Genomic DNA, 72,089 nt, shown 5'->3' on the forward strand with positions numbered 1-72,089 from the left:
AGCTTTTGGACTCTTACAACCTTTACATGTTCCGTATTATCCCTGGTCTCATGTTTCCATGGACTTTATTACTGATCTTCCAAATTTTGCCGGAAACAAGACCATATGGGTTGTGGTAGACAGATTTTTCAAAGCAGCTCATTTTGTTCCTTTACCTGGATTACGATTTGCCCGGAAACTCGCTGAACTGTTTATACTCCATATCACCAGATTACATGGTTTTCCGTTGGACATTGTTTCTGATCGAGGAGTTCAATTTGTCTCAAGATTCTGGAAATCTCTATGCAAACAATTTGCAGTTACCATATCTCTATCTACTGCCCATCATCCTCAATCCAACGGTCAAATTGAACGAGTAAACCAATCTCTTGAATCCTATCTCAGGCGCTATGTTAATCATCAACACTCCAATTGGTCTCAACTTCTTCCTTTGGCAGAACTTGCTTACTATTCTCGTTTCAATTCTTCTTTACAGACTTCTCCTTTCAAGGCAGCTTATGGATTTGAACCTAGAACTTTTCCTATGTCTTCTGGGGTTCTGGTGTTCCTGAGGCAGATCGAACTGTGAAGAATCTCTGTAAACACTGGAAGAAGATTCGGGAAATTCTTCTCCTCTCTTCTCTAAAGTATAAGCGATTTGCTGATCGCAGACGCAGTAAGGCACCTTCATTCCGCACTGGAGACAAAGTTTGGCTATCTACCAGATTCATTCGTCTTAAGCAACCTTGTGCTAAATTGGGTCGTTTAGAATTGTTTCCAAGGTTTGTTCTACTGCTTACAAGGTGGCTTTACCAGACAACCTGAAGATTCATCCTGTATTTCATGTGTCTCTTCTTAAACCGGCAGTCTTTAATCGGTTTTCCTCCAAAAGGAAAGTTCCCTCTCCGTTTCTTGTGGATGGTACTTCGGAATTCGAGATCAGTCAAATTCTTGATTCCAGATTACGAGGTAACCGTTTATACTATTTGGTTCTTTGGAAGGGCTGACCTATTACTGAACGTTCCTGGGAACCTGCTTCTCATATCCGCGCCTCTGCCCTGATCAAACAGTTCCATGTTCAGAATCCTTTGAAGCCTGCTTGTGTTCCTCGGAGGGGTCCTTGAGGAGGGGGCACTGTCGCGATCGCTCAGCTGATCGCTCTTCCTCTTTCCGGATTTCTTCGGCGCTGTTGCGCTACGCTCGGTTGCCTAGCAACTTGGCTGAAGCCGTCCCTCTCCTCTGACGTCAGAATGGCTTCTTATTCCGGCGTCTTCTCTCCTCCGGTGCCTGTTTGTTTTCACTCATTTGGCTTGTGAGTATATTATTTATATTTATGAACCCGAGCTTGTTAATATACTCAACCCTGAACCCCTATCTGACTGATTTCTTGTTGCTGGACTTGGCTTGCTTGAAAACTCTACTGCTAAACCCTTACCTGCCTGACTTTGCTTGTTGGATTATTCTATTGGTTAACCCCTACCTGCCTGATTACACGTTGCTGGACTTTGCTTGCTAGATTATTCTATTGGTTAACCCCTGCCTGCCTGATTACACGTTGCTGGACATTGCTTACTTGACAATTCTCTTGATTAACCCTATCTACAAAAAGTTTCTTCTCCTGACCCTGCTGTGCCATCTTCCAGCCTATCTCTGTGAGTATTTCATACTGTAGCTGTCGCAGGGTAAAATCCTGGTATATACTCACTGTGCTAGGGTGTTAATACCCTCATTCTAGCATTTGGGTCTAACTCTGGACTTTACCTATCCTGACATTTGTTTATATTTTGACTAGTTGTTGAATATAAGTACTTTAAAGCTTTATTTCTGCCCTTGCTTTTGGGTGCAGTAATTTTTGGATTAACCAACGATCTTAGTTAAATTTGGAGAAAATTTAACGTTAATTGAGCTTTTTGGAAAAATTGTTCACTTTTTCTTTACTCAAAGGCACAGTACACGTTTTTTCAAATGTTTATTTTTTGCAATAAATGTTTAAACGACTTTTGTGGTATTACTAGTCTGTTCAACATGTCTGACATTGAGGATTCTCATTGTTCTATGTGTTTAGAAGCTTTTGTGCAACCCCCTCTAACATTGTGTAACTCTTGTACTGAAAGGGCCTTACAATGTAAAAAGCATATTTTAAATAAAGAAAGTGTGCCTCAGTCTGAAGAGAATCAGGATATGCCATCCAATTCTCCCCAAGTGTCACAACCTTTAACGCCCACACAAGGGACGCCAAGTACTTCTAGTGCGTCTAATTCTTTTACTCTGCAGGAGATGGCTGCAGTTATGTCAACTACACTTACAGAGGTATTATCTAAATTACCAGTGTTGCAGGGTAGGTCAGGTATTAATGTAAATACTGAATCCTCTGATGCTTTATTAGCTATTTCCGATGTTCCCTCACAGTGCTCTGAATTGGGGATCAGGGAATTATTGACTGAAGGTGAAATTTCTGATTCAGGGAATATTTTACCTCAGACAGATTTGGATGTTATGTCATTTAAATTTAAGCTTGAACACCGCCGCCTGTTACTTAGGGAGGTTTTAGCGACTCTGGATGATTGTGACCCTATTGTGATTCCGGTTCCTAAGAGAATTTCGGAAATTATTAGAAAGGAATGGGATAGACCAGGTATACCATTTTTTCCCCCTCCTAATTTTAAGAACATTTTTCCCATATCAGATACCATTCGGGACTCATGGCAAACGGTCCCTAAAGTAGAGGGAGCTATATCTACCCTAGCTAAGCATACTACTATACCCATTGAGGATAGTTGTGCTTACAAGGACCCTATGGATAAGAAATTAGAGAGTCTACTAAAGAAAATATTTGTTAATCAGGGGTTTCTTTTACAACCTACGGCTTGCATTGTTCCAGTAACTACTGCAGCAGCTTTTTGGTTTGAGGCTCTTGAAGAGTCTCTTAAGGTTGAGACTCCATTAGATGACATCTTAGATAGAATTAAGGCTCTCAAGCTAGTAATAATAATTCTTTTATTACTGATGCCGCTTTTCAAATTGCTAAATTAGCGGCAAAAATGCAGGATTTGCTATTTTAGCACGTAGAGCATTATGGCTCAAATCTTGGTCTGCTGATGTGTCATCAAAACATAAGCTTTTAGCTATTCCCTTTAACGGTAAGACCCTTTTTGGGCCAGAATTGAAGGAAATTATTTGTGATATTACAGGAGGTAAAGGCCATGCCCTACCTCAGAATAAGTCGGTTAAAATGAGGGGTAAACAGAATAATTTTCATTCCTTTCGGAACTTTACAGGAGGCCCCCCGCTTCTTGTTCTTCCACAAAGCAGGAAGGGAATTTTTCCCAATCTAAGTCAGTCTGGAGACCCAATCAGAACTGGAATAAGGGTAAACAATCCAAAAAGCCCACTGCTGCTCCTAAGACAGCATGAAGGGGTGGCCCCCGATCCGGGACCGGATCTAGTAGGGGGCAGACTCTCTTTTTTTGCTCAGGCTTGGGCAAGAGATGTTCAGGATTCCTGGGCACTAGAAATAGTGACCTATGGTTATCAATTAGAATTCAAGGATTTTCTCCCAAGAGGGAGATTTCATCTTTCAAAATTATCTACAAACCAGATAAAAAGAGAGGCGTTCTTACGCTATGTAAAATACCTTTCTACTATGGGAGTATTTTGTCCAGTTCTAAAATTGGAACAGGGACAGGGGTTTTACTCAAACCTATTTGTGGTTCCCAAAAAAGAGGGAACGTTCAGACCCATCTTAGACCTCAAGTGTCTAAATTTCTAAGAGTTCCATCATTCAAGATGGAGACAATTCAAACAATTTTACCAATGATCCAGGAGGGTCAATATATGACTACCGTGGATTTGAAGGATGCTTACCTTCATATTCCAATCCACAAAGATCATCATCGGTTTCTATGGTTTGCCTTCTTGGACAAACATTATCAGTTCGTGGCTCTTCCCTTCGGGTTGGCCACAGCACCCAAAATCTTCACAAAGGTTCTAGGGTCTCTTTTGGCAGTTCTCAGACCACGAGGAATAGCGGTGGCGCCTTATCTGGACGACATTCTGATTCAGGTGTCAACATATCATCTGACAAAATCTCACACGGACACAGTGTTGTCTTTTTTGAGAACTCACGGCTGGAAGGTGAACATAGAGAAGAGCTCACTTGTCCCACAGACAAGGGTTCCCTTCTTGGGAACTCTGATAGACTCGGTAGCCATGAAAATATTTCTGACGGAGGTCAGAAAATCAAAGATTCTAAATACTTGCCGAGCACTTCAGTCCATTTCTCGGCCATCAGTGGCTCAGTGTATGGAGGTAATTGGATTAATGGTAGCAGCAATGGACATAGTTCTGTTTGCTCCCTTTCATCTCAGACCACTGCAGCTGTGCATGCTCGGACAGTGGAATGGGGATTATGCGGACTTATCTCCTCAGATAAATCTGGATCAAGAGACCAGAAACTCTATTCTTTGGTGGTTGTCGCCGGATCATCTGTCCCAAGGGACTTGTTTCCGCAGACCCTCGTGGGTGATAGTGACAACGGATGCCAGCCTTCTGGGCTGGGGTGCAGTTTGGAACTCCCTGAAGGCTCAGGGTGTTTGGACTCAAGTGGAATCTCTTCTTCCAATCAATATTCTGGAACTGAGAGCAATATTCAATGCGTTTCAGGCGTGGCCTCAGTTGGCTTCAGCCAAATTCATCAGATTCCAGTCGGACAACATTACGACTGTGGCATATATCAATCATCAGGGGGGAACAAGGAGTTCCTTAGCGATGATAGAAGTATCCAAGATAATCCGTTGGGTGGAGGCTCACTCTTCTGTCAGCGATCTACATCTCTGGAGTAGAGAAGTGGGAAGCGGATTTTCTAAGTCGACAGACTTTTCATCCGGGGGAGTGGGAACTTCACCCGGAGGTATTTGCCTCATTGATTCTCAGATAGGGCGGACCAGAGTTGGATTTGATGGCATCTCGACAAAATGCCAAGCTTCCAAGATACGGATCTCGGTCAAGGGATCCTGAGGCCGAACTGATAGATGCCTTGGCAATGCCTTGGTTGTTCAGCCTAGCTTATGTGTTTCCACCGTTTTCTCTCCTCCCACGTGTGATTGCTTGAATCAAACAGGAGAGAGCATCAGTGATCCTGATAGTGCCTGCGTGGCCATGCAGGACTTGGTATGCGGATCTAGTGGACATGTCCTCTTTGCCACTGTGGAAACTTCCATTGAGACAGGACCTTCTCATTCAAGGTCCTTTCCAACATCCAAATCTAATTTCTCTGCAGCTGACTGCATGGAGATTGAACGCTTGATTTTATCAAAGCGAGTATTCTCTGATTCGGTCATCAATACTTTGATACAGGCCAGAAAGCCTGTCACTAGAAAGATCTATCATAAGATATGGCGTAAATATCTTTATTGGTGTGAATCCAAGGGTTACTCATGGAGTAAAGTTAGGATTCCTAGGATTCTGTCTTTTCTCCAAGAAGGATTGGAGAAAGGGTTATCAGCGAGTTCCTTAAAGGGACAAATTTCAGCTTTGTCAATTCTGTTTCACAAACGTTTGGCAAATGTGCCAGATGTTCAGTCTTTTTGTCAGGCTCTATCTATAATTAAGCCTGTATATAGACCCATTACTCCTACCTGGAGTTTGAATTTAGTTCTTCGAATTCTTCAAGGGGTTCCGTTTGAACCTCTGCATTCCATGGATATCAAATTGTTATCTTGGAAAGTTCTGTTTTTAGTTGCTATTTCTTCTGCTCGAAGAGTTTCTGAGCTTTTAGCACTACAGTGTGATTCTCCTTATCTCATTTTGCATTCTGATAAGGTGGTTTTACGTACGAAACCTGGATTTCTTCCTAAGGTTGTTTCGAATAAGAATATAAATCAGGAAGCTATTGTTCCTTCATTGTGTCCTAATCCTTCTTCCAAGAAGGAGCGTCTGTTACATAACTTGGACGTGGTCCGTGCCTTAAACTTTTACTTACAGGCAACTAAGGATTTTCGTCAATCATCTTCATTGTTCATTGTTTATTCTGGAAAGTGTAGTTGTCATAAAGCTACGTCTACCTCTCTTTCTTTTTGGCTGAGAAGTATCATCCACCTGACATATGAGACTGCTGGACAGCAGCCTCCTGAAAGAATTACGGCACATTCTACTAGGGCTGTGGCTTCCACATGGGCTTTTAAAAACGATGCATCTGTTGAACAGATTTGTAAGGCTGCGACTTGGTCGTCCCTTCATACTTTTTCCAAATTTTCCAAATTTGATACTTTTGCTTCTTCTGAGGCTATTTTTGGGAGAAAGGTTCTTCAAGCAGTGGTGCCTTCCATTTAGGTTCCTGTCTTGTCCCTCCCTTTCATCTGTGTTTTATTGCTTTGGTATTGGTTTCCCACAAGTAAGGATGAAATCCGTGGACTCGTTATATCTTTGTAAAAGAAAAGTAAATTTATGCTTACCTGATAAATTGATTTCTTTTACGATATGACGAGTCCACGGCCCACCCTGTTCTTTTTAAGACAGTTTTTCTTTATATTTTTTGTAAACTTCAGTCACCTCTGCACCTTTTAGCCTTTCCTTTTCTCTTCCTATACCTTTGGCCGAATGACTGAGGGTGGAGGGGATGGGAGGGGCTATATATACAGCTCTGCTGTGGTGCTCTTTGCCACTTCCTGTTAGCAGGAGGTTAATATCCCACAAGTAAGGATGAAATCCGTGGACTCGTCATATCGTAAAAGAAATCAATTTATCAGGTAAGCATACATTTACTTTTTGCACGATATTCTAATTTTTCGAGTTTCACCTGTATATGATACAGGTGGAGCATAGGGTGTACCAGGCCCCTGAAGCAACAATACTAGTTACTACTGATTATAGGGCCACATGGACCCGGTCTCATTTGACAGAGCATGCTCTTAGTGTATCATTACATTGTATGAGTGTTCTGCTTTTACTGCATATAGCTGTATCAGTTGTGCTAGGTTACAGGAGTACAGATTCACTGTCACCGGATAACAGCACAAGATACTTAAACACTGAGATTGTATTAGTAAATGGTTAGTAATGTGTACTAATAAACTTTACAATATACTGTATTTATTTTACCCTATTTTCCTGTAGATTAACTCTAAATTCTGATGAAATATAAGAGTACAAACTCCAGACTTCACAAACCTAAACCTCCTACATTCTACGCAGCAACGTTTTTAAGGGCCGTAAGAGTGCAATGCGGTTAGAGGCAGCAAGGCAAGCAGAAATACGGTGGTCTCACCAATGTCGCTGACTCGCAGAGACCTGTGCAATTACAGCCCTGTAAGTGGTACAGAGAAGGGTACGTTGGCTGTCTTTATGGGTTTAATACCTGTTTAATTATTATTCATTTATTAAGCCGAATCAGTGCCAAACTAAGAGGGCAGGGTACCCCAGTTTCTTTCTTTAAAGGGACACTAAACCCCAATTTTTTTCTTTTATGATTAAGATAGAGCAGACAATTTTCAGCACCTTTCTAATTTACTCCTGTTATCAAATTTTCTTTGTTCTCTTTGTATCTTTATTTGAAAAGCAGGAATGAAAGTTTAGAAGCCACCTGGGTACTGCTTACTGATTGCTGGCTAAATGTATTCACCAATCAGCAAGCGCTATCCAGGGTGCTGACCAAAAATGGGCCAGCTCCTAAACTTTCATTCCTGCTTTTTCAAATAAAGATACCAAGAAAATGAAGAACAATTGATAATAGGAGTAAATTAGAAAGTTGCTTAAAATTGCCTTCTCTACCTGAATCATGAAAGAAAACATTTAGGTTTAGTATCCCTTTAAAGGGACAGTCAAGTCCAAAAAAAACTTTCATGTTTAAAATAGGGCATGTAATTTTAAATAACTTTCCAATTTACTTTTATCACCAATTTTGCTTTGTTCTCTTGGTATTCTTAGTTGAAAGCTAAACCTAGGAGGTTCATATGCTAATTGAATTCCGCCTCTAATCTAAATGCATTTTGATAGTTTTTTTACCACTAGAGGGCATTAGTTCATGTGTTTCATGTAGATAACATTGAGCTCTTGCACGTGACTTTACCATGGAGACAGCTCTGATTGGCTAAAATGCAAGACTGTCAAAAGCACTGAAATGAGGGGGCAGTCTGCTGAGGCTTGGATACAAGGTAATTACAGAGGTAAAAATTGTATAATTATAACTGTGTTAGTTATGCAAAACTGGGGAATTGCTAATTAAGGGATTATCTATCTTTTAAAGCAACACAAATTCTGGTGTTGACTGTCCCTTTAACTTCAGATGTGCAAACAACAATTCATGCTGAAATATTACATATGTGTATTAGTTTGTGATTGGTTCTCAATGCTCCTTTTGTTCTGGGATGCAGGGACATCCTAACATAAAACAATAAAATGCAGTATTATTCATTACAAAATTCTTCTCAGGTAAGTACATTATTGTGTTGTTTACAGTTTGTGTTTAGTATACCCAGATAGGAATGCAGTGGGAGCTAGCTGAGACTGGTGGCTACACACATGTATTTTTGTCATTGGCTCTCAAGATGTGTTCAGCTAGCTATGAGTAGTGCATGGCTGCTCTTTGCAGGGGTTATATTAACATACACAAACACATTTTAAAATTAATTTTATGCAAGTAAAATGATCATGTACCGTCTGAGTAAATCTAGTCCTACATGTATGTGTAGGGCATTAAATTATGCACTTGAGCTTTGTAACAAATGTACATTCACTGTTGTTTCTGTCTCTGCTTCCTGTAATTTAAAGTTGCAATTTAAGCTCTTTTCCTCAGACATGCTGGAGTGAATATTATGGCATATATCAGTTTCATCACTAATTTGTATACACACTTTTTGCAATATACTATTTAAAGAAGTACTACACTGACTGATCAAACAACTTTTGTGTAAAATGTAGCAGAATTAGGTTTGTGAAGCACAGTAAAGGAAGCAAATAATAACGTTTTTTGCAGTTGTTTTTTTCTATGTATAATTGAACATTTTATAGTAAACTCAACTTAAAGGGACATAAAACTCATATGCTAAATCACTTGAAAGTGATGCAGCATAACTGTAAAAAGCCGACAAGAAAAATATCACCTGAGCATCTCTATGTAAAAAGGGAAGATATTTATTTTACAAAGATATGACGAGTCCATGGATTTCATCCTTACTTGTGGGATATTAACCTCCTTCTAACAGGAAGTGGCAAAGAGCACCAAAGCAGAGCTGTATATATAGCCCCTCCCTTCCCCTCCACCCCCAGTCATTCTCTTTGCCTGTGTTATACTAGGAAGACATGGTAAAGTGAGGTGTTAGTTTTAGTTTCTTCAATCAAGAAGTTTTTTATTTTAAATGGTACCGGTGGGTACTAATTTCCTCAGGGGGATATGGAAGAAGATTTCTGCCCTGAGGTTTGATGATCTTAGCATTTGTAACTAAGATCCACGCTGGTTCCCACAAGACTTCTGAAGGTAACCATGAGACATCTTCAGTGTGGAGACCGGTTTCATGCTACAAGCAGCATTAAGGTATGTGCAGCCTTTTTTTTCTGAGGAGACTTGGTGGATCAGAACTGGCTGGCATTATTTCCCTGTATGGGAATGGGGTAAGCAGTAAAACCTATTTTAATAAGAGGGGTATTACTGGAGTCCCTATATTATATTTATCATTAATTGATATTTGGGCTTTATGTGACATGGGAGACAATGTGATAAACAATGTTTTATGTTTTTTTATTTTTGGCACTTAAAACTTGTTGGTTTTATGTTGGAGGATTGTATTTTGTGTGTACTTTTATTTTGGTGCAAAACCGTATTCCCATGCGGTGTTGTTTGGGCCTACTCCGACTTTTGACCTTAAGGGGCGGAGCTTATTTTCGCACGCTCAGATGCGCACTTCCTTCAGGCTAAGCGGCAGCAAGCAGTAACTAGGTGGCTCCTGGACTGTGTAGCTGGTTTGAAGGGTTGGAAACTTGTTTCGAAGTACCCTGGGGGCAGGTAGGCGCCGCAGCAGAGCTGTGGCGAGGTGCAGAGGGTATTTTTATCTATCTTTTGACTAGATGTTGATATAAGTACCTCTAAAGCCTTATTTCTGCTTTTGCTTCTGGTTGCAGTAATTTTTGGATTAACGAACGATATTAGTTAAATTTGTGATTAATTTAACGTTTTTTGAGCATTTTGGAAAAATTGTTTACTTTTTCTTTTCTTAAAGGCACAGTACACGCTTTTCTTATGTTTATTTTATGCTATAAATAAGTGTTTAAACGACTTTTGTGGTATTACTAGTCTGTTCAATATGTCTGATATTGACGTTTCTCATTGTTCTATGTGTTTGGAAGCCATTGTGCAACCCCCTCTAACATTGTGTAACTTTTGTACTGAAAGGGCCTTACAATGTAAAAAGCATATTTTAAATAAGGAAAGTGTGCCTAAGGATGATTTTCAGTCTGAAGAGAATCAGGATATGCCATCCAATTCTCCCCAAGTGTCACAGCCTTTAACGCCCACACAAGCAACGCCTAGTACTTCTAGTGCGTCTAATTCCTTTACTCTGCATGAGATGGCTGCACTTATGTCAACTACCCTTACAGAGGTATTGTCTAAATTACCAGTGTTGCAGGGTAAACGTAGTAGGTCAAGTATTAATGTAAATACTGAATCCTCTGATGCTTTATTAGCTATTTCCGATGTTCCCTCACAGTGCTCTGAGTTGGGGATCAGGGAATTACTGTCTGAGGGTGAAATTTCTGATTCAGAGAATGTTTTGCCTCATACAGATTCGGATGCTATGTCATTTAAATTTAAGCTTGAACACCTTCGTCTGTTACTTAGGGAGGTTTTAGCGACTCTGGATGATTGTGATCCTATTGTGATTCCACCAGAGAAATTGTGTAAAATGGATAAATATTTGGAAGTTCCTACTTACACTGATGTTTTTCCAGTTCCTAAGAGAATTTCGGAAATTATTGATAAAGAATGGGATAGACCAGGTATACCATTTTCTCGCTCTCCTAATTTTAAGAAAATGTTTCCCATATCAGATACCATTCGGGACTCATGGCAAATGGTCCCTAAGGTAGAGGGAGCTATATCTTTCCTAGCTAAGCGTACTACTATACCCATTGAGGATAGTTGTGCTTTCAAGGACCCTATGGATAAGAAATTAGAGGGTCTACTAAAGAAATTATTTGTTAATCAGGGATTTCTTTTACAACCTATGGCTTGCATTGTTCCAGTAACTACTGCAGCAGCTTTTTGGTTTGAGGCTCTAGAAGAGTCTCTTAAGGTTGAGACTCCATTAGATGATATTTTAGATAGAATTAAGGCTCTTAAGCTAGCTAATTCTTTTATTACTGATGCCGCTTTTCAAATTGCTAAATTAGCGGCAAAAAATGCAGGATTTGCTATTTTAGCACGTAGAGCATTGTGGCTCAAATCTTTGTCTGCTGATGTGTCATCAAAACATAAGCTTTTAGCTATTCCCTTTAAAGGTAAGACCCTTTTTGGGCCAGAATTGAAGGAGATCATTTCTGATATTACAGGAGGTAAAGGCCATGCCCTACCTCAGGATAAGTCGGTTAAAATGAGGGGTAAACAGAATAATTTTCGTTCCTTTCAGAACTTTAAAGGAGGACCCCCCGCTTCTTCTTCTTCCACAAAGCAGGAAGGGAATTTTACCCAATCTAAGTCAGTCTGGAGACCAAATCAGAACTGGAATAAGGGTAAACAATCCAAAAAACCCACTGCTGGTTCTAAGACAGCATGAAGGGATGGCCCCCGATCCGGGACTGGATCTAGTAGGGGGCAGACTCTCTTTCTTTGCTCAGGCTTGGGCAAGAGATGTTCAGGATTCCTGGGCACTAGAAATAGTGACCCACGGTTATCAATTAGAATTCAAGGATTTTCTCCCAAGAGGGAGATTTCATCTTTCAAAATTATCTACAAACCAGATAAAAAAGAGAGGCGTTCTTATGCTGTGTAAAAGACCTTTTTACTATGGGAGTAATCTGTCCGGTTCCAAAATTGGAACAGGGACGGGTTTTACTGAAACCTATTTGTGGTTCCCAAAAAAGAGGGAACGTTCAGACCCATTTTAGACCTCAAGTGTCTAAACAAATTTCTAAGAGTTCCATCATTCAAGATGGAGACAATTCGAACGATTTTGCCAATGATCCAGGAGGGTCAATATATGACTACAGTGGATTTGAAGGATGCTTACCTTCATATTCCAATCCACAAGGATCATCATCGGTTTCTATGGTTTGTTTTCTTGGACAAACATTATCAGTTCATGGCTCTTCCTTTCGAGTTAGCCACAGCACCCAGAATCTTCACGAAGGTTCTAGGGTCTCTTTTGGTGGTTCTCAGACCGCAAAGACGATATTCTGATTCAGGCGTCATCATATCATCTGACAAAATCTCACACGGACACAGTGTTGTCTTTTCTGAGAACTCACGGCTGGAAGGTGAACGTAGAGAAGAGTTCACTTGTCCCACAGACAAGGGTTCCTTTCTTGGGAACTCTGATAGACTCGGTAGCCATGAAAGTATTTCTGACAGAGGTCAGAAAATCAAAGATTCTGAATACTTGCCGAGCACTTCAGTCCATTCCTCGGCCATCAGTGGCTCAATGTATGGAGGTAATTGGATTAATGGTAGCGGCAATGGACATTGTTCCGTTTACTCGCTTTCATCTCAGACCACTGCAACTGTGCATGCTCAGTCAGGGGAATGGGGATTATGCGGATTTATCTCCTCAGATAATTCTGGATCAAGAGACCAGAAACTCTATTCTTTGGTGGTTGTCGCCGGATCATCTGTCCCAGGGGACTTGTTTCCGCAGACCCTCGTGGGTGATAGTGACAACAGATGCCAACCTTCTGGGCTGGGGTGCAGTTTGGAATTCCCTGAAGGCTCAGGGTGTTTGGGCTCAAGTGGAGTCTCTACTTCCAATCAATATTATGGAACTGAGGGCAATATTCAATGCGCTTCAGGCGTGGCCTCAGTTGGCTTCAGCCAAATTCATCAGATTCCAGTCGGACAACGTAACGACTGTGGCATATTTCAATCATCAGGGGGGAACAAGGAGTTCCTTAGCGATGATAGAAGTATCTAAGATAATCAGTTGGGCAGAGGCCCATTCTTGTCATCTGTCAGCGATCAACATCCCAGGGGTAGAGAACTGGGAAGCAGATTTTCTAAGTCGACAGACTTTTCATCCGGGGGAGTGGGAACTTGATCCGGAGGTATTTGCCTCATTGATTCTCAGATGGGGCAGACCGGAATTGGATTTGATGGCATTTCCTCAGAATGCCAAGCTTCCAAGATACGGATCCCGGTCAAGGGATCCTCAGGCCGAACTGATAGATGCCTTGGCAGTGCCTTGGTTGTTCAGCCTAGCTTATGTGTTTCCGCCGTTTCCTCTCCTCCCACGCGTGATTGCTCAAATCAAACAAGAGAGAGCTTCAGTGATCCTGATAGCGCCTGCGTGGCCACGCAGGACTTGGTATGCGGATCTAGTGGACATATCCTCTCTGCCTCCGTGGAAACTTCCATTGAGACAGGACTTTCTCATTCAAGGGCCTTTCCAACATCCAAATCTAATTTCTCTGCAGCTGACTGTGTGGAGATTGAACGCTTGATTTTGTCAAAGCGAGGATTCTCTGATTCAGTCATCAATACTTTGATACAGGCTAGAAAGCCTGTCACTAGAAAAATCTATCATAAGATATGGCGTAAATATCTTTATTGGTGTAAATCCAAGGGTTACTCATGGAGTAAGGTTAGGATTCCTAGGATTCTGTCTTTTCTCCAAGAAGGATTGGAGAAAGGGTTATCAGCGAGTTCCTTAAAGGGACAAATTTCTGCTTTGTCAATTCTGTTTCACAAACGTTTGGCAAATGTACCGGATGTTCAGTCTTTTTGTCAGGCTCTATCTAGAATTAAGCCTGTATTTAGACCTATTACTCCTCCCTGGAGTTTGAATTTAGTTCTTCAAGTTCTTCAAGAGGTTCCGTTTGAACCTATGCATTCCATAGATATTAAACTGTTATCTTGGAAAGTTCTGTTTCTGGTTGCTATTTCTTCTGCTCGAAGAGTTTCTGAGCTTTCAGCGTTGCAGTGTGATTCGCCTTATCTCATTTTTCATTCTGATAAGGTGGTTTTACGTACCAAACCTGGATTTCTTCCTATGGTTGTTTCGAATAAGAATATTAATCAGGATATTGTTGTTCCTTCCTTGTGTCCTAATCCTTCTTCTAAGAAGGAGCATCTGTTACATAATTTGGACGTGGTCGGTGCCTTAAAGTTTTACTTACAGGCAACTAAAGATTTCCGTCAGTCATCTTCATTATTCATTGTTTATTCTGGAAAGCGTAGGTGTCAGAAAGCTACGGCTACCTCTCTTTCTTTTTGGCTGAGAAGTATCATCCGCCTGGCATATGAGACTGCTGGACAGCAGCCTCCTGAAAGAATTACGGCTCATTCTACTAGGGCTGTGGCTTCCACATGGGCTTTTAAAAATGATGCATCTTTTGAACAGATTTGTAAGGCTGCAACTTGGTCGTCCCTTCATACTTTTTCCAAATTTTCCAAATTTGATACTTTTGCTTCTTCTGAGGCTATCTTTGGGAGAAAGGTTCTTCAAGCAGTGGTGCCTTCTGTTTAGGTCTCTGTCTTGTCCCTCCCTTTCATCTGTGTCCTATTGCTTTGGCATTGGTTTCCCACAAGTAAGGATGAAATCCGTGGACTCGTCATATCTTTGTAAAAGAAAACTAAATTTATGCTTACCTGATAAATTACTTTCTTTTACGATATGACGAATCCACGGCCCACCCTGTTATTTTAAAACAGATTTATTTTTATTTTTTTTTAAAACTTCAGTCACCTCTGCACCTTTTTAGCCTTTCCTTTTCTCTTCCTATAACCTTCGGCCAAATGACTGGAGGTGGAGGGGAAGGGAGGGGCTATATATACAGCTCTGCTGTGGTGCTCTTTGCCACTTCCTGTTAGCAGGAGGTTAATATCCCACAAGTAAGGATGAAATCCGTGGACTCGTCATATCGTAAAAGAAAGTAATTTATCAGGTAAGCATAAATTTAGTTTTTTCCTCAAAATGTAATTTGCTCACAAGAGTAAGTGCTGTGTACACATTTATGCTTCAGCTGCTGTCCAGCTGCAAGTTGAAAGAAAAACACAAAAACAATAGCCAATCAGCATCAGCAGTGCTTTACCTTTGCTGTGATCTCATGAGATTTCATAGAACTTACTTAAACAGAAAAGGAAAATAACATGACTGTGCCTGCACATGACATTTGCACACTCCCTTGCAAGTCATGGGACAAGCAGCCTGACTGGCTGCTTAAAGTGTCTTTTCAGTGGGGTGTGAATACTTAGGAAATTTGAGGTAAAATATCTTCCTTTTTACATAGAGATGTTCAAGTGACTTTCAAGTGCTTCAACATTTGGGTATCATGTCCCTTTAAAGTCACCAGTTAACCCTGAACATGCTGCTAAAAATGTCAGTTTTATAGTTTTTAGAGAATTTATTTTATAAGCAGATCTCATATAATGCAGTGATAAATAATTCATGAATATAAAGAGTAATATTTATCAAGCTTCATTCACAGTTTCTGAAAGCTTGTGGTGCAGGCTTGCATGAGTTCTTGCTTCTTATCGGCCACCTCACACTTTAGGGATGACTGATAGGCCGCGGTCTTGCGCCAGAACAGGGGGCATATTTTGAAGAGTGATGCTTCATAGAAAGTGGCTACAGCAGGCAGACAGGTTATCTGCTTGAGAACCTTTCCACCTACAACTTGATACATTTACCTTAAAGGGATATGAACCCCCCCCCCAAAAAAAAAAAAGTATTATTCAGACAGAGCCTACAATTTTAAATAAATAAAAAGTTTCCAATTTACTTTTATGATCAAATTTGTTATGTTCCCATGGTGTTCTTTGTTGAAGAGATACATAGGTTGGTGTCTGGAGCACTACATGGCAGGAAATAGTACTGCAACCTACTGGTCTGATAAATATATAACATTATTGCAAAACTGTTGCCATTTAGTGTTCTAGACAGACTTCTGAGCTTACTTCCATGCTTTTCAACAAAAGATACAAAGAGAACGAAGATAATAGAAGTAAAATAGAAAGTTCTTTAAAATCACATTCTGTATCTGAATCATGAAAAAAAATAACCTTTAATAACCACACATAAAAAAACGTTATTTGCCATTTAGAAACCATCCAAAATGGCTGCTAGCAGTGGAATTCTCTTCCTTTTCCTGCTGAGAGATGTTTGGACATACTACATTATTGATTGTGGAACGATGATGCTTTTTCCCCCTTGAATAAGACCACTATGGAACATGCTCTGGAGATAAGATTTGTAGATTGCTGGAAGCTCTTACCTAATGTTAAAACCTAATGTTAAATATGTTAGTTCTACACCAAACATATTAAACCCCTGGAATTTTATAACTTCCTCCATTTGGATAACTGAGCATTCTTTTTTTACTTATGTTTACTATCTTTTTCGTATATGTCTGAACCTTCTGCAGCTCTCATGAGGAAAACAAGATTATGCATCTCCACTCTAACTAGGTGTCTCCAAGACATTTCTCAAAGTAACAGACGTACCTGAACCTCAAATGTGTAACTCACTAGAGTGTGATATTTAGACATGTGCGTTTCGGTTTTTTTCCGAATCGAAATTCAAATGAATTCGACAAATTCGGAGATTCGAAACAATTTGTATTTCCGAATTACCCTAGCAATGAAACTAAACTAATCCGAATTAGTTCGGATTTATTTGTTACATTGGAATGGCCATGAACTAATCATGATTCAGTATAAAAATTAAATTTATGATCACAATTCAGTATAGAAATTAAATTTAGTGAGATTTAGTGAGATAGAACAGGGAAATAATTCAGTTTGTGTAGCTTGGAACCATCTGAATCAACATAACCCATACCAAACTTCCGAATTTACGAAACGAATACATCCGAATTTATTCAAATCCGAATGAAGCTGAAACAAATACATTCAAATGTATCCAAATTCGAATTGATCTGATACGAAATTTGAAAAAATACGAATCGGTCCGAAATGAACCGGAAATGAATTTTTCCGCTGGGCACATGTCTAGTGATATTGCCGCACATGGCACTATTAAAACATCATTCCTTGACATGCAAGGCAAGATTTCTACTCAGGCAAAGCAGGCAACTTCCTAGGGGTGTTCCCTCAATGAGTTATTTGTTTGGCTGTAATTTTTCCTCCATAATTTTACATTATGTGCTTATCTACTGAAGTTCAACCTTTCCACTATTTCTCGGTAATGTTCTTTATACTCATTTATTTCAGAAAAATAGTATAATTTGTAACATATCAGAAATGTGTGTTATTACTATTAAACCAGGTGTGGTGTGTGTCTGTTTCAGTATGTATTGCATTAGCTTAATAAAATAATAAAAAAAATTGAATGTGGAACTCTCATAAATAAACAGACAGATTCATTATTAATAATTATCTTTTTATTTCTTTTTTTTTATACTTTTTTAAAATTACTATTCAGTGCTTTCCGCTCCTTGGATTTCAAACCAGCTTATAAAAAATGCACATTATTTTTTTTTATTTGTATTTTTTTAAACAATGTTTCAAACCCCTTTATTTCCTCCATTAAATAAATTATCACCTTCTCAAGACACATTAGGCCATCCTTCCTATGTGGAAAGGGCCATACAATAAAGAAAAGAAAACAAAAATAATGTTTTTTTTGATTACTTAGGCTCGGAACGAACATAAATATGCACATATTTTATACCCACACAAATAAAGAATAAATACTTCGAAATAAGTTAAAAACAACAATTCAAATGATCTCGCCAGGTTTTCATATTCTTTTTTTTTTTTAGTTTTTTGTTTACATAAATGTTACTTTTTTGTCCTTTGTCAATTCTTCGCTTTTTATTATTTAGCAAGAGATCCTACAACGTTCTACTAAACACAGCCAGAATAACCACACATAAACTATAACACAAAGATCTAAATGAAATAAGTGGAATGGAAGTATGTTTTTACTCCTTACTAACCACTGTTTGTTTTTAAAGAAACACAAGAAAACCCATTAAATAATATTTTAAAAACACATCAAAAGATATTTTTTGGTGGGGGACAACCAAAAATAAACGAGAAAACGACTTCTAGAACAGACGCTAACTTAAGTAATAAACAACCTATTTTTTCCAACTAATTTCTGCTACACAATAAATGAACGCCAAGCTAATAATCTGGTTTATTATTATTTGCTTCAAATTAAGGCTGAAGTCCCACTTTCCGTGATTCAATAAAGTGATTTCTCCCTTTTCCCTCCTTTTGAAACTCAAGATATGTTTTGAGGAGAGCCAACTCAAGGCTATCTGGTCGTAGAAGTGAAATTCCTTTTTTGAGGCTCCCTGGTTCAGATAAACCAATATTCAATTTACAAAAAGTATATATTGGTATCCATATAAAAAGCAGTCCCAGAATCCTTTGAGCAAAAGGCAATGAAATCACCCTGAAATTAGTCAGTCTGTAAAGATGACCTTGCCATTATTTTAAAATGCTTTGCAAAAAGGCTCATATTGTCCATCAAATAAACCTTACATAGTCCAACTAATTCTTGGAATCTTTTGAGTAATAGCCCATAACATCTTTAAGAGATCAGCCAATCAGAACCCATAGTTTCCACACAATTTGGTAATCCTTTCAGTGATTGGCTATAACACAGTGATAAACTTGATCACACTCTTATATTTCCTCCATCCAAATAATTGATGCTCTAAAGTTGTTCACTCTACCAATGCCAAGAGCTAGCCCATATCTATATGAAAAAAATCATTTTGTATCCAATATATACAATTATTACTCATTTAGGAATTTTTACATTGAAACAGTTTCAAAATTACAATTTTCTGGTATCCCTCAAAAATATATATATATCTATATTTTTAAATTGGAAGATTTAATTGTGAATTTATTTGGAGGCAAATGTCCCGGATAAGTGGGGCTGGAGCTATAACTGTCACATTTCGATCCAGTCCCAGAAATGTTTCAACCTAAAAACCTGGCACAAAATTCATTAACAATATTAATAAAAATACATGTTTCTATGTTTTCCCCCTGGGCTCTTATTTCATGGTATCAGGGGTCCTCTGAAGTGTAACAAGATATGGAGAATTACTTTGATCACAATTGAATTAAATTAAGCTAAAAAAAAATCAAACAATGTATGACATAATTAATTCAATCTTGTTGAAAGAGTGATGGCAGGGAATGAATTAATCTTATTCAATTGTTTTCTTATTTTTAAAAATAAAACCAATAATATAAAAACAATGTTTTTTCTGGGAACCCACATTATAGGATTTAAAGAAGAATTATGTCTACATTTGGGACAGGTTTGAAAGGTTTTAATTCCTCACAGGATTTTTTTTCCTTTTTTATAAAAATAGATAATTTTTTTCTCTCTTTCTTTTACTTCTGCGCCTGTCTCTTTTTTTCTTCGTTTATTATCTTTGTTTTCGAGGAAGAGAGGAGGATGGGAAGAAGGGTTCTACTGAAAGCAAAAGCAGTGGAGGTGTTAGGGGATCCATGCTTTGTGATGGGCAGAGTTAACCAGTTCACCTTTAGAGAGTGAAATTAGCAGAGATGATCATCAAGCTCTGTCTTCTATTCCAAATATAGAGGTCCCATGGGAAATATGATTTTTTTTCTATATTATTATCATGCTTGCCTCCACATTTCTGCGTCCAGCCCTACAGATACCAGGTTCTATATCCCAAGTCATCCCTACAGATGCCATGCTGTGTATTAGTGCCCTAGAGATTCCAGCCCAGGAATCACTTTTGTTCCTCTGCCTCTACCAACACACTATTTCATGTATCCACTATTCTTTCCTCCACCTATCTGCACCCTCTCTTCTTCCTCCCCTCTCTTCCCCACCCCCGACTCTCTTTCATATCTTTCATTTTCATGCTTTGTGCTGTTTACTGGTCTTGAATGACACCTGCAAGACCCTGTCCCCGAGTCGGTATCCATTCAGGCTTGCTATAGCCATGGCGGCCTCATCGTAGTTTGTCATGGTTACGAATCCAAAACCTTTGCACTTGTTGGTGGTGAAGTCCCGGATCACCTTGACGTTCGTCACTGCACCAAATGGGCCAAAAAGCTGCCACAGTACACTTTCATCTGCTTCTGGTGACAGGTTGTACACGAAGATGCACCAGCCAGCGGAGGTTGGACCAGTCAGGCTGACACCGGCAAGATTGGTAACACTATCTATGGTGATGGGCGAGAACCTGGGGAGGAAGGAAAGCGGACTACATTGGGTGTAAGGAATAGATCTGTTTGAGTGGAAATAAGGAGAGGAAGTTGGGTGATTGAGAAGAAATAAGTAGACTGAATAAAAAGAATGATACCAGAAAATGAAATTTACTAAATTTACATGAGGGGAATCAAATGAAAACATTGGTTAAGGGGAACAAAAAAATAAGATGCAGAAGTTAGGATATGACTAATGAACAGATGTAGGAGGGAGAGGGATCACTGTAAGCTTTGAGGCGAGAGTGTAAGGAATGTGAAGAGGATGGTAAAAGGAGAATTAAAGAAGTATCTGTAACTGGTTAGAAGCAGAACTTATAAAAAGATAGGATACAAGGAAGGAAGAAATACTACACACTAGCAGAAAATAAAAAGATTGAAAAAGGAGGAAATATTTAGGTATAAAGATGAGAGAGAAAAGAAAACTAAAAATCTTCAAATTGCTGGATATCAAATGTGGAAAGACAACCTAGCGCAATGAGAAAGGCATAGGGGTAGAGGAAATGATGGATTCTACGAAAATGTTCTGATTTTAGCTCAAATTTTGGCAGAAAAGTCAAGAAATGCCCAGCAGACTTAATCCCTGCTCAAGTGAGAGTTATATATTACCACCATTTTACCCTGATTTGCTACATGTATACCCCAATCATAAAGGTGGTTTATATATAATGCAATTTCGGATCATGTTTTGGATTCCGGCAATTCCCACTGGTTGTCACTGACACACCCAGCTACCCAATGACAAACTTTTTAAAACAAAGCACTTACAGACACAGTGTGTGTGATTGTGTAACATATAATCTGGGTTTGGTGGGTTCCCTATCCCTTGCCATACAAGCCACAATATGATTATTTCCCATTGCACATACAAAATGGTATCTGCCCTGTACATAAGACATTAAACACATCACTGGCACTGCATGTCTGCTACTGACTATTTAATCTATAAAGCACACACCAAATTACCCTTAAAATGACACACAGGTTGGGTTACTTTGTATACAACACAACACAACTATAAGCACCACGGACACAGCAAAATGTAATGGCCAAGTAGACAAAAAAAAAATGTAAAGAAAGACTGAATCCAAAAAAATAGAGTTTAAAATAAATAATAATTCTCAGAGTAGGCAGCAGTAGCACAAAATTAAAATATTAGCAATGGATCTAAACGGGAAGACAACTGCGGTTTAATGTCCAGAGGGAAAAATGCTCCAGTTGTGTCAGTAGTAATATATCATCAATGTAATATATATGTTGCACACTCATCACTCTATATTGATGATGAGTATCTATGCTCTTATAGTGAACATGCTGCCTAGTATAAATGATGATCAGTATCCATGCCTTTATACTGAACATGCTACTCTCTATAATGATACTGAGTATCTATACCCTAATAATGAGCACATACCCTTCATGATAAGGATGAATTCAAAGCTGAACTGTTTAATAACTAGTATCTATATGCTATTAAAAAAACATATATACTACAGAATAATGCTAAGTTTAAATACAAATCTAACAAAAAGGCTGTGCAAAGTAATTATGTAAATAAAATAGATATATCAACAATAGTTGTTTTAATATAATAAGGAATAAAAGTGTTGATGCTGCTCACTATCGCTATATATCCCAACCTGTCCATTAAACCGCAGTGTCTATAAACTAAAGACAATGCAAGGGGAGGAGGAAGGGCTCTTATTTACCTCTTGACGCCATACGCCATGTTTATTAAAGAGTCCAGCCTGCGAGAAAAGGGACAGGAGAGGGATTGGAGTGTTAGTAATGGAGCAGGAATAGTAGAGGGCCCCATAGCTGCTCAGTCTGCTGAAGAAGGAAATACTTGGAGGGGGCATTTCTATCAATTAAACTGAGTACCAACACATTTTGTAATAAAATCTCCCCAAGTGTCTGTTTTTTCTTCTTATCTACACTTAATTCCTCAGATTTCTATTAAAAAAAATCTTCAAAAAAATCTGAAAAGATAAAAAAATATGTTCGCAGAACCCACAACACGGGCTGACAGGAAGAAACAGGCAGTACATATATACACAGATAGAATCAATATATACAAAAAAACATGCAAACTAAAATCTAATATTCCTTGTTTGGGCATTTCGACTTGATAGAGTTTTGTAGGATCTACATTTTTTAGGGGTTTAGCACAAAAAAAGATTAGTCTGATTTAATTCATTAACTAACTTGCACAAGCAGGGCACTATGACAATTTGAGAGAAGTTATTACATACTACACAAGATGCACAGAATAACTAAACACCACATTCAGTTCCTTTGTGTACAATTCCTCAATGAATCTAACTCAAAGAACAGCGTTCAACATCATTATGGAATGCACAACTCAGTTTGGTGTAGCACCAATCTAAAGACACCAGTACATATTATGGTGCAAAATAATCACCAAATATTTATGTCACAATCTTGATAAGCTCAAAAACAGTCATTAGAAAAAAAAAGATAAAAAATGCTTTGGGCTGGGTTTTAGACAACATCAAGCTTATTTAATACATTAAATCAGGGTTCTTCAAACCACAGGTTGGGACCCATTACTGGGTCTCAACACTATGTTTACTACTGGGTCACAACTTGTGTGTGTGTTGCAGGAGAGTGTGTGGTGTGTGTGTCTATGATGTAGGAGAATGTGTGCAATATGTGTGTGTTATATGAGAGTGTGTGGTGTGTGTGTGTTATATGAGAGTGTGTGTGGTGTGTGTGTTTGTTGTATGACAGTGTGTGTGTTATATCAGAGTGTGTGTGTTGTATGAGTGTGTGTGGTGTGTGTTTGCTGTATGACAGTGTTTGTGTGGTGTTTGTGTGTGTTTTGTATAACAGTGTGTGTGGTGTGTGTTTGTAGTATGACAGTGTGTGTGTTTTGTATAACAGTGTGTGTGGTGTGTGTTTGTAGTATGACAGTGTGTGTGTGGTGTTTGTGTGTGTTTTGTATGACAGTGTGTGTGGTGTGTGTTTGTAGTATGACAGTGTGTGTGTGGTGTTTGTGTGTGTTTTGTATGACAGTGTGTGTGGTGTGTGTGTTTGCTGTTTGACAGTGTATGTGTTTTGTATGACATGGTGTGTGTGTTTGTTGTTTGACAGTGTATGTGTTTTGTATGAGAGTGTGTGGGTGTTATTACTTTTTACAACACTCATACAGGCCCATTTATCAAGCTCCGTAAGGAGCTTGAAGGGCCGTGTTTCTGGCGAGTCTTCAGACTCGCCAGAAACACAACTTATGAAGCAGCGGTCTATGGACCGCTGCTCCATAACCCTGTCCGCCTGCTCAGAGCAGGCGGACAGGAATCGCCGGAAATCAACCCGATCGAATACGATCGGGTTGATTGACACCCCCCTGCTGGCAGCCGATTGGCCGCGAGTCAGCAGGGGGCGGCGTTGCACCAGCAGCTCTTGTGAGCTGCTGGTGCAATGTTAAATGCGGAGAGCGTATTTCTCTCCGCATTTAGCGAGGTCTTGCGGACCTGATCCGCACTGTCGGATCAGGTCCGCAAGCCCTTTGATAAATGGGCCTGTAAATGTTTGACTACAATCAGGAATAAAGTATGCACACATTTTAGTGAAAAATTACAGTTCTCTTGTATAACTTTAGAAATGTTTTAGACCATCAAGCATAAAAATAGGGTCTTGAAGGTATGTGGTATCATGGCACTGGGTCTTGGGGAAAAAAAGCTTGAAGAACCCTGCATTAAATAAACTTGATGTTGTCTAAATCCTTGTCTCTTTGGATTATATGTATGATTATTATGATATGATGAATAATATATATATATTAAATAATATAGCTATATTTATTTAGAACAGGGCAAAGATGCTGTGTTTCTCCTTACCCGGGCATGCCAGGAACAAAGATAGCAGGTTATGAATGTGCATAGGGTGATAACATAATAGTCATGAGGAAGCATAACCTAAGTATGTGCAGATTTACTGGCACAGATTCACAGTGTTAAAGGGACATGAAACCACATTTTTTTCGTTCATGATTTAGAAGGAGCATGCAATTTTAAACATCTTCCCAATTTACTTTTATTATCTGATTGCTTCCTTCTCTTGATATTCTATGTTGAAAAGCATATCTAAATAGGCTCTATGGCTTCGCATAGATGCCTCATGTGATTGGCTCACCCTTGTGCATTTCTATTTCTTCAACAAAGTATATCTAAAGAATAAAGCAAATTAGATAATAGAAGTAAATTTGAATGTTATTTAAAATTGTATTATCTATCTGAATCAGGAAAGAAAATGTTGGGGTTTCATGTCCCTTTAACTTAAAAGCGTAAGTTAGGGATGAGCCTTCACCTGGATGTTGGGCAGAGTAAAAAATAGGCAGTGAATGGGGGGAATTGTCATTAAATGCCCAGAGTGATACCTGTAGTGGGTAATCATAAAAAGTGGACAAGCACAAAGTGAGCACTGCAATAAGACCTTATCTGAGAAGTTTTAAATTGCAAATAGTTTAATCTATATAAAAATGTGAGCATGTTGGATAGGGTTTGGTAGTATTATGGCATGAGATCTAAAGCTGATGGCAACACAGATGGTCATTGCATGTGTATGGTACAGATGGTATAGACTGGCATTACAAGACGTGCCATGACTTGGCACTAGACAGAACAAGATGTGGGCTGGACTGGCAATATGAGGATGTAATCTGTAGATCTGAGGTTGTCTGCAATCAGTGGATAGGTAATATTCTAGCAAACATCGATGTGTCCGTTTCCAGAAGATACAAATATTTATAATAGAATTGATTTTTTCCGGGGGAGGAACAAATGAGAAGTGAAATCCCCAAAAATTGGAGTATTGAACAAATGACTGATGTCTAAAGTTCAACATCACAAAGTGCAAACTTATGCATTTAGAAAATAAAAATCTAAAGGTTAATTTCAAGCTCAATGACATTTTAGTGATTGTTACCAAAGTGTAACAGAGGCTTGGGAATTATTAATTCAGATTATTTGAAATTTGGTAAACAATATAGTATTACAACTACAGTGGAATGCTTGTTGTATTGATAAAGGTATTTACAGCAGAAATAGTAAGATTCTTATGCCACTTTACAGACCACTACATAGGCCTCATCATTTGTCTCCAGACAAATTTATATAAACTAATCTGTTCAAAGGAGGGCTACTAAAATGGTACACAGTCCAACAAAATTAAACTTTCAAAGAAAGACTCAATAAGTATAGATTAGAGAAGAAAAGGGCAAGAGGTGATATGACAGAAACGTTTAAGTATATTAATGGGTTTAGTAGGGTTTAATAAAGCTGAGGCTGAAAGCATTTAAAGAGCAACACCAGAACAAGGGTTCATGATCTCAAGTAAAAGGATAGTAGGTTCAGGAGTAATATGAAGAAGCAGTTCTTCACAGAAAGGGGCGGTTGATTTATGGAATAAACTTTTATTAGAGGTGGTAAAGTCAAATACTGTGCGGCATTTCAAGAATGTCTGGGATAAGCATAAGTCTATCCTACGAACTGATTAATCTTATACTTATAGGAAATATGGGCAGACTTGTTGGGCCTATGATTTATATCTGCCATTAAAATCAGTGTTTGTATATAACAAATATTATACTTAAATGGAAAGTCTAATCAAAATAAAACCTTCATAATTCAGATAGGGCATGTGAATTTAAACTTTCCAATTTACTTTTCTCATCAAATTTCCTTTGTTCTCTTGGTATTCTTTGTTGAAAGCTAAACCTAGGTAGGCTCATAAACTGATTTCTAAGCCATTGAATCGCCTCTTATCCCAGTGCATTTTTACAGTTTTTCACAGTTAGACACTGATAGTTCATGTGTATCATATAGATAACATGGTGCTCACTCACGTGGAGTCAGCACTGATTGGCTAAAATGCAAGTCTGTCAAAAGAACTGAGATAAGGGGGCAGGCTGCAGAGGCTTAGATACAAGGTAATCACAGAGGTAAAAAGTGTATTAATATAACAGTGTTGGTTATGCAAAACTGGGGAATGGGTAATAAAGGCATTATGTATCTTTTTAAACAATACAAATGTTCAAGTAGACTGTTTCTTTAAAAGCATTAGGGCCAATAACAGGCACTAAATGTCTTTATGCTGGAGCATTGGTCAGCACTAAGTGACTGGGCATTTCTTCCTAAGGTATGCAAACTCTTGCCAAATAGCACGGTTTTACTACTGGTGCTGGCTGTGTCTGATAGAGAATGTGTATTACAGGTGACACACAATTGGGCAACTAGTAAAAGTGCCTAAAATGCACTGTGAATGTCAAGGCTTGAGCTGTAAAATAGTAAAAAGAGGCAATTAAACTAATGTATAAGGTGGACAAAATGAGAATGAGCTGTGAATGACACCAAACAAGAGAGCATTAGGTAGCGTGGGTGACTATTAGAGGGCAGAATAGGTTGGAAAGTGAACACAATATTGGCACTGGCATGAAATGAGTATATGACATGTTCAGAAAGATGGTAAAAAGGATACTCACCTGAACCTCTGTGTCTGATGGTGCAGGGGCCCAGTGTACCTCCGGGCAGTGGTCTGGTACAGATGTGTGAGCAGCGCCTGGCCTGTTTTCTGACTGGGATTATTGGCAAATTTTACTGTGATTGGTTCACTGGCACCAAGTGGCTTCTGTCCATTTAAACCCTTGATGGCCTCTTCTGCTTCTATCCTCTTATCAAACCGTATGAAACCTACACCCCGGGAAACACCTACAGGGAATAGGTAAGTCACACTCAGGACAAGAAAGGTACAATACTATATCTGACATGGTTTTTCTTTTTTTGCACCATCTGGTATTAGGATAAGTTGAAACTAGTGCATAAAATCCATACAACCAATGCTGTTTTTTAGTTTTTGCCTATACTATATGATCCTCTTTCTTGCATTTTATTACAGTTCAACCTGCTCTTCTTGTTTAAAGAGACAGCAAAGTCCAAATTAAACTTTCATAATTCAGATAGGGCGTGCGATTTTAAACAACTTTCCAATTTACTTTTATCATCAAATTTGCTTGGTCTTTTTGTATTCTTAATTGAAAGCTAAACCTCTGTAGGCTTTTATGCTAATTTCTAAGCCCTTGAAGACTGCCTCTTCTCTGCATGCATTTAACATTTTTTACAGCTAGATGGTGTTAGTTCATGTGTGCCTTATAGATAACATTTTGCTCATGCCCGTGAAGTTATTTATTAGTCAGCAATGATTGGCTAAAATGTAAGTCTGTCAAAAGAACTGAAATAAGGGACAGTCTGCAGAGGCTTGGATACAAGGTAATTACAGAGGTAAAAGGTATATTAATATAACTGTGTTGGTTATGCAAAACCGGGGATTGGCAATTAAAGGGATTATCTATCTTTTTAAACAATACATTTTTTGGTGTTAACTGTCCTTTTAAGTAAAAGGAGTTTCACTTTGGCAATGATCACATAGTGGTCTAAATTTATTAAGGTTCTCTTCAGCTACAATGTTTTCCTACTGAAAGCATAGGGTAGTCTTTCAAACATTAGTTAAACAGATCCATAAGTTAACATAGGAGTTGAAGAGAGTTTTACTGCAGGAGCAATAAGGCACTCAGGAGCTGAGATACTGTAATAAGATGTTGCCGGGGCAATTAGGAACTTGGGATATGGGATACTGCAGCAGAACAATAGTAAAATTATAGTTACATTTTGTTGTATTTACCTGTGACCTGATCCACCAGGATACGTGAGGTGATGATTCGGCCATACTGAGAGAACAACTGCTCCATTTCTTTCTGGTTCATTGTTTTTGGGAGACTGCTAACGTATAGGTTTGCATCACGTATGGAGGCTGAACTTGGTCGAGCGTAGGATACCTGTTCAGAAGACACATTATCACTGAATGTAAGAATAATATATATAATTATAATAAAATAATACATCAGTCCACCCCACATATATGTGCTGTATCTCTGAAACGTGTAATTTCTACATCAATAAAGTACATGCATAGTATAGGCAATTAGCCATTTATGTAACATAAAGATCAAAATGGTATTACAACAGGATAGCGATCTTTAAAAATAATTTTGGAAATCTTGTGCAAAGTATCCTGTGAAGTGTTCTCTGATATTCTGGAATAGGGTATCTCACGAGAAAAAACCCTGAATTTTAAAATAGTTTCTAACACCTCATTAACCAGTGACAAAATGTCTTTGGAATATTGGAATACGCCCCAAATGTGTAATCTAATTTTGGCTGGTGTGTTTAGTAGCAGAGTCATACTGGAAGGGGTGTTCTGTAGCCAGGGTAGTGTGTGATGTAGGTGGGGTAATGTAGTTTGGGGGTATAACTGGCAGTTTGTAGTTTCACTAAGAGAATCCAGGGCATTTATAAGCCAACTACAGGAGGCACAAGCCAAACATGACAAACTCGCAAGATGGGGGAAGTTCTTCCAACGTGCCAGATTTTATGGATGTCTGTAATAAACAGTTGCTCAGTAATTATCAAATTGGACCATATGTGTAAGATATGCCCCCATTGTGTAATGGTACTACCTAATAAATTAAGTGTTGAAATAGCAGTGTGATAATGCTAACCCCAATTGCTTGAATTTGAAGTGTCCAGTGGTGTTGCTGTGCTGTGTGGTGTTACTTGGGGCTATAGCCCTAATCCAGGCTGCAAAGTCCCAAATAATCACAAGGGCAATAACATCTAATGACCCTTAGGGGCAGATTTATCAACCAGTCAATCGCCCCCAATGCATCTGTTTCCACACGAGCGTTCAGGCTCGCCGGAAACAGGAGTTAATAAGCAACAGTTTTAAGACCGCTGCTCCTTAACTCGTCGGATACGATCGGGTTGATGGACACCCCCTGCTAGCGACCAACTGGCCATAAACCTGCAGGGGGCGGCATTGCACAAGCATTTCACTAGAATGATTGTGCAATGATAAATGGCGACAGCGTACACTGTCTGCATTTATCGATGTGCAGGGGACATGATCATCAGACATCGCCGCAATTCAACCAGATCGAATATGATCGGGTTGATTGACACCCCCTGCTAGCGGCCAATTGGACGCGAATTTTCATGTTTTCGTGTTATGCTTTGTTGAAAAGCAGGGACGTAAATTCAGGAGTGTGCACGTGTCTGCAGTATATGGCAAAAGTTTTGCAACAATGTTGTACATTAGCACTAGGCAGGTGCACGCTACCTACCTCTTCAACAACAAAAAATAGCATGAGAACGAAGCACATTTGATAATGGAAGTAAATTAGAAACTTTTTTTAAATTGTATTTTCTATCTGAATAATGAAAGAAAAAAAATAGGTTTCATGTCCCTTTAACTGTGTGAACTAAGCATGTGGGAAAACCTAGTTATTGAAAAATGCTAATTATCTTATAGGTTTTTGCAGTGCAAAGAGAAAAGAAAAAAACACGTGAACACTTTTTTGTTTATTAAAAAAAAATAAAAAGATGATTGGAATGGAAAACCCATGAAAGCCACCTTGCATATTATTTCAAACAGACTGGAATGGACCCCAGAGAATCAAGAAAATGGAGAGATATAATCAGGTAGCCTGCTCTAGGGAAACCCACCTGTTTCTATCAGCCTTATCATATGTTAACCTTAAGGAGTGATATAAAACAATGCAGAAGAATAATTTCAGTGGAAACCCCATAGAATAGCATGATATTTTCCCAGTAATATAATAATACCAAAACCTGTAGTGGTGAAGGGGTTTAACATCATTATATCTCAGGGGACAGATTGTTTATCATACCCAGCACCTCTGTTGCCGCAGAAACGCACAGTCCCTCAAGGGATTCTCCCATGAGCCTCTGCAGCGTCAACACTTGTTGTTAATAGAGCAGATGGAGTTTGATGTAACACAAATGGACCCAATAAACATAAGACCCTAAGAAATAATAACAACTTTTTCATATAATGTTCTTTGTTGTCCCAAGTGCATCCTCTGTGAATCAGGGGTCTTTAATTAAATTATTAGCACTAATAACGTTGTGTTTCCTCTTAATTCTGAGGTCAGATATATGTAATCTCATTAGATCACTTTACTTCTGTGTGGACTGACTTTTAACCTATTGAATGCACTGAAACTACTAGTTTGTGTTGCTTCCGTGTAATACTGACTCTTTAACTCTTCCTTGTTTAAATCAGATTTGGTATTTATTAAATCAGCAGCTGCCTCCCAATCAAGTTACATCTCCCCCCCCCTTGCATTCTCCAGGGGAAATACCCCATAATTAGCCAGAGAGAGGACAGATGGCTGAGTGCTTTTGTCTCTACCCTGCCCCCTTCACTCTGTTCATCTCCTCCCTCCTCCCCAAAGGCCATATATTTGAATGACAAAAGGACTTTTTATAAAATATGTCTCCTTTATTCTGACCTGCTGCCTGTACTATATGCTTTGACCTAAAGCTGGGGTATGTGAGGTGGATGGAGGGCATCTGTCAACAAAGCTTTATAGTGACACGGAGGAAAGAATTTGGTTTCTCAATTAGAGGGCATGCAATCTGTTACAGCCATATTCCACATTATTACATAATGCTGCAGATTTATTATCAAGGTTTAGATACTCACTCATTATTATTATATAGAGCAGCATGTTCTTTCTAAAGGTACACAATAAACTATATGGTTGGGTATAATTCATTAAGAGAGATCACATATGCTATTGTATGCAGCTGATTTAAGGAAGTTCATTCATGTACATTCTTTGTACAGAAAAACACAGAAACTGATTAATTGTGCATAGAGTGTTCTTGATATATATAGTCAGCATTAAAATAAAGTAGGGTGTTTTTTTACAATTATTACGCACTGCAGCATGTTTATTATCACACATACCCATTATTGTTTTATAATGTATTGTGTTCACTATTAATGCAAATAATCAACATCTTTATACAGTGTAGAATATTCACTAGTTGCGTTTAGATATTCAGAATTATTATACATTGCAGTATATTTTATCATAAGTGCATAGGTACTTAATACTATTATATAGTCTAGAGCAGTGTTTCCCAACCGCAATCCTCAAGTACCCCCAACAGTCCTGGTTTTCATTATAGCTGAACCAGTGCACAGGTGAAGTAATCAGCTGATCAGTAACCAACCTGCTCTTATCCATCAGCTGATTATTTCACCTGTGCTCTAGTTCAGCTATAATGAAAACCAGGACTGTTGGGGGTACTTGAGGACCGCGGTTGGGAAACACTTGTCTAGACCATGGTTTTCTAGCCTTTATAAGCATGCCTAATAGATTAGGTAGCTGTTAAATAAACCATCAAGTTCATAAAAGAGATCCTCCACTAACATATATTTTTAAAAAATATATAAAGGGATTTAACTTGGGCACCCCCCTTTCTGCTGTCTACATCTCTCCTCCTATTTACATGTCGGGGAGTTGAGTAGTTTGTATAGATGCTCCAACCACACCAAACACAGTGACCAGACAGAAAAGTAGACAGGTTTACTTGTTGGTGCCTTACACAGAAATCAACATCTTCTTGCTCAAAAATGTTTATGCACTACCTTATATTATGTAACAGTGGGGAAGTTGGCTAACATTTACAACAGACACTATTTGATTACCTAGGGTATAGTTAATATTAATAAATATTAATGTGAATTTACTATGATGTTTCCAGTAAAGTATATAGATGACCAGCATTCATTGCCGTTTTACATCATCTTTTCTAGGACGCCCCTCCTGCCCTTGGTGGAATTTACCTTACTGAGAATCAAACCCATTTTTATAACTATATTCTACAACAGAATGTGTTCCACGTCCTACTGCTCACACGGGAACTCCTTTCCCTTTATACTGCATTTTCTTTTTCAGCAATACTAATTTACTTCTACTATATCTGATGGTCACGTCAGCATACAACTCTAATACTCTAATGTTTGACATTATACAGGGAGTGCAGAATTATTAGGCGAATTAGTATTTTGACCACATCATCCTCTTTATGCATGTTGTCTTACTCCAAGCTGTATAGGCTCGAAAGCCTACTACCAATTAAGCATATTAGGTGATGTGCATCTCTGTAATGAGAAGGGGTGTGGTCTAATGACATCAACACCCTATATCAGGTGTGCATAATTATTAGGAAACTTCCTTTCCTTTGGCAAAATGGATCAAAAGGACTTGACAGGCTCAGAAAAGTCAAAAATAGTGAGATATCTTGCAGAGGGTTGCAGCACTCTTAAAATTGCAAAGCTTCTGAAGCGTGATCATCGAACAATCAAGCGTTTCATTCAAAATAGTCAACAGGGTCGCAAGAAGCGTGTGGAAAAACCAAGGCACAAAATAACTGCCCATGAACTGAGAAAAGTCAAGCGTGCAGCTGCCAAGATGCCACTTGCCACCAGTTTGGCCATATTTCAGAGCTGCAACATCACTGGAGTGCCCAAAAGCACAAGGTGTGCAATACTCAGAGACATGGCCAAGGTAAGAAAGGCTGAAAGACGACCACCACTGAACAAGACACACAAGCTGAAATGTCAAGACTGGGCCAAGAAATATCTCAAGACTGATTTTTCTAAGGTTTTATGGACTGATGAAATGAGAGTGAGTCTTGATGGGCCAGATGGATGGGCCCGTGGCTGGATTGGTAAAGGGCAGAGTGCTCCAGTCCGACTCAGACGCCAGCAAGGTGCCGGTGGAGTACTGGTTTGGGCTGGTATCATCAAAGATGAGCTTGTGGGGGCTTTTCGGGTTGAGGATGGAGTCAAGCTCAACTCCCAGTCCTACTGCCAGTTTCTGGAAGACACCTTCTTCAAGCAGTGGTACAGGAAGAAGTCTGCATCCTTCAAGAAAAACATGATTTTCATGCAGGACAATGCTCCATCACACGCGTCCAATTACTCCACAGCGTGGCTGGCAAGAAAGGGTATAAAAGAAGAAAATCTAATGACATGGCCTCCTTGTTCACCTGATCTGAACCCCATTGAGAATCTGTGGTCCATCATCAAATGTGAGATTTACAAGGAGGGAAAACAGTACACCTCTCTGAACAGTGTCTGGGAGGCTGTGGTTGCTGCTGCACGCAATGTTGATGGTGAACAGATCAAAACACTGACAGAATCCATGGATGGCAGGCTTTTGAGTGTCCTTGCAAAGAAAGGTGGCTATATTGGTCACTGATTTGTTTTTGTTTTGTTTTTGAATGTCAGAAATGTATATTTGTGAATGTTGAGATGTTATATTGGTTTCACTGGTAAAAATAAATAATTGAAATGGGTATATATTTGTTTTTTGTTAAGTTGCCTAATAATTATGCACAGTAATAGTCACCTGCACACACAGATATCCCCCTAAAATAGCTATAACTAAAAACAAACTAAAAACTACTTCCAAAACTATTCAGCTTTGATATTAATGAGTTTTTTGGGTTCATTGAGAACATGGTTGTTGTTCAATAATAACATTAATCCTCAAAAATACAAATTGCCTAATAATTCTGCACTCCCTGTATTTTAGTATTGAGCATATGGTAATTTATTATGCCATCCCACGTCCCCTGCCATGTAACCTGTAAAGTTTTTTTTGTTTTGTTGTTTGTTAAAGACAAATTATGGAATAAAAAAATACTATGTAAAATGGATAGAATTCTCACCTTGATAGTCTTAGTCTGAAGTTTCAGCCCATTTAGGGTGTTTATGGCTTTATCCGCATCGTTTGGGTCTACATAATTAACAAATCCATATCCCAGACTCTGACCTGGAGGAGCGAGAGGAGTATAAGTACCAATGTTGGTTATATCTGAGGAGAGAGAGGTGGAGTGAGAGAGGGAAAGCGTGAGAGAAGATGAAAGGGAGAAAGTGAATGAGAAGAGAGAAAGGAAGAGTAGGGTTGAAGAGAGAATAAAATAATTGAACAGAGAAAACTTGCAACTCCCCTCTCTTGCTCCCTTATTTCACTCTCTCTTTGCTTATCTCTCCCCTTCTCTATTATTGCAGGGTATTAAATAGGCCCCAATACCTGTGATTTTGTCCCTGACCAGCTTGCAAGACTCAATATCTCCAATGCTGCCAAACAGGCTCTTAAATTCTTCCTGGGTCATGTTCTGAGGCAGATAGTTGACAATCAAATTTGTTTTGCTGTCATCAGCTGCACCATTGGTGCCATTAAGGATTCCTATGCTGCCTGGCCCATTACTTGCTTGGGTCTCCATGGTGCTGATTATCTGCTAGAGAGAAGAGGAAAGGAAAGAAAAAAGGAAAGTCAAGGCTTATTCTTATGTCAGGTATACATCAGGGATACTTCTATTATTAAAACTGTGATCTAATCCATGTTCCTAGAACTGCACTATGTCATCCAAAAATGTCTAATCACTAGAATGATGTCATGAGTAAATCTATAGCAAAAAAATATGATGTGATGCATATAACTATTGAGGTCATTCACATTCTTATAATTAACCATGTAATGTAATTTAATGATCATATGTAACCATAATAATGGATTTTTCTACAAATAAGAGAATGATATAATTCCTGCCTATAAAACCAACATGATGTCATGCCTATTTCTGAAAACATTTGCTCACATTTAGTATGATGAACACTAACTATAGCATAAAAAGATCATTCAAATATTTATACTATTTTTCTTTAATGTGCCCATCTTTAGAATTTCATATTTGTTCATTAGTAAGACAAAAAGTTATAGTAAACTAAAAATAAATAAATACATATTACAGAAGGTCATCAGTTGCTAAGAAAGTTACTTATATATTCATTGTTACACAAGACAATAGCCTAATTTCTTACTCGTCTTCTGGATCTTTTTATTAGTTAAAGAACTAAGGAAACAGTTATTTATGAATACTCATACATATCCAGGTTTATGTATTGTTTAAGAAAACACAACAAACATATTATGTGCAAATAGGCTCATTTGATCAAATATTCTTGTTGAAACATGGTTGGGGAAAGGGATGTAGGAAGGCAGACCATCAATTAAAAAGACAGTCAAATTTAAATTTTATGATTCAGATAGAGCCCACATTTTTTTTAAATTTTTTTTTTATTTTAATTTTCAAAAGAGCTTTATTAGAGTCTAAAAAAAAACATGCAAGTCATAAAACATTTATACATGATATAAATCGTATTAGTTACGTAATAGGTTAGATCAGATATCTATTCATGTAATAGTAATGTTAAACCAAAACATCTATTTTTTACATATGATTTTGAGAGATAATAAAAGAAATGGTGACATATCTTAAATGTCAAATGCAAACCCGCAAGATTTTTTATTACAGAGCTGACTATAGCTCTATATCAATATTAACAATGCTCTTTTACTAGCGCCCTATGAGTGAAATATAGACCTCTCATGGATCTGTTTCCAGGCTAATATGATGTTCGGGGGTGTTATCAAACATGTGATAGGTAGGAGAATCTACATTTTACCGCCATGCACCATATTTAAAAACATTATGAAACTATTCATTTCTATCCCATGTTTATGTAGGTGCACCGGTCAGGACTGGATGCTTTACTATCGGTTGGTTCACACACAAAAAATTAACCATTCGTATGGGCAAACTGGAGAACTACATAACAAACTTGGAAGTAGCACATCTACTCAGAACCAAAATCCCAGCTGAACTATTTCACCTTGTTAGGCCTATGTAATTATCTACAAACACTTTCAGTTATGTGTGGTGTAATAATGACTCTGAAACTGTTCATAAAGTTTTCTTTTTAGATATAACACAGTTTGAAAAAAAATATTTAATGTTCTGTATACCCAACTGTGGTCCCGTCCGTAGATTACAAGAAGGGCGCTGATGTTGCTATCTTAATCTACCTTTTCTTCCCATAGTCTGAGGCAGTGTCTATATCAATGTCCCTTTTTCAATTGTATAAGTATGTCACCTCCGGGGTCCCCCCCTAAACCCCACAGGAAACATTTAGAGAAATAAAAGGGTGTTAATACAACCGCAATGCCTCCACTGTGTCGTCAGTACATAGTGTTTCATAAGGGCTCAGTGATAACAGACTTCAGAGAAATGCATGTGGTCAACTGGATTAACATACACTAGGATAACAACTGATATAATCACTTAAACATTAGTGTAGGTGAACAAGATTAATACATATTTAAACTAACATCGTGTAGCTGCTTTTACAATACCACTGATTCTTCAGGCTGGCTTTAATTTGTCCCAATAAAACTGCAATATAGACTGTTCGTTAAAGTTTTTTCTACCGGGATTGCGAGGCATGTCCAGCTGCCAAGATAGAACCACATCCATTAAAGATAAAGTGTTTTCAGTGTATGTGTCAAACCTGGATTTTCCTCCGTTTCCCTGCTTAAAGAGTGCTTCAATCTCATACAGCTTGGTTAAAGGGACAGTCTAGGCCAAAATAAACTTTCATGATTCAGATAGAGCATGTAATTTTAAACAATTTTCCAATTTACTTTTATCACTAATTTTGCTTTGTTCTCTTGGTATTCTTAGTTGAAAGCTTAACCTAGGAGGTTCATATGCTAATTTCTTAGACCTTGAAGCCCACCTCTTTCAGATTGCATTTTAGCAGTTTTTCACCTCTAGAGGGTGTTAGTTCACATATTTCATATAGATAACACTGTGCTCGTGCACGAGAAGTTATCTGGGAGCAGGCACTGATTGGCTAGACTGCAAGTCTGTCAAAAGAACTGAAAAAAGGGGCAGTTTGCAGAGGCTTAGATACAAGATAATCACAGAGGTAAAAAGTATATTAATATAACTGTGTTGGTTATGCAAAACTGGGAAATGGGTAATAAAGGGATTATCTATCTTTTAAAACAATAACAATTCTGGTGTAGACTGTACCTTTAAGAGTGTTGGGCTTCTTGATTTGGTTAGCAGCCATAATACATTCTGCATCGCCGCCACTGCTGTTTTTACATATCGTATCAGCGCTGAGAGGGACTGTACATATGAGGCTCCTCTGTAGCTTATCCCTCTTTTGTAGCTTGTTGGTTTGTCGGATCTTTTTCTTTTGGGATATCGCCGGTAAGGTCGATGCTGTACTCACTAAGATTTCCCTTTTGTTTTTTAGAGGGGAAACCGCGGGAGCGCCCTTGGCCGCGGCTCCAACCCCCAAAACCTTCTCTTCACTGACTTGTGCTCTGTCCCCTAAGTTGAAATATGCCAAGTGCGATTGTGTCAGAAAGTCCCAGGGAGCTCTATGCATTAAATCCAGAAACAATGTTCCAGCCTCATCATAATAGCGTTGATGCGGTTCTCCGAAATAGTTTCCATCATAGCTGCCATATTTGCTACGCAGTATGAAAGTTCTTTGTCGTCTCCTAGTTTCTTTTCTCCAGAAAATCCTTTTTGTTTTGTTTTTTTGTTCAGTAAAGCTGAAATGGAGTGAGAGATTGGTATGTTAATACCTCCAGTCCTGACAATTACCCTCGGAAAACCAAGGGGGGAAGCTCTGCCTGTCCTGAGCCGCCTCTCCAGGCTTTAACTGTCCGTTCTTGTGTTCCTGCGTCAAAAGTACAGGGAACCAACCAATTTTCATCCCAAAGACTGTATCAGTAGTGCCAATCTTTTTATAAAGTTAGTCGCTGTAAAAGTTACCATACACCGGCGAGTTACAAGGCAATCGGCAGGAGCACTCTAGAGCCCACATTTTTAATCAACATTCCAATTTACTCCTATTATCAAATTTGCTTTGTTTTCCCTACATCATTTGCTGGAAAGTTATGCTAGGTAGGCTGATATGAGCTGAGGAGTGCACAGATGTCAACATTCTATAGCAGCAGTGTTTGCAACTATGTAAAACATTGATGTACACATTGTTCTTAACACTACCAGATGTCTAAAGACACATGCACAACTCCTGAATTCACCTTGGATTACTTCTTAACAAAGGATACAAAGAGTCCTAAGCAAAGTATATTGAAAAGTTGTTTAAAATGTCATACTCTATCTAATCTATTTTAAGTTTTAAGTTAAACAGACAGGAAACCCCAAAATTTTCTTTTATGATTTGGATTGAACATACAATTTTAAACAACTTTTCAATTTACTTCTATTATCAAATTTGCTTAATTATCTTGTTATCATTTGCTAAAGGTGCTAGGTGAACACATTCAGTTAGCCAATCACAAGAGACAAATGTGTGCAAGCACCAATCAGTAACTAGCTCCCACTAGTGTAGGATATGTGCACATTGTTTTTCAACAAGGAATACCAAGAGAACAAAGCACATTTAAAAATAGAAGTGAATTGAAAAGTGTCTTATAATGACATGCTCTATCTGAATCATGCACATTTAATTTTGACTTTCCTATCCCTTTAAGTTTCATTTTGACTTTATTTTACCTTTAAGATAATCAACATGACTAGTCCCATGCTATATGACATTTCAAGGCATGGTGAAATATATAATGATAGATAGATAATGTCTCATCATGGGCCTGATATTCAAAACCTTGTCGAGAGAAATCACGCAAAATCTTTAGCATTTTCTTTAGACCTTGCATTATAATGTAGGAGTCTCTGTTTAACATAAAGAACACTACATAGCAACATAAACATGTCTCTAGATAAAATTTGTGGGTTTTTTGATTGTTTTTTAAAGGCCTAGATGAAACGCCTAGACGTTTTAGAATATCTCGCCTGATTGGCGAGATTTTGAATATCAGACCCCCAGTTTTAAAAAAATGTTCTGTTTTTGCAAGGAAGGCACATTCACACCTCACTCCCTTATAACTACATAACAGTAAAGATGTTTATAAAGCATATTAAGGAGTGAGCAATTTCCAATTCTTGATATTCAAATAGTTCCCCTTGACATTTATTCTACTGCTATATTGAATGTAACATGATTTAAGATTTTTTTTTTATTTTTTTTTTAAATCAGCTAACTTTAATGTTCAAATGTTTGTTCTTTCTCATTCTCTAAAGTCTATCAGGGCCAACGTTTGAATGTTATATTTCACAATGTCTGTTTTTCATAAAACTAAAACACAAAAAAAAAATAAAAAAAAATTAAAAATGGAATGTTCTTAAAATATTTTTGAATTTAGTTTTAAATGGACAAACATTGTCCACCATTGTTTGTTTTAAAGTAATCTTTTTTTGTGATAAACCTCCTTAAATTGTCATTAAACTGCAAAATTAGTTTTATGAGAGACTGTTTAGAACAGTGGTATGTCTTTGGTGATAATGCATTTGACAATGTTTAGGAACTGCATTGGCATGTTTTGCTCTTTTAACAAAGTTGTTGTTTTGATATATTTCTATAATTAAGACAATGTCTGTTTCCAGAATATATATATATAGATAGTAAATCAGTATGACTGAGTGCAGTAGAGGAGCCGAGGAAAAGCATCTGCTTAGTAAGAGCCTGCTGTAATTAGCAGGACAGTCGAAAATAAGCAGGATGTCTTTAACAAGATTTCAGCTGCATTATGGTTTAACGACCCTTCTCATCTTCCTGGGCTGGATTAGGAGAGGTTTAGGCAGTGTTAAATCCTTAAACCCGTAAGACTCATATCAGTGTTATGACAGTCTGAAAAAAAAGGGTTAAAACCATTTTTCCACATTAAATAAACCATCCAGCACTATTAAGAAGTGAAATTTTTTTTGCTATATTACTTGATATGAAAAATTTTAAAATAAACAATATTGACAAAACATTTAACTATGATGCTATATATGGCAACTGAATATGAAAAAAAAACAAGATCTAATCTCTATTAGCATCCATCTATTTATCTATATATCTATATATCTATCTATCTGTTAATCTATGACTCTTTGAATTCATATGGTATTGTTTTTCTGAGGGCTGTTATGTTCTCAGATATGGACATATACAGCTTCCCCTCTGGCAGCATTGGGATTAATTAATATTCTCTTCCATTTCTAACCCCTATTCAGACATCTGCCTTAGTAGGCCTCAACTATAGGCCTCAGGCCTGTAAGCCCAGTTGCTATGGAAACAGTGCATCCCCTCCAGTTTCCACACACTCATTCCCTATTACATGACTCAAATGAATCATAATAGTTGTCTGTCTCATTTTCTATGTATCTGTATAATGTATGTATGAATGGTTGCATGTACATATTTATTTCTTACCAGCATAATAGCTAATAATATTGCTTGCTTTATGATGACATAAATACTACTGTCTTGTAAATGGAGGAGTATAGGTAGCATGTGCTGTGTTACCTGGTGGGTGGTTGCTATTGGAAGGTTAGAAGTATGAATAGCTGTGAAATACATGATAAAACATTAAGAAAGTAAGATGATTCAAATATGCAGAAAGAAGGCTTAAAAGTGAAACAGGAAACAAGTTAAAAAGACAGGAAACAGAGAAGGATAATTGAAGGATAAACCATGAAAAGAGAGAGGGGGGGGATAGTTGTATGCACAGATTTGCCATCACAATGGGTCTTTCAGGTCAGTGACCACTCTCTGCCTGACACCAATGCTCCATATTCTAGTGTATCAAGTCTGTAGTTCAACAATACTCTAGCACTTCTGTAGCCCATAGTTTGTGTGAGTCTGAGGCTGGCACTACTGCTGCTTACAGTGTGTGAGGGGCAGAATGACACTGCTGCTGCCTATGGTATAGGAGAGGAAGTCTGACAATAAAAATGTGTAAAATGTGAGACTGACAGAGTTACTGGATCCAGTTTGTGTGGAGGAGTGGGATATTGTCGCTAATGCTGACAGTACTGTGTTAGTGGGAGACTAGCCATGCCACTGTTTGAAGGGTTTCTTACAGGGTGTGAGAATGTTTAGCACTGTGCTGCCTACAGTGTGTTACTGAGAAAGCTGAACTACTGCTGTGGGACAGACTTGTACTATGTGGTAGTGGTAAACTGGCACTACCACGGTTTACAGTGTTTAAGGGTGAAATGGGCACAATTGATGCATGAGGAAGGTTTCATACAATCAAAAATTTTACCACAATAATGTGAAGTGTGAAAGGGGTACTGGTGAGAAAATGTATCTTATATTTATATAGGACATACTTGAAAACAAGAGAAATCTCAATGTATCCTTCCTGGCAAAATATTTTATAAATAAATAAATATGACTTGTACCTATATTTAATTTATTTTTAACTCTCCCTTCTGCCTCCCATGTCTCTCTCCTTGATCTGCATACAGCACTGGCAAAAAGCAAATGAAGTGCATCTAGCATCTTTGAGATATGGAGTGTTACATGAATGAGGAGTATAACATAGTATGCATAGATGGATAATACTGCCACTGTCTAGTACACAGATTATAGACCAGAAGCACTGCCACTGCCCACAAGGTGTATGGTGCACAGCCTATGTTGGAAGGCAATCATCACTGTTTTATATAGTGAAAAGGCCGAAGTGTAGAAATCCAAAGTGTATGAGTGGAAGTTTGGCCACTACTTCCTATGGTATAGGATGTAAAAGCTGGTTTGAAGGACAATGGTGCTTTTTTCCACCTATACATACATATAGGGTGTTCAAATGCCACGATGTAGCGCTGTAAGTTGGAAGTTCTGTACCAGTGCAGTATTATTGTGTGCATGGTGTGTTTTGGAGAGAGTAAGAGATAGATGGGATATATATAGATAGATAGATAGATAGATAGATAGATAGATAGATAGATAGATAGATTGATATATTGATGATATATAGATAGATTAATGATAGATAGATAGATAGATAGATAGATAGATAGATAGATAGATAGATAGATTAATATTAGATAGATAGATAGATGATAGACAGACAGACTGATAGCTAGATAAATAGATTGATAGATAGATAGATAGATTGATATATTGATGATATATAGATAGATTAATGATAGATAGATAGATAGATAGATAGATAGATAGATAGATATATTAATATTAGATAGATAGATAGATAGATAGATAGATAGATAGATAGATAGATGATAGACAGACAGACTGATAGCTAGATAAATAGATTGATAGATAGATAGATAGATAGATAGATAGATTAAATCATCATGATGTGAGTATGTGTGCTTTGATATGCTGAGCTGTCTGACTTATTAGGAATGAAGGATAACAAAGAATGTCCAGCACCCACTGATATTAGTTGAAGAGCGGTGCACGCTTAAGGGTAGTTGCCTTCCCCTGAAGTCAGTTAAATGTAGCAATAAAGCAGCACCAAAGTTTCAATGTATCCACGTCTTATTTATGGAAACATGACAAGACAGAGAGAGACCTGGCATGTTTCAATAAATAAGACGTGGATACATTGAAACTTTGGTGCTGCCTTATTGCTACATTATTAGGAATAAAAACAGCAGAGGATAAAAATAACTAAAGTGTAGAAATGTATTCTGCAAAAATAGACGTTACCTCCTAACTTGTATTTAATCAGAAAGAGAAAAAGCTAAGAATAGACAGAAGAGATGAGTGGGGGCGAAACATGGAGAGAACTGGAAACGTCTAGAAAATGAGTGTAAAGGAAAGGAATGGAATTGAAAGTATGTACAACATCTGAAGTCATATTTGAAATAGAGAAAGAAGAAAGGAAACGTGGAGAGCAAAAAGACAGCAAGAGTGAGTAAAAATAAGGAAATAAGAGAGAAAAATGTTAAATGAGAGCGAACAGGAAAGTGTTAGAGTTAAAAAAATATGTAGAAAACATGAGGGTGAAAATGAGAGGGTGAATGAGAGCAAAGGACTAAATTTGGATGAGAATAAGTTAGAAAGGAAAAGGAAAAAAATGAGAGAGACAGTAAAGAATTAAAGAAAGAATAAAGATAGATGATAGCTGACCTCCTAACAGGCTCCACCCACAAAATGGTGACGGCTCCTATCAACCTCCTGCGTGCCTCATACTAAGCCACAAATGTTAGGAGGTATGTAGATAGATAAATAGATAGATATAGATGATTGATAGATAGATATATAGATAGATAGAGATAGAGATGATAGATAGATAGATAGATAGATAGATAGATAGATAGATAGATAGATAGATAGATAGATAGATAGAGGTGATTGATTGATTGATAGATAGATAGATAGATAGATAGATAGATAGATAGATAGATAGATAGATGATAGATAGATAGATAGATAGATAGATAGATAGATAGAGATGATAGATAGATAGAGATAATAGATAGATAGATAAATAGATTATAGATAGATAGATAGATTGATTGATAGATAGACAGATAGGTGAAACAATGCTCTATGAATATTGAACACTTTGACTGGCCTTTATAGCAAAGCTCCTCATCAACCTCCCAAGTGTCTATTAATCTAGGCCTGTGTGTCAAAGAGACAGGGGAAGTTAATCTAGGATAGGATTTATAGTTAGGCAACATAGACCTGCTGTGTTTCTCACCCATTTTGTAGCAAGTACCCATACGCATACTTTTTGCCTTAATTACCCCCAACTGTAACATATGATTATTTGTAAAAAAAAAATAAGAAGCAATTGTGCATATCCCAGAATGTGGGGAAAACACTTAATAATAATAATAGGGCAAGCCAAAGATTACTCATTACCAAAGCTTCAGGTACCTACACTGGTAAATCTACCATAGGTTGAGAGACAAGGATGTGGGCAACTGCCTAGAGATGCTGTTACACAGAGAGGCACCTGTGTGGTGAAGTGAAAAAGACTCTTTTAGTGCACTCATATTAGTAAACAGGGCATAAGCTGACAAATTGAGAGGAGGAGGCTGGGTGGTCTGGGAGGAGGGTGATGCATATTAGTGGGGGTATTGCTGGACGAATTTTGCGAGGTTCCAGGTTAAATTTCTTGGAGAGAAAAACTAAGATATAAATAAAGGTGTGTGTATGTGTATGTGGGGGATTGAAGGAGGGGCAACAAAATACAGGATGACTGTGACCTTTGCCCTGCTTAATATCTTTATTGTGTATTTTGTACATTTAGCCCAGAGCAGCACAGTTAATCAATAGAGCTGGTAACAGTAAATATATAAAGTTAGTTGAGAAATTATTGGGCACAAGCTGGGCACAGTTGAATCTAATGGGTACTGGTGATGTTAATCCAGCCCTGAAGAGAACAAAAAAAAAGAAAAGAAAAAAAGATGGTATCAAAATAAATGGTGTACAAAAAAATGGCAGAAGGATAGATTTAGTCATTTGCACAGGCCTTCAAGTTTGCAGCAAAAACTACAATGAAGGGTTTAAACCTTTGGATACTTCACTGCAAATTAAAAAAAAAAAAAAAGAAAGAAAATCTGTTTTGATAAAACCCACCACCATTCATAAAGCTATTTGAAATGTTTCTGTATGAACTTCTATATTTTAGACACATTTTATTTTACAGTATTATAACAAAATGTGTCATTTTTCCCATACAAAATATAAACTTGTGTATTCTATTCTGTATTTTAAAAAATGTACAATACATTATATGTTTTCTAGACATACAAACATATTGAAAATGTTGATGCAATATTGTAGCGATCCAGTTATTTTGGTAATGATTATTTATGGATAAATGTACAGGTCTACCACTCTGCACGTATTTTTCTTTGGCAAAGACCTGCAGAGGTCATATCATTCTAGTTAAGTGCCATTAAGAGGCTATTTGCACGCACAACCTATTGTGCTGCCTTGGTGTCTTTAAAAGAGAGCATAATAATAATTAGTCTAAGCAAAACTGTGCAGATAATTAGCTCATTTGCCATGCTAAAATCATTAACTTCTTTTAAGGCAGAAAGTGAATGATGGCAAATTATAAGAATTTTATCATTCTTTTATTTTATTATTCATAGTAGAAGAAAAGAACGAGCAAACAAAAGTAATACATACAAAAATATGCGTTATACAAAACCAGAAACAAATACAATTTAAATCAAATTAGCAACTTTGTGTTTTGATTTGTATTTGCTACAAACAGAGAGCTCTTAGTAGTGTTTGCTTACAGTCATGTTAAACCTGACAGTACCTGAGAGATTTTCTCTTTTTTATTTTCCAGTTAACTCCCTTTAATTTAAAGGCAAATCAATGCAGCATGCTGTGTTCACAAGGCTCAGCCTCTTTCGTGAATCAAGTGATACAGACAGGAAGGGGTTACAGCATATGGAGTCTACCCATCCCATTGCAGCTGACAGCCCCAAAAACTAAGGGGGAAAAAAAGACAACTGATGCTCAAAAAAGGTCTCAGAATTAATCGGACACAAACATTGAATTTAAAATTAAGAGCAGTGTATTTCAAATTCGAGTAGTAGCATTATTGTGCTGTACTTTCACTTGCAAAAATGCAGTTATAGAAACAGTTTTGCAAATAAAAGCAAACTGCAAAAAATCCAGACGTAACAAATAAGCATATAGAAAAAGACTGCTTGGTTCAGCATTAAACAAAAACTTAAAGTCTAATTGTGGATACCAACCTAGTTGCACTGCAACCAATTTGCAACCATTATAAAATATCAAAACAGATGTTAGTTTAACAAGGTTTTTATTTTGTACTTAAATTGTACCCAATGTTTTCTTTAATGATTCGAATAGAGCATGCAATGTTAAGCAACTTTTAAATTTACTGCTATTATCCATTTTTCTTTGTTTTCTTACTATCTTTAAAAAGCAGGAATGTAAAGCTTAGGAGCTGGCCCATTTTTGGTTCAGAACCTGGGTTACACTTGCTTATTGGTGGCTAAATGTAGCCACCAATTAGCAAGTGCTATCCAGGGTGCTGAACCTAAAATGGGCCATCTTCTTAGCTTTACATTCTTACTTTTTAAATAAATATAGCAAGAGAACAAAGTAAAATTAATAATAGGAGTAAATTTAAAAAGTTGCTTAAAATTGCATGCATCCGTATGGAGCTTGAGAGCCCGTATTTCTGGCGAGCCTTCAACAGTTATGAAGAAGCGCTCTAAAGCATGCTGCTCCTTAACCTGTCCGCCTGCTCTGATGAGGCGGACAGACATTGCGCAATTCAACCCGATCGAATACGATCGGGTTGATTGACACCCCCCTGCTAGCGGCCGATTGGCCTTGAATCTGCAAGGGGTGGCGTTGCACCAGCAGTTCACAAGAGCTGCTGGTGCAATGCTGAATGTGGAGAGCGTATTGCTCCCCTCATTCAGCGATGTCTGTCGGACATGATCCGCTGATCGGATCATGTCGGACAGACACATAATAAATAGGCCTCTCTATATGAATCATGAAAGAAAAAAAATGGGTTTAGTATCCTTTTATTAGAACCTAATAAGATTTAATCTCCTCAGAATAAAGGTGTCTGAAGGCAGCTGCTTACTTCACTTAAAGGGATAGAAAGGTCAAAAATGAAATGTGCACGGGTGCAATTCAGTTTTAAATATAAGCATTTTTGCAATATACTTCCATCAGCAAAAACGATTCTAGTAAAAAGGTATTACTGTGTTTCTGCAGCATTAGAACAAATGCTGTGAGGTCCCGTACACAAGTATGCAAACACTACACCATCTCCAAGTCAACAGCTGTTTGCATGACACAAATTACGTCTTCAGGAGCAGACCTTGGGGCCGAATTATCAAGCTCCAAACGGAGCTTGCTGCCACTGTTTCCGCACGAGCATTCAGGCTCACCGGAAACAGCAGTTATGAAGCAGCGGTCTAAAGACCGGTACTCCTTAACTCATCTGCCTGCACTAAGGCGGCAGGCAGCAATTCGCCCAAACGCATATCATCAGGTTGATTGACAACCCCCGTTCGCACTTTAATAAATCGGCCTCATAGTGTTTGAATACTGCTGCAAAGGCCCTCACAGGATATGTGCATATGCCACTGAAAAACAGTAATAGCTTTTACTAGAAGCATTTTTGCTAACGGATGTATATTGCAAAAATGCTTATATTTTAAATTTAAATGTACACGCACATTTCACTTTTTACCTTTCTATCCCTTTAATCATTCACATTTTATTACAAAAATGAAATGAAGATACATAACTCATAACGTGTTTTATTTTTTTGATTTTGTAAAAAAAGTTACTTAAAATCATGGTCCCGCCTTCTATTACCTTTTGTGAACCTCATAAAAAGTATTGGCAGTCACTATTTATAGTATGTGGTCAGGATGGGAGTCTATGAGGCCGATTTACTATACCCAGAATGCTGCTATATGCAACTGTTTCCGCGTGCGAGCCTTCAGGCTCGGCAGAAATGATAAATGCCGACAGCGTATGCTGTCTGCATTTATCGGTCTGGCGGACATGATCGCTACTCGGGATCATGTCCGCCAAGCACATGATAAATCGCCCCCTAAGTATTTATTTGGGGCACAGATTTTGATTATTCATGAGCTGGTATCATAAATAGAGGTAATGTTCAGATACATTTTGACAGCAGATAAGAACCAATCAGGCCCAAAAGTTTTGCACAACATTTTCTTAAAAGGTTCTTTATTTTGGGCCAAAACCACTCATATATGGGTTGTGACCTAAAATACATTTCTATCATGTTGTAAGGGGGTTATGGTGAGGACCAGGTGCATTGAAGAGTTTAACATGATGGCGACATTTCAGCTCATTTCTTTTAAAGGGATATGAAACCCAATATTTTTCTTTCATGATTCAGATCGAGCATGCGATTTTAAAAAACTTTTTAATTTTCTTCTAGTATCAATTTTTCTTTGTTCTCTTGGTTCTTTTGTTGAAAAGCAGAGATGTATGCTTAGGAGCCAGCCCATTTCTGGAGCAATATATGGCAGCACTTTTGCAAGAATGTTATCCATTTGCAAGAGCACTAAATGGCAGCACTATTTCCTGCAGTGTAGTGCCCCAGGTGCCTACCTAGGTATCTCGTCAACACAGAATACAATGGGAACAGTGCAAATTTTATAATAGAAGTAAATCTGAAACTTTATTTAAATGGTGTGCTCTGTCTGAATCACAAAATAAATATTTTGGGTTTTATATCCTTTTAATATGTAAATCTCTGCTGCCTCATTGGTCTATCGAATGTTATATACCTGGCTTTAGCAATAAAAACAAATCTGCCTAAGCAAGGGATGTGACCTCAAATCACAGTGTGAAGTGAGAAAGAGTTTGGCCAAATAAGACACTAATTTTGGTTCCCTATATATACATACTGTTAACATATATCAGTTATGCTGGTTATTACATACATATATATATATATATATATATATATATATACATACTGTTAACATATATCAGTTATGCTGGTTATTACATACATATATATATATATATATACATACTGTTAACATATATCAGTTATGCTGGTTAGTACATACATATATATATATATATATATACATACTGTTAACATATATCAGTTATGCTGGTTAGTACATACATATATATATATATATATATATATATATACATACTGTTAACATATATCAGTTATGCTGCTTAGTACATATATATATATATATACATACTGTTAACATATATCAGTTATGCTGGTTAGTACATATATATATATATATACATACTGTTAACATATATCAGTTATGCTGGTTAGTATATATATATATATATATATATATATATATATATATATATATATATATATATATATATATATACTGTTAACATATATCAGTTATGCTGGTTAGTATATATATATATATATATATATATATATATATATATATATACTGTTAACATATATCAGTTATGCTGGTTAGTACATATATATATATATATATATATATATATATATATATATATATATATATATATATATATATACATACTGTTAACATATATCAGTTATGCTGGTTAGTACATATATATATATATATATATACATACTGTTAACATATATCAGTTATGCTGGTTAGTACATATATATATATATATATATACATACTGTTAACATATATCAGTTATGCTGGTTAGTATATATATATATATATATATATATATATACTGTTAACATATATCAGTTATGCTGGTTAGTACATATATATATATATATATATATATATATATATATATATATATATATATATATATATATATATATACATACTGTTAACATATATCAGTTATGCTGGTTAGTACATATATATATATATATATATATATATATATATATATATATATATACATACTGTTAACATATATCAGTTATGCTGGTTAGTACATATATATATATATATATATATATATATATATATATATATATACATACTGTTAACATATATCAGTTATGCTGGTTAGTACATATATATATATATATATATATATATATATATACATACTGTTAACATATATCAGTTATGCTGGTTAGTACATATATATATATATATATATACATACTGTTAACATATATCAGTTATGCTGGTTAGTACATATATATATATATATATATACATACTGTTAACATATATCAGTTATGCTGGTTAGTACATATATATATATATATATATACATACTGTTAACATATATCAGTTATGCTGGTTAGTACATATATATATATATATATATATACATACTGTTAACATATATCAGTTATGCTGGTTAGTACATATATATATACTGCACTAAGCAAATATCACTTTGTGTGTGTATACATATTTTCCCCTTCTTTTGAGAATTGTAATTTTTATTAAAAGATTAGTTTTTGCTTTGTCTCAGCTCTTGCTTAGTGAATAAAGTAAGGCTAGTGGTAAGTAACCCAAGCAAGAACAACTTGACCTACCCTTGCTGGCATCACATAAAATCTAGTGAATCCAGGAGGATCAGAGTCTTGCTCTCTTACCACAAGGTGTTTCAGTGACAGGTGACAGCTATGGGACATGAAGTTTCTTCTACTACTGGGTGACACAATCTCTCCCATTGTCCTGGAGAGACTGTGACCAAGAATGGAGGATCTTATGGAACATGGGAGTCTATTTGGTCTCCCATGGGGTGTCTAACAGTGGCACAAATAAGAACAAACACTGATGCATGGAAAGACAGAACACTGTGCATGCTGACAATATACTAGAATTCATCCCAAAACAAAAATGGTTTCAAGTTCATTTTCAATAAATTTCCCTTCTGCTTGATGACAAAATATTGTGGGATGTGGTTCAGTGCCTTTCTATACCATAAATGTTCTCTGGCAATTCTGTTCTAGGACTCTATTCCTCCTCTACAGAAACTACAAACAGCAGCCTTTAATTGTACATAATGATTGATGTCCACTTTCTCCCCGTCCAACTACAACCTGAGGCCTAACTAGCTGTTCTTGGGAAATACAGGTCGACAGAGACTTGACACCTACCTTAAAGGGCCTCTAAACCCAAAATCTTTCTTTAATGATTCAGATAGAGAATACAAATTTAAACAACGTTACATTTTACTTCTATTATTTATTTTGCTTCATTTTTTTTTTAGATATCCTTAGTTGAAGAAAAAGCAATGCACATGGGTGAGCCAATCACACAAGGCTTCTATGTGCAGCAACCAATCAGCAGCTACTGAGCATGTCTAAATATGCTTTTCAGCAAAGAATAGCAAGAGAATAAAACAAATTAGATAATAGAAATAAATTAGAAAGATGTTTAAAATTGCATTCTCTTTCTAAATCATGAAAGAAAAATGTGGATTTCATGTCCCTTTAATCCTAGTTTTGCCAAGGTATGACTAAAAAATACAATTGCACAGGAACTAGCTCACACTAATCTCTTTCTGCTAATACATATTATATAAAACTGATCAATAAAAGTCAGCAATGTGAAGTTTTTTTAATGCAAATTAAACCTTTTTCCCCCTTATATGCTGATCAGTCATACAGACATATGACCATTGGTATTATATATGGAGTTTCACCTGACTGTGATTAATGCACATGCACCACAAGGAAGCCACTTGCACTGCCATGTCTGACAAGCATCATTTTTTGATTTTGTGTAAAAATTGTGCATGTTCCACGCTCCCTTGACAGTCCAAAAAGCAAATTATGTAACCTGCAAATGCTTCAAATCAAATAGCTGGTTTAGATAATATGCAGCATTTTTAAAACCCAGGTTACAGATTTTGCTTTGGTCTCACTAGGGAGTTTGGAGCAAAGCTCAAATTATACACAAAAGCAAGAGGTGTAATGTTGTTTTAATGCCTAGTAAAGCAATCCGGTACTTGTCATAGTGAAGACAGTCACGTGATGGAAGGACATTTTTCTGTCAAGAGAGGTCCCATGGCAACAAAATCTAGCATGACTGATAATACTATAACATAACTACACACCCCAGTAGCTTCCCCCTCAGGATGTCTGCATCCTACTAGATTCTTCCAATGAAAAAACACTTTGCCTTCCTATCACTTCCCTCTGTGCATAAAGAGTCTGTATCCTATTGGTTACTCTCAGTCACATACGGGCCTCCAAGTCTAGAGGACATTATTTTTTTATAAGCACTGCAAATGGACAAAGGACTTTGTATTAATTCTGTTTATTTGTCTAACGTTACATATTTCTTAATATTATATTAATCATAGTTCTTTCAATGAGGAGTAATACTGGATTTTGTCAGACTATCATAATTCTGTCGTTCTATCAAAACATGGCAAGAGGCCCTATGCTTCACCCTGAAATATTTTCTGTATGTCTCTCTAGCAGACCTAGATTCATAAAGTGTTCATATAATGCTCCACTGAAACAATAGCCTCAATTTCTGTTTTTTAAGTAGCTAAAATGTAAGGCAGCTCTTCAAATCTTAGTTAAAGGGACAAAACCAACACAGTTATATTAATATACTTTTTACCTCTGTGATTACCTTGTATGTAATCACAGAGGTGTCTATATGGCACACATGAAATAGCGCTGTCTAGCTATGGAAAAACCATCAAAATGCAAAATAAGATAAGAGGCAGCCTTAAATGGCTTAGAAAACAAAGCAAATTTGATGATAAAAGTAAATTGGAAAGTTGTTTAAAATTGCATGGCCTATCTGAATCAGGAAAATTTAATTTTGACTATGCTGTCCCTTTAAAGGGACAGTTAACAACTCAGGGTTACAACTTTTTTGAGTAGTGATGTAACAAAATCATACTGGGAAAGTTTGGCAGTGTCCTAGGATAATAAAAACATGAGATAATCGCCTCAAAGAAAGGCTCTAAAAATGTAGTAAATGAAAGCTCTGGTTTAAATCCACCATTCTCTTCATTTTCTCTGTTGTATATTAATAAATATCTATTTTTTTGTGAGAAAAAGTCTCTCCATTTTGTGTTCCAAAGACAAAAGTAGGAGAAATTTTATTCTAAAGCAGGCTTAGCCAACCTGAGGTCATAAGGATGCAATTTGCCTCTCTGGTGCTTTTTATTGTCACCCCCACTTCCACATTCTACACTATTTCTCTAGTTCCACCACATACGACACATTAAATATTCCTCCTCCTATTCACATTTTCTATGTGTGGATCCAATGTACTGTATTTGGGTCTATATAGGTTATAGCACTTACCTTACCAAGTAATTCCTTGTTTGAAATTTTTTTGATGGAAACATACATTATTTTTTAATAACAGAAATTTTCTTTTCTTTTTTTTTGCTGGCCTTGTAAAAATTCAACATGGCCTCCTTAAGAAAAGGCTAGACATTCAGTTCTAGAGTATCTTTTCTTGTTTTCAACCCAAATAATATATATGTATTTATACAAGTCAGATCCCCAGATTTGTGTTAATAATATGCAATTTCTTAACAAAATCTACTGCAAGAAAGAGGAATGTGTCCCAAGGCCCAGGATTAGTATAATTGTATATAGTCTCTACAGTTCATGAGAACCATGTTGGGTTAAAGGGATAGTAAAGTTCAAATTAAACTTGTATGATTCAGATAGGGCATGTCATTTTAAACAACTTTCTAATTTACTTTTATCATCAAATTTGCGTTCTTCTCTTGTTATTCTTAGCTCATATGCTAATTGCTAAGCCCTTGAAGGCCGCCTCTTATCTGCATGCATTTGACAGTTTTTCACAACTAGAGGGCTTTAGTTCATGTGTTTCATATAGATAACATTGTGCTCATGCACGGGAAGTTACTTAAGTTACTAATTGCCTAAAATGCAAGTCTGTCAAAAGATCTGAGATAAGGAGGCAGTCTGCAGAAGCTTAGATACAGAGTAATTACAGAGGTAAAAAGTGTATTTCTATAACAGGGAATGGGTAATAAAGGGTAATAAAGGGATTAGCTATCTTTTTAAACAAGAACATATTTGGTGTTTACTATCCCTTTAATATAATGTTAGGCTTCACTTGCGTATAATGGGGTGTGGTTTTAGGTCTAGGGGATGCCTGGAGAGTTTTATGACTTCACACAAGCATATTTTATAAGAACTTGGGTATCTTGGGCACTCAGTATTTCATATAGACCAGAATCATTAATGCCCCTAAGGATGCTAAAGATTAATTTTATTTCACCTTGAATTAATGTCTATGTTACACAGTGGCTGAGAAATATATTCACTAATCACAGTGCAACATCCATCCCTGTGTTACACACTCCCTGACAAATGCATCCTTTCACTGCAAATAACATTTATCTCTGTTACACACTGCCTGCAACCTTCATCCGTAGAGTATGACATACCATTGTCTGCATACCATTGTCTGTGTCTATCTAATCTAGTTATAAGTATATATCTATCCTCTTCACTTAACCCTCTCTCTATATATATACACACATGTCTAAACCTTTCCATTAATAGTCATATCTATTTATCAAGTTATATGTCTATCTTTATTTATTTATATATCTATCTATTTATATATATATATATATATATATATACTGTATATATATATATGTATGTCAATAACCATCCATCCATATTAATTCTTCTATCTATCATTTATCTATCTTATTTTGTATCTATCACAACTTACTTCTTGCACAAATCAAGCATGCTCACACATACACTTATACGCGTGCTCATACGCAAGCACACGCCCAAAGCCTGCCATGTCTTCTCTATTGTTCTCAAGAACATTCTCTCCTCCTTCACTCCACTCCCACAAGAGCCTGAAGGTACCAGCATCATATGGGCTGGGTATCTGTAGTTTCAGTGTCAGTATTAAGCCTATGCACCAATGGATTTAACAATCCTTTCATCCTGCAAGGTATCAGCATTTAAAGCAATGTATACAGAAATATATTCCATCAAGTTTTCCCACATTCATCAATGGATATCCATGCAGATATTAACTGAGTACCTATTGCCATGTATAAATAATGATGCATACATTTCTGTGTGTGTGGGTCTATCTCTCCATACATATGTATCTATTTTCTTCATGTGAGGCCATATTTAGCTCTCTCTTTATATATATATATATATATATATATATATCTTCCTCTCTATATATCTATGTATTTCTCATAGATATATATCACTATATGTACAGTATGCATGACTCTCTATTCCCGCACCCCCTCTCTCCATCTCTGTTTATGTGTCTTGACATGTACATATATATATATATATGACTGTATTTATTTATCTATGTCTCTAATACATATTTATATATGCAGTATAATATTTACACATACACACATTTTTATCTGTCGCTGTACATGAATCAGTCTATCTGTCTATCTATCTTATGTTTCTACTGTATACATTTGCATGTGTCTTTACATGCATTTGTCTCTTTATATATATTGGCAGGCATGTGTTTTCTATAAATGTGTGTCTCTAATTGTATGTTGCTGTATTTATATGTTTCTCTGTTGATGCATCTTTCTGAATGTGTATGTGTGTGTCTGCATGACTATACATTTATGTATCTATCTGCATGTATGTATACTGCATCATGTATTTATTGTTATGTATTTATATGTTGTTATTAGTTTTAATGCATGTGCCCGTATGTATGTTTTTACATGTAGGTGACTAGAACATATGAGTATCATCATTCTGTATATGTTGTCTGTAATCCTGTTGGTATGTGTGCAAGCATGTTTTTTTGTATCTATGTACCACTTTAAATTAATGTATTTCTTGAATCCATTTATGTGTCTGCAATTACAGCTTTTGTCCTTCTTAATCTATGCATCAATGTCTTTGTGTATGTATGCGTCTCTCTAATTGTGATTTTCTGTTTGCACAGAATGTCATTCTTTATGTGTCCCTCAGCCAGTACATGTTTATTTGTCTCCTTGTATATCCATCTATAAGGGCTTGTACCATATCATTGTACCAAGGACAATCAGCGCATCCCTTCTCATCTCTTGTTCATTTCTCTTTCCATCCCACTGCTGCATTGTAAGACGCATTCATATCCCAAATGGGACTCCCCTGGGATTCCTCTCTCCCTATATCCACCTTTCAATAAACCTTTCCTCCTTCATCTCCAAAGACACAAAGAAAATAACCCTTGTCACTTCCTTCTTAACCCCTTCCTTATGAGCAAGCAAGGACACCAATGATCAGTCGGTAATAAAAGAAAGATGGCGGTACTTACAGTCACCATGCTTAGAGAACGCAGGTTGGAGCCTGTGGATTTTCGGTTGCGTCTCTCTTGCCGTCGCGTCCCCTTTTTCAGCGTCCTGGCGTCCGAGGTGCGCCTGCCCACCCCGCCGCTCCCCTGCCCCCTCCCGGCGGCCGTCACGGGATCGAAGGAAAAAACCAGAGAGTAGAAAAAAAATGATGGTATCAAAATATTCCTTCCAATGCTAAAAAAGACTTGGAAAAAAAATTATCCAGACACGTTTGCAATATGGGAGGGGATGTACCCCAAAATAGAAGTCTATGGCTATAAAAAGCAATCGAAGAAATAACAGATGACAGAAGATGCAGAAGGGTAGCTTTGGTATTGGGGGGGTCTTTGTCTGGAAAAAAAAAGGTGAGGGGGGGTTGCAAAATTTGGAGAAAGGGAGTGAGAGAGAGGGAGGAGGGAGGGATCCGAAATGGTTCCTAGTGTCTTTATCCCAAAGTCCTGTCACCTCGTTCTCTCGCTCCTTCTGAACAGATCAGTCCCCCCTCTCATCTCTTATATATTGTACTCTGCATGGTGCAGCTCTGTCTGCTATTGGCTGCAAGGAGGGGGATGAGAGTAGAAGAGCAGGAGAGGGGGGTGGGAGGAGGTAATTCTCTCCCTCTTTTCTTCAGATTTTTTTCCTTTCTTTGCTTCAGGCCCCCTGAGAAGAGAGACACAGAGAGGAGGAGACTGTCACACCTGCCATGCAGTCTTTTCACCCTCTGTGTTTCTACACATCCTATTTATTCCCTGCATCTCCATGTTCTTCCATTGCTCTAATACCTCATTGTCTCTGTATCCTACATCTCTCAAGTGTTCAGTGCTTCTCTCCATCCCTCTCTCTCTCTCTCTCTCTCTCTCTCTCTCTCTCTCTCGATCTCTCTCTCTCCATCTCTCTCTCTCTCTCTCTCTCTCTCTCTATCCTTTCTCCTTTCTCTCAATCTTTCTATTGCCTCTGTGGACATCACTTACTGTGTCTGTATGTGTAACATATCACCTATCTCCCTCTCTGTAGTTCTCCCCATCTATGTATCTCTGTTCATCTGGTAATGCCCTCCCTTCTCTTTTACCCTGTTTCCCAAAATCTGTCAATCTTGGTAATTCTCCTACATAGCACTCCATTAGCATTATGTTCTCCATAGCTACACCTTTCAAATATTTTTCAATTCCTTGCTGTTACTAACACTGGAACTGTGTGTGAATGTGCACTGGTACTTGAAGAAGGTGGTGGTAAAATTTAAACATCCTCCATCCCCCTCACAACAGAGTACTTTGCATTTTACTACAAACAATAGGGGAGCAAAAAGAAATAAGGATTGTAGGGGGGGGGGGGACAGATCCTTTCACATCCCAGCTGTACCAGGCAGGGGGAGAAATGTCCTCCCCCTGCCTGGCACCTGCCAAACCCTCCTCTCTATAATACACACCTCCTCCCCATTTCGTCCTTAAATATCATAGTGTAGAATAAACCTTTAATGTAATAGGACATCATTTATCACAAATCAGATCCTAGACAGTTACAGTATCCCAAATCAGAACAAATATAGGGCTTATTAAATAAGACCATATATGTTGACACACATTGTGTTCTAAATGAGAGTCTACATACAAGACATATTCTGCATCTTAAATAGGATAAGGTAACATGACTTGCAGAATATCCTAAATCAGGTCATGCAACATGACAAACAATGCATGCTAAATCTGACCAATGGCATTAATAAGTATAGGAACACTTGGGTTTCTAACAGCAAAAAAGGGAAGAAAGGGATCTGGAATTATGTGTTTTGTGCTGTTTTATGCCAGGTGTTACTAAAGCAATCATTAATAAAATAAAGCAAAACAACACATTTTCAATTTGTTTAAATTCTAGGAAGTGTGTATTTTAGCCTCAAAGTGGTATTTTAGCCTCAAAGTAAAAATACTAATGGTAAATATGTGGCATGATTTTGTCAAATATATTTTTATATTTTTACTTGCTTTGTTTGTTTTAAAAATAAAAAAATAAAATATAAAATTCTAAACCTCCACTTTCATAATAGCCAGACTCTGCTGCCAAAATACCTCCCAAAAAGTAACTCCTAGGCAATCTGTATGCCAAATATCATAAAGATTGCTGAAGTAGTTGTTCCTGCAGGTTTGACTATTTATTTATATTAAAAAGTTCTTTTTTTTCTCCAACTCCAAAAATTCTCAACCAACTTCAATGTTTTAGCATTTCCAGTTACTGAGAGTATCTACAAAATTGTCAAATTTTAAATAAACGTGTTCATCCAATCTAAAATATCTGAAAAAACATAGTTTAAAATTGATCAGTTAGGTAAACAAACTAAAGCTGCCATTATGCAAACCCTGCCATTAAGATGTACAACTAAAGAAGAATGGCCGTCTGGTAGTAAATATATGTTCTATTACAGGGGATGTAAACCTATAAAATACCTCCTAACATCTCCCAGAGACTATCTGGGACAGAGAAGCTAGTGGCTTAGTCAGGGTGGTCATGGGGAATAGTCATGTCAAATCAGGGCAGACTTGGACAGATCTAGGCAGGTGTAGGTGGATTGGGACTGGCTAGGCAGTTCTGTGCAACCTGGAACTTTTATAAAGTTCTAGGCAGCTGTAGGACAGAACTGTGACAATCTCACACAATGTAGGATGGCTGGGAGCTCTGTTATGGTTTAAGTACCCAAGGTGGAGCTCAAAACAAATTTTCTTGCTCCTTTACTACTGGGCCACCACCATATTGCTTGATTTAATTAATGCTTAGTAAATATTTATTTTCTTAAGAACCCCTGATATATATCAGCATTAAAACTTTATTTAAAAAATAATAATATATATATATATATATGTGTGTGTGTGTGTGTGTGTGTATGTAAAATAAATTTAATGTCCCTTTTTTATTTAAAAAAATGTTTGCCTCCCCATTTAATAAATGACATCTTAGAATACATGATGTAATACATGTTTTAGAGAATAGTAGCAATCCTTGTTACATTATTTGTTGTAATAAAAAATGTTACTGTATATAATCTGATTTATGATAATGTGCATGCCCTGTTATTAGAGGGATATTTTTCTTTGCCCCAGATAGAACATACAAGTTTAAACAACTTTCCATTTCACTTATATAATCAAATTTGCTTTACTCTCTTGGTATTCTTTGCAGCAATGCACTACTGGGAGCTAGCTGAGCACATCGGGTGAGCCAATGAACAGAGGTGCATATATGTGCAGCCAGCAATCAGCAGCTAGCTCTATGGGCTAGATTTATCAAAGCCAGATTCAGAATTATCCTGAAATCTAGACTTTTTCATTACTAAAGACAATGCAATTTTAAACAACTTTCTAATTTACTTCTATTAAAAAAATGTGCACAGTCTTTTAATATTTAAACTTTTTTCTTGAGCATGTGCAAGAATTCACAGAATAAACATATATGCATTTGCGATTGGCTGATGGCTGTCACATGGTGCGTGTATGCATTTGAGATTGGCTGATGGCTGTCACATGGTACAGGGGGAATAGAAATAGACATAACTTTTAAAATAGTCAGAAAAAAAATTTACTTCTCATTTGAAGTTCAGACTAAGTGCTATTGCATTGTCTTTTTTATCATGCATTTGTTGATTATGCAAATCTTCTGTGTTTACTGGTCCTTTAAGTGTTAGATGTCAGCTTCCATGTTTCTGATAACATGAACACTAGTGCTAAAAAGTTCTGGCTGCTTTTCGTAGACATTTCCCAATGCTATTGGCTGAGGACAGATTGCAACAGGTAGTATGACAGGGCTGCTAGTTTTCATACAGAAGGGGAACAACACTGGGTAATATTTTGTCACCCAGTGAATTGAGAACAGGGAGACCATCAGGTTCATGGTTGCAAGTAAAAGGCATGCACCGTTGCAGTTACACATCATTTACAGCTTGTAGCTTTGTGAACAGGGGTGATACATTTGTATCATGTGTAACTGAGAAAAATGACTGACTATTATGCCGATCATTTAATGTAATGTAGTCTAACTAATCTGGGACACAAGCTGTGACAAACAGTACGTAGGGTGTACCTCTCGAGAGGTACGTGAGCGCATTCAAGAACATTTATCTGATATCAAAAGATCAGATGGATGTTCAGAATTAGCCAGACATTTCATATTAGAGCATAGAAATACAACTACCACATTGAAATGGATGGTAATTGAGAAGGTGAAAAAACCCAGGAGGGGAGGAAATATGGAAAAAAAATACTTTTCAAAAGGGAAGCCTTATGGATTTTTACTTTGAACACCTGTATCCTTAAAGGTTTCAATTCTGCTTTTGATGTGATACATTTTTGGGAATAGGTACCCTTCCCATATTGTTATCTCAGATAGAAAGGCATTTTTGTATAAACTTAGACATTACATTCCACTCATTGACCATATATTAGTCTTGACCATATTGTCAGCCCCATGTTTGAGTATAATATTTTAATCCTTTTTTAGTATTATACTCCATATTTTAGGCCATTTTTGACATAGTAAATACTATATATTTTAATAATAGTACATATATTAATGGTTTCTACATGGGTTTACTTTACTTTACTATTTAGCTCAGCATGTATAGTTTGAGACTTATTTGTAAACTGTAATATGTAACCATTATAGTATATTTGTATATACAGTATCCCACAAAAGTGAGTACACCCCTCATATTTTTGTAAATATTTTATTATATCTTTTCATGTGACAACACTGAAGAAATTACACTTTGCTACAATGTAAAGTAGTGAGTGTACAGCCTGTATAAGAGTGTAAATTTGCTGTCCCCCCAAAATAACTCAACACACAGCCATTAATGTTGGGCCCAATTAGCCATCCCCCCCCCCCCCGGTGTCATGTGACTTGTTAGTGTTACAAGGTCTCAGGTGTGAATGGGGAGGTGTGTTAAATTTGGTGTTATCGCTCTCACACTCTCTCATACTGGTCACTGGAAGTTCAACATGGCACCTCATGGCAAAGAATTCTCTAAGCATCTGGAAAAAAAGAATTGTTGCTCTACATAAAGATGGCCTAGGCTATAACTGAGCTGCAGCACGGTGGGCAAGACCATACAGCGGTTTCACAGGACAGTTTCACAGGACAATTCACTCAGAACACGCCTCGCCATTGTCTACCAAAGAAGTTGAGTGCATGTGCTCAGCCTCATATCCAGAGGTTGTCTTTGGGAAATAGACGTATGAGTGCTGCCAGCATTGCTGCAGAGGTTGAAGGGGTGGGGGGTCAGCCTGTCAGTGCTCAGACCATATGCTGCACACTGCATCAAATTGGTCTGCATGGCTGTCATCCCAGAAGGAATCCTCTTCTAAAGATGATGCACAAGAAAGACAGCAAACAGTTTGCTGAAGACAAGCAGACTGAGGACATGGATTACTGAAACCATGTCCTGTGGTCCGATGAGACCAAGATAAACTTATTTGGTTCAGATGGTGTCAAGCGTATGTGGCTGCAACCAGGTGAGGAGTACAAAGACAAGTGTGTCTTGCCTACAGACAATCATGGTGGTGGTAGTGTCATGGTCTGGGCCTGCATGAGTGCTGCCAGCACTGGGGAGCTACAGTTCATTGAGGGAACCATGAATGCCAACATGTACTGTGACATACTGAAGCAGAGCATTATCCCCTCCCTCGGGAGACTGGGTCGCAGGGCAGTATTCCAACATGATAATGACCCCAAACACACCTCCAAGATGACCACTGCCTTGTTAAAGAAGCTGAGTGTAAAGGTGATGGCCAAGCATGTCTCCAGACCTAAACCCTATTGAGCATCTGTGGGGCATCCTCAAACGGAAGGTGGGGGAGAACAAGGTCTCTAACATCCACCAGCTCCGTGATGTCGTCATGGAGGAGTGGAAGAGGACTCCAGTGGCAACTTGTGAAGCTATGGTGAACTCCATGCCCAAGAGAGTGCTGGAGAATAATGGTGGCCACACAAAATATTGACACTTTGGGCCCAATTTGGACATTTCCACTTAGGGGCGTACTCACTTTTGTTGCCAACGGTTTAGACATTAATGGCTGTGTGTTGAGTTATTTTGAGGGGACAGCAAATTTACACTGTTATACAGCTGTACACTCACTACTTTACATTGTAGCAAAGTGTAATTTCTTCAGTGTTATCACATGAAAAGATATAATAAAATATTTACAAAAATGTGAGGGGTGTACTCACTTTTGTTGGATACTGTATATATATATATATATATATGTGTGTATATATGTGTATATATATATATATATATATATATATATATATATATATATATATATATATATATATCACAAAAATAGAGAACCGCACTCACAGGTCTTTGAATATACACCTCAGTGTTTAATATATCTGTAACGTTTCGGGGTTTCCCCCTTTGTCAAACATCAAGATCAAAATACACATACCTTGCTTTATACCCCATCCCGATCACTAACATTCAGCTCTGTCCGATGGGACTTCCGGTAGCGTTGATCTTGATGTTTGACAAAGGGGGAAACCCCGAAACGTTACAGATATATTAAACACTGAGGTGTATATTAAAAGACCTATGAGTGCGGTTCTCTATTTTTGTGACTTATATGTGGACTTATGCACCGCACCTGGGCAAATTAATTGAAAACGAGAGTGCTTGGTAAAGGCTTTGTGGATATATATATATATATATATATATATATATATATATATATATATATATATATATATATATATATATATATATATATATATATATATATATTGTATCACATTAGCACAGCAGAGGAAGTTTGTAGTATACCACTGTAAAGTTTAAATTAATTTGTTTTTGTTTTTTAAATGGATGTGTGTTTTTTAACGAAGGACACATTTATGATTAAGGAGTTCTAGTCAAAATATGACTGATGTGTCCAGTCCTGTTTATGTTTTTAACAAGTGATGAATAAACTTTTTGTTTATATTTTTTAACTTTGAAGCATTGCCGGCTTTATTTCTCTATCATTTGCTTTTCTTAGATGTCTGTTTTTCCTTCTGATAGAGAAGCACCAGTTGCAGACCTATTCAACAGAGGGCCCTGGAGCAGAATGTTTTTGGGCCCCTTAAGATAGCTCAGTAATAAGCAATTGTAATAATTTACATGCTGCTCTGTATACTGGTTTTGATGATAGATAGATAGATAGATAGATAGATAGATAGATAGATAGATAGATAGATAGATAGATAGATAGAAAGATAGATCTGCAACCTGCACTAATAAAAGGCTCCCATGCATTAGGATTGTACACATTCTGCACATGCCAATGTATAGACTGTCTGCTTGGGCCGCTACTGCCACTGCACCTGCTCCACCAATGGTAGTTCTGCCCTAAATCATATTGAATTTTATGCTGGTGGAATGTTACCAGGTTTGGTGTGGGATTGGCTGATTACCGTAATGGTGGTGGCATTAACACAGTTAGTGACTTCATACACAGCTTCGGTGGTGACCGTACCCAGGTTTTGCTGTGTAACTTGAAGAGAGGAGATGAGTTATCATTTTTGCAAGGAACGGGACTATTGTCCCCTGAAATGAAATTTTTGAACAACTTTCCAATTGACAAATTTATGTTGTCAATTTTGCTTCATTCTCTTGGTATCTTTTATTGAAGAAGCAGCAATGCACTCCTGGGAGCTTGCTGAACACATTTGTAAGCCAGTGAAAATAGGCATACAAGCTCAGCCACCAATCAGCAGCTAGCTCCAAGCTCTTGAGCCTATCTAGATATGCTTTTCAGCAAAGGATACCAAGAGTTTTAAGCAAATTATAGAAGAGAAGTAAATGTGAAAGTTGTTTAAAATGATATGCTCTATCTGAACCATGAAAGAAACATTTTGGGTTTCATGTCCCTTTAATTAAGCAGTAACGTGCAGCAGGAGATAGTTGCTAAATGTACAAATAAGCTGCACATCATTTATTTCAAATATGATGGTTCATTGGCACCAAAACAGTGAATTAAGTAGGTGCATAAATTATATTTGGATGTAAAGAGCAAAATTCTAAAGGGACCCCTCCTGACGCCTATGGATGTACCAATAAAGCTATAAAATTGCGCTATAACTAAATGTGTATTCAGTCTAATGTCAGTAACATACAAAATAGTGTTTGTGAGAAACAACCAGTAAATTAAAATCAATGCAGATATTAGATATCTTGATTTACACTGTTGATAGTACAAAAATCCTGGTATTAGTGCAATGGGTTGGTGAGTGACACTCAGAAATGAGAGCGTCTGCTGGAAGTGTAACCCTCTGCTTCAGTAAGGCAAACAGCTGAGATGGATGTCATTAGCAGTAAATGCAGCTTATTAACAAGTATTTAGGCTAAGTTTTGGCTAATAACAAAGTTAGGTAATTAGTGTAGACTGTCACTCATTAGCAGGCAGTCTTTTTGTAAATTACAGCGGATTAGTAGTACAATAAAAGGGACAGTGGTTTAAGATTTCCCATGTACTAAAAGAGCTCTTCATTGAGTCAAATCTAACTAACTAAAACTAACTCACACTTTAGTGAATAATCCGCTGCATTTAATAACTGGACCTGGATAGTTGCATCTCACTAAAGTGTTCATAGTGAATCTAGACAAGTGAAGGATACTTAGTAAGGATAGGTGAGGCAGAGGAATAGTAAAATAGAGCCATTTCTTAAAGGCAATGTCACTTCATCTTGCCTCCTAAGGACAGTGAGATGCATTGGAAATAAATTAAACAGATAGTAAAAAAACAAACTGGAAACAAGTTAAGCCACAATATAAAATCAGAACTAGCTGGTACTTGTTTCAAACACAAATGAAACAGTGACAGACATAATTTTAATGGGAAACTGTCTGAGAAGATGTCAGAATCAGCAATTATTTTTTAGCTGCAAAAAACCCTAATTAAATAAACAGTTTACTGTAAAATGGAGTTAAAGGGACATTATACACTCATTTTTTCTTTGCTTAAATGTTTTGTAGATTATCTATTTATATAGCCCATAATGTTTTTTTGGGGTTTTTTTTTTAAATGGATAGTTTTGCTTTTTTTTTTTTGGTTTTCAAAAGAGCTTTATTAAAGTCAAATGAGATTACATATCATAGAGCGGTTGTACATAGAATAGATCATTAATGTTACAAATTATAATGACTCAAACATACATCTATGCAGTCATATATCTAAGTGAAATGTACAAACCCATAAAATATTTATAGCAAATTTGACTATGGTTAAACATCAGTATTCACAGTGCTCTTTTACTAGCCCCCTATAACTAAGATATAGGCCTCTCTTGGGCCTATTCATACGCTTAAATAACATTCGGGGAGATTATTAAATATAAAACATGAACAAGAATTTACATAGAACACCTAGCACCATATTTAAAGACATTGTGAAACTACACATTTCTGTTAAGTGTTCATACAGGTGCATCGGTCAGGACTGTATGCAATATTAACACATAACTCACATAGATAAATAACTATTTTTGTGGTCTTAATATAGAACTTCAAAACAATATTATAAGAGGCACCCCTTCACAGAACCCACTTCCTAACGATAAATAATTCACATTATTGTGCCCTAGTGGCTATATATATACGCTTTCAGCAGGTTGTTAAGTGTTAAGCCTTAGGCTAAAATCAGATATATATGATATGGCTCATATAGTTTTCTTTTTAGGAAGAGCTCATGTTAATTGTAATAGTTGATAGTTATGCGCCCAACAGCGGACCCGGCCGTAGACCGCGGGAGGGACATTGGTATTACTATCCTCTTTTTTTTTTTTTTTTTTTTTAATACTCTTACTTTAATCTGAGGCAGCGCTTACGTCATTAAACCCTTTTTCAATTGTATTTTATGTCACCTTAGGGGCCCCCCACTAAACCCCGCAGGAGACACACAGAGATTATAAAGGGTGTGTATGTATTCACTATACCTCCATCACGCCATAAATACATAGTTAGTTCTAAGGATCACTTATAACATGCTTCAGTAAAAATGCATGTGGCCATCGAAAGTAAATCCTAGGAAGGCAACGACTTATGCAGTCACTATAATATAAACATAGATAAACTAGGTTAAAACATTTTTAAACCAACAATATGAAACAGTATGTGTCGATACCAGTAAGTTTTCAGGCTGGCTTTAGCTTGTCCCAATATTGCGTTATATACTGTCTTTTAGGGTCTTTTCTGCCGCAATAAAAGGGTATGTTTAGCTGCCAAGGTAGAGTTATTTCCGTTAAGGATGAAATGTTATTGATATCTATTTCAAACCCGGATCCATCTCTATATCCCTGTACAAGGGGTGCTTCCAATTCATGTCTGAATAGCCGCGGGACAGCTTGGGTTAAAGTGTTGGGCTTCTTGATCTGATCAGAGACCGCATTGCAACTTACTCCATCGCCACAACTGTTTTTAAGTGTTGAATCAGCACTGAAAGGTGCTTTGAGGATGAAGCCTATCAATCGCTTTTGGCTGGTTAATTTGCCGGGGAAGCTTTTTTCGGGGTGAAGCCTGTAAAGATGACCCTGAGCCAACTTTGATTTCCCTTTAGCTTTTAGGAGGGGGAAGCACGGGGGCGCCCTTAGCCGCGGCTCCGTCCCTCGCAGCTGTCACCTCTTTGTTTTTCATTCTGCTCCCTGAGTTGAAGTATGCCATGTGTGATTCATGAAAAAGTCCCAAGTAGCCCTTTGTATGAGACCCAGAAAGCGATGTTCCAATTTCTCCATGATGTCGTCAATACGGGTCAGAGAGTTAACTTCCTTCACGGCAGCCATATTTGTTGCGCAGTAGTTAAATTCTTGATAGTTACAGGTTTCTTGTATTGGGTAGATCCCTGTTGTTCTGAAAAGCTGACAAGATGTGAGATATTTATATTTATTATGTCCAGTCCTGACAGTTACCCTCGGGGATCCGAGGGGGGTAGCGCTGCCTGTCCTGAGCCGCCGCTCCAGGCCTTTACTGTCCGCTCTTATGCCCCAACATCAAAAATACAGTGAATAATCCGGGTCTTATCAACCAAACCACTAAACCAGTAGTGCTGATAGTTTAAATTGCTATATCGCTGTAAAGAGTACCATATACCGGCGGGTTGTTAGGTGATCGGCAGGAGCTCTAAGAAGATGCGACCATCCGCAGTCACTACTTGGACACGCCCCCCCAGTTTTGCTTATTTTTAAATAACATTGCTCTGATTTTCAGACTCCTAACCAAGCCCCAAAGTTTTAGGATAATACCGACGTATACCTACACCAGCTTGCTCCTGTTTGTGTAAAGGGTCTTTTCATATGCAAAGGAAAGGGAGAGGGGGGAGTGTCTGCTATTTCCCACTTGCAGTGGGTGTTCCGGTAACCTTTTAAACAGAGCTAAACTGGAACCTTCTAAGTAAGTTTTTGAACTGTTTTATACTGGATTTTTATATCAGTATCTGTGCATATTATTCTTTATAGTAGTTTCTATTACATGCAGTTAAATGAAAATCGGTGTATACTGTCCCTTTAATAGGTTTCCAATTACTTGTTACCCCAACTGCAGAGTACCTCCTTCATGTTTTTTTTTGTATATATAATAACTGTTTCTGCTAATTTCAGCTATAACCCAATCAAATGAGCCGAGTTTGCAGGGAGATCAGACCCCATTATTTTATCTTTCTATATATTCCAAATTATCATCTTATCTCTCACTTTATACACAAAGACTCATACTTAGTGCCTGATGATCTAAAGCTCTCTGATCTGGTGAGATTAGCTACGAAATCTTGCCAGCACTGTGAGGTGCCTCAAATATATTTAGAAAGGAAATTATAGCTTGAGATGTGGTTATCTAACTTTGCTCGGTTCTGGATGTGAGGCAGACACATACATTACAATATAATGCTTAAAAAAAGCCAGCAAGTCTTTGATCATTAGGCCCTTAAATAGAACAATTGAAAATAAACATTTTAGCACCTTTCTCTCCCACACTACTGGGTGTGTGATTTCTTCAGCACCTTCTTGGTTACATAGCTTTTCTATAACCAGTACTTATTTACTGAAATTTACAATAAAGATAGGTATACAATATGCAAAAACAGCTCTTGTAAATGACAAAACAAAGGTAAAGAAACGAGTTGCAAACAATATAACACACTCCAGCAGATAAAATGGATAATAATGGGGACACGTTAAAGGGACATTAATTTTCTTTTAGGTTTCAGATTGAAAATACATTTTTAAACAACTTTCTAGTTAACTTAAATTACTTGTTATCAAATTTGCCTCATTATATTGAAAGAGCAGCTACCAATCAGCAGCTAGCTCCCAGCTCCTGAGCCTACCTAGGTATGTTTTTCAACAAATCATACCAAGAGAACTAAGCAAATTAGATATTAGAAGTCAACTGGAAAGTTTAAAATTATATGCTCTATTAGAATCATGAAAGAACAATTTTGTTGTTTTTGTTGTGTTGCTATAGAAAAACATATCAGTCAAGTCTTAAAGTTTTTAAAACAAATTAACATCCTTTTTACTGCAATTATTTTGGAATAGCAAAACTCCGCCCACCATTTGCCTTATATGGAGGGGCCAATCTGGACTTTGGTCTGCAGACAACAAGACTAGCTGCAGTTATATATCAGTTGTTATCATTTAAAGCCAATTAAGCACAGATGCATAACAGAGTTAACCTCTATAAGTCAGCAGGTTCTTTTCATGTTCTGAGAGTCACAAATTGCTCAATTTTCAGAGCTAAAATACATGAAAAGGGGGCAAAACAAATAATGAAAGTATATTGCAGAGTTGTTTCATTACACATAACTAAACATTTTATATAAAAAAAAATCTCAAGGTGTATACTGCCCTTTTAAGCCACTGTTTTAGTGAATATAAGAAATAGATTTATGGTGAACATGCCTCAGTTACAATCCCAAACTTAGCTTCTTTATGTTACTTAATCTAGATAGGTGACCTACATTCAATAAGAATTTAAAAAACTTTCCATAGAAAAAAAATCCTTTAGAGCTGCCTTACTATAATTTGGGGAGCTCCCTAATTCTTCAGTAAATTTGCTGCGTAAAATAGCATAGGAACTAAAGATAATCTCCAGAGACTCTGTGTTAGATTATGCAGTCAATTCCCTGAGAAATAAACAGCTATGCTGGTGAATCAGATCCATTAAATAAAATGAATTGAAGACCATTGTGTTAATGAAAATGTTTTTAAAATCTCAGCGACCATAAGCCCAAGACAAGATGAATAACATACAAACTTCTCTTAAACCCCTTTTTTAGCTTCTTTAAAGGGACATGAAACCCCAAATTTTTCTTTCAATTTAGATAGGAATACAATTTTAAACAATTTTCAAATTTACTTCCATGATCTAATTTGCTTCATTCTCTTGGTATCCTTTGTTTAAGCAGCAATGCACTACTGAGAGGTAGCTGAACACATTGAGTGACGCAATAAAACAAGGTATATAAGTGCAGCCACCAATCAGCAGCTTCTAAGCCTACCTAGGTATACTTTTAAACAAAGGATACCAAGGGAACAAAACAAATTAGATAATAGAAGTACATTGAAAGTTGTTTAAAATCGCTTGCTGTATCTGAATCATAAAAGAAAAAAATGGGTTCCATGTCCCTTTAAGCAATGGGAAAATTGAGTTAGAATAAACAATTTGTGAAATGACAATAATTTTGAGCAAATCCGGCATCTCTAGCTGTTGACATAAAGGCATATGAGCACAGTCAAACCCCAGGGTGCACATAGTGAATGAAATATGCCCAAATTCCTGCTAGGTTGTGCTGAATCCCTGTCTGGATAACACATATAGTCCTGTAGATTGTAAGCTTTGTAGAACAGGGCCCTCCATCTACTGTATTCATTGTATTTAGACTGTATTATCTGTACTTTTTTTTTATTCATGAATAAGTGTAATTTTTCTCCCCATCTCATGTATCCAGCCCTAGGACGCTTTACAAATAAATGGTTATAGTAATTATCATTATATATAAGAATTTTAGCTCTGAGTAACAGGCAAGAGAGTGCATGGTATGTACTTGCAACAATGAGCAGCTCAAAAGGTGCTGATGCTGAAGTCAAACAATTATATAACAAATCATTTTTTTAAAAGAAATATAAGCTTTGTAAATGTATAGCTGCAGTATAGTTCAGTGTAGAATGTCCCTTTAATAATCCCATAACATTTTATTACATAGCAATGCTTGTGATGACTGTCTCCTGAGTGACATTTACCCTTAATGCCATCTAGCAAGTGGTACTCTCAGCTAATGACACAGCCTGCTGGCTCACTGACACTCCGAATAAAGACTGCCCATGTTTGCTCTGATGGCTTTTCCTTTCTCTTGCACTGGGCTCAGATGGTCTTGCCTTGTCCCCCACCCTCCCTGGATGTGGTTAGAGCCATATGCCACTAATTGCCTCTGTATATCTATACATCTGTCCATCCCTACCCCCAGCCCATGCAATCTGCCCACCCTACAAATCTTTACAGTGCTAGAGGAGGGATGGGTGGGGGGAGGCAGAACACTGTATTGCCCTTCAACCCCTGCTATGAAATGACCTGGGGGAGAAAAAAAAAAGCACTCACCTCTTCAGCACCATGCGTTATGAACCTGCCATGTCTGCACTGTATGTTATTCCCTGTACACTGCATAATATTAATCTGCCCATTGTTATGTCTGTAATTTCATATGCATAAAATCTGAAGCATTACAGTAAAATAGCAATATCACAGTTTTATAGGGCTCGTCTAATATCAGAGTGTATACATTTACATACTAAATCTGACTGCTTAAGCCATCTCTAATACTATACTAACTAAAGGGAAACATTTGCATAAGTTTAAAAAACAACAACAACAAAAACTGACTGATGTAGAAAATGTACAGTAGTTCAGTTGAAATCATATCTGAAAAGTAAGCAATCCAGTCTTAGATTATCAGGCACAAACGTATTTCACATATATATATAATAAAGGATATTACATGACACAATACCTTATACTGTGTATTTGTATATGTGTTACTACATATTAAACAGGTGAATACCATAACCTGTAGCTCCGAGTGATGCAATCTCAGTGTACTATGAAGTATTACATATATCTTAAGAATGGCCAAATAGATCCCAACTGATAAAACTTTAAATTTCCTATGTTTTAAATGACACAGAGATCAACAGATGTGTCCCATAAACTCTTAAAGGATTACTATACTTTTGTTAGTGGCGTATAGAACAAATATATAAATGTTTTTATAATGTTTAAAGGTATAATATATAAAAAGTAGTTTTAATATCTTCTAATGACGTTGGTAAAGACAGCCCTCAAATATGGGCTGTACAATCGTCCCTATAGTCCACCAATAATATTCAGTTTAGATTAATATAATTATTATTCCGTTTAAATTAATCTAAATATTATTCGTCATCTCACGCATGTGCAATCCGATTGGGGCTATTGCGCATGCGCAAATCGTTCCATGAAGCCGATGCCAACTGAAGATTCAATACAGAGAAACACCGGGTGACGTATTTTCTGACGTGTCAGAAGTTTGCACAGGCGCATCAAGGATAAAGCCCGCCATGTTCGTAACCTGGGTTATCATGCAGGATAGGCTAGTTGATCCGGTATCCCCGGAGTTGGTTTGGAGATAAGCAAAAGTTTGAAAATCAATTGTGGACAAATGGTAAGTTACTGCAACATATGTGACATTAATAATTGTCTTATTTTTAAATGTTTAATCTATTTTTCTAACTTTTTTTTAAGTTCAGTGTCCCTTTAATCTCTACAACAGAACATGTTATATATGAAGCAGCCGCAGTCTGTGATTCTTGGTCAAATACAATCAGAACCAAAGGCCCAAATTAATTTGAAAACCAAAAAAATCGCCCCCAATCAATGTTATTCTATGGAGTCTATCCAATAACAAGTTGAGAGATTACTTTACTACAAAATAAATAAACTACAGAATTGGAACAAAAAAAAAACCTAAACTGAAGGGTTTCTCTCATAGGATTTTTCTCTCTACATTCATGGAATCTAAAGATTTTATAAGATTAATGGCCTTGTACTTGAAATTGGAAATATAAAATCTTTAATTATAAGCAGTTTTCATTATTTTGTTTGCTTTTCCTGTAATTGAACTTCCAATGAGAATTGGAAGTACAGACTCCAGACTGCTATATTCCACTTAGCTGTTGTTTTCTTACACTAGTAACTCACTTATATTTGTGTTTAATCAGGGGTCAAGTCCTACAAAAAAATGTGTGGGAACTCACCAAGACTTCCACCCCCCCTCACAATTGATATTGTTTTATATATATATATATA

At 37.1% G+C, this 72,089-nt stretch overlaps 1 protein-coding gene across 1 annotated transcript; it reads right to left on the bottom strand.

The window, feature by feature from the left end:
* Window positions 1-17,502: 17,502 nt before the first annotated feature.
* On the bottom strand, window positions 17,503-38,003 carry ELAVL3 (ELAV like RNA binding protein 3). The gene is made up of 7 exons (XM_053716038.1): window positions 37,989-38,003; window positions 34,338-34,545; window positions 33,973-34,076; window positions 28,046-28,199; window positions 26,850-27,075; window positions 22,057-22,095; window positions 17,503-20,325 (listed from the first exon to the last, which is right to left on the bottom strand). The coding sequence occupies exons 1-7, from the start codon at window positions 38,001-38,003 to the stop codon at window positions 19,998-20,000; spliced, it is 1,074 nt and encodes a 357-aa protein (XP_053572013.1). The 3' UTR covers window positions 17,503-19,997.
* Window positions 38,004-72,089: the final 34,086 nt, after the last annotated feature.

This window comes from Bombina bombina, chromosome 6, assembly GCF_027579735.1.
Source record: "Bombina bombina isolate aBomBom1 chromosome 6, aBomBom1.pri, whole genome shotgun sequence".
NCBI classification, from domain to species: Eukaryota; Metazoa; Chordata; class Amphibia; order Anura; family Bombinatoridae; genus Bombina; species Bombina bombina.

Excerpts from the sequence above, each read along its gene's own strand:
- ELAVL3 (XM_053716038.1), bottom strand. Across the intron at positions 34,077-34,337 it reads GGTCAGGGACAAAATCACAG|GTCAGAGTCTGGGATATGGA; the intron begins GTATTGGGGCCT and ends TCGCTCCTCCAG. Across the intron at positions 22,096-26,849 it reads CATCAGACACAGAGGTTCAG|GCTGGACTCTTTAATAAACA; the intron begins GTGAGTATCCTT and ends CTTTTCTCGCAG.